The following is a 56,630-nucleotide window of genomic DNA, read 5'->3' on the forward strand; positions in this document are numbered from 1 at the left end:
ACTGAAGTCAAAACATTTGAGATGCTAGCTTCCCTGGACTGCAGTTGATGCGCCACATGATCAGCAAGGCGATCTTCATTTTCAATTACCCTGTCACATACAAAGTTACAACCATTACTCAAGTATCTTGAAAACAAAATAGCTTTAAAAATTATACTCAAGTATCTTGAAAGCAAAATAGCTTTAAAATTATACGAACTTACCAAGCTTTCAGTGCACTAACTTCAGGACCTGCTGGATCGGGATCAATTATTGTGGACATAGAAGATACCAAGGAGAATCCTATGCAATGAAATAAAAAATAAGCATAATATAGTTAAGGTTACATGATTCTAGTATTTTGAGTAGGAATTAACCTCCGTGGGTGGCTGCCTTCAAGTGTCGGAAACTGACCACCAGGAAAGATTCACACCAAGAAGCTAATTTGGCACACTCTTTAGTAGCTAGCTCTCCATACACAGAAATAACAAGAGCATCGGCCATCCTGCATATATATCAAATCATTATTAAAAGAAAACATATAAATAAGTTTCATTTGCTTGAATGTATCTGTTAATGTGTAATAACCTTTGCACACTGGCATCCACAACAACAATGTCTCGTACATCAAATTCATAACCAGTGCTTGTTTTTTTCTTGCGTGTGTCTTCCAAATGCACAATGACTCCAAGAATATCTACACATAAGTGTAGGGAATAATTTCAAGCGTTAATCCCCTAGCTTGAACCCCAATGTGATCATACACTAAAGTACGGTGGCGTCCAAAGGGAAAGAAGATAGAGCAAAAGAGTCGCCAACAAGTTTTAGGAATTTGTAAACCGTTCACAGGGTGAAGGTTACACCCCTTAACGATCCCAGGGATCGTCAACTCCATAAGGTCTTGAACCAAATAAGGGTTCGGGGATGAAGGTATAAATCCAACCTAAAAGAGATTGAACCTGCCCTAATAATAGGCCTCTACTTTATTCTGATCGTATTCATGTGCGCTTTCTGACTAACATGCAATCAATAGGATTAACCCTAAACCTGTTTATCTATGTTGGTTGAAATTAATGCACAAATAAAACTATTATTGGCTATCACTTGAATTATAATCATATTAACCCTAACAAGATTATATTATTAATTATCTTATTAAGCGTGATTACAAATATCAATTCCCTTTAAACATGCATAAAAAGCGTGATCAAGCAATAAAAATAAATATAATCAAGCAACATAATAATCTTCATGATAATAATAATTATAATAATAATCACAATTAAAATAATCATGTTAACAATAAAGCATAATATTAATAGCAAGATCTTAGGCATGATACAAACAAGATTAATAACAAACCCTAGCATGTCACTAAACAATAAAGATCAAATATATAGCCCTAACATGATACTAACAATCATAAATATTAGGAAGAGAATAAAAGGCATCGTAACAATCATATTTAATATTAAAATTACCCTAGACATGATACTAGGAATATCATATTACAATCTAAACATGATTTCTACATCATAACATCAATAAAAACCATTAAAGTACTTACTTGGATGCCTCGTGCCTCTTTCTAATAACAAAATACACACGTTAGTAACTTCAAGGAAAATAATAAACAAACAATTAAATTAATTAATTGAAAGAGAGATTTGGGACCAAACCCTCAGAAATTAAACCTTTCACGTCTAGGGCGAAGGCAACTTCGAACATGGCTAGGTGTTTCTAGATCTAATGAATTCGGAATTTTGTATGTAAAAGCTAGTTTAGAAAAAGAGAGAGAGAGTGAGTAATCAAGAAAAACTTGATGAGAGTTGGTGATTGATTATTGAAAACTAGTTAAAACTGGTTCTCGAAAACGGAGTTTTTAATACGTTATTTATAGAGAAAATCAGCCAAAAAGATAAAATATCAAAACAGAGTTTTGGCACACGTAAAATTGAACCAGCGCCAACACTGGCTATTGGCGCCAGGAGCCAAAATCAGCGCCAGGCACCAAAGCTGGCGCCAAGCGTAGTGTCAGGCGCTACAGCTGGCGTTTGGCGCTGATTCAGAAAATCACGCGTTTTCTTAAAATCAGATAAAAATTGCCGTAAGGAGGATAAAATCGTATTTCCTTCAAAAATGCTCTTTGATTTTAATTAAAATTCTTAAAAGTCAACAAAAGGCAATTTATCAGTGCTAATTGAATTAGGAATGAAAAGAACCTTCTAGAAGAATCTAGAAGACTTAAACCATTCCTAATTGCATTAGGAATGATAAATATATATTAGGCCCTCCTCTAGATCATTGGGCCGCATATAAGGCTCAAACCGGGCCCAGTTAAGTAAATTGGTCGTAACTTCCTCAATATTCATCGGAATTGGGCTTATAATATATCGTTGGAAAGCTCTTGTCAAGCCCCATCCAATTACACTACTATTGGACCCATATCATGGACCAAACAAACTGGATTGGCTATTTTCTTAAAATAAGTTTTCAAAAACAGATAGAAGAGAAAAGAAATTAAAACTATCCGCAACACTAAACTTTCCACACTTTCACTTCATTCGATTATGATTTGACGTGAAAGGTACTCATCACCGGGTTTGGTTTTGGGGAGACACAAATAGGTGTCTACAATAAGCCACATAATAAGGGTTAAGAAGTAAGCTGCAATAGAAAAAAAAAATACCAAAGTACATAATATATATTACCATAGCGATCATCTTCATTGCTTGTAGGTGGGACTTCAGCAATGGGAGTGTATTTTGGCACAATAGGACTAGAATTGGGATTCAGTGATTGAATTGCTATTGTGCCTCCAAAAGACAGGTAGTAGTCACCTTCTTTGTGACGAAACATGGGATTGGTATTCCTGATTGGTGCATCTGATATGATGTATTCTTTCTGGTGCTCCAAAACAGTCTTAAAGTTCTCAATGTCATCTTCAAACAAAGTCCCTCTCATTTCATTCTCCTAACAGCACACCATTAAAATGTATCAGAACATGTCTAATTTCTTTAGCTAACTACACAACCAATATTCAGAGCATTATATATACCTCATCATCTTCAAATACAAGTTTCTAGTAAGCTTTCTTGCCTTCTGGATATGTTGCAGGAGACTTCTCTTTCACCTTAACCTTAATCTTGTACCTCTTGTTTTTGGGAGTTAGCTTATCGAGAGGCACATATTGAGGTTTCATCTAGTTCATTTACATACAAGAAAAGGTTATTTCACACAATTTAATAATCTTATAGGTTATATAGAATCACTTGACTTGAGATTATTAGTGAACCTTGTTCCAAAATATTGATAAATTTTGTTCATAAATCAAGGTATATAATTTATGATGTGCAATTTAACAAAGTAACATGTTCTTTAACATTAGCTAAATAATTATACAAAATTTGGTTAATCAACTCTGTATGAATATATTTTTGTGGAATTTGTAACACATATATGATCAAAATTGAAAAAGGCAAAGGGTTTTAGATGTATTAGTAATTTTTCTTAGACAAATAAAATACATCCTAAGGAGCACTAAATTTCTGAATTAGAAATAATAATTAAGTTTAGTTTCACTAATAAGCCTAGTAATGTAATAAGAAAATATCACATAAACTAATAGTGAAGTTGATGTTTTTTACATAGATGAAATACACCCTAAGCAGCACTAAATTTGTTGAATTTAGCAGTAATATTTAAGTTTCATTTTTTTAAATAAGTGCAGCAAATTTATTAGACAATATAAGATAAATTGACGGTAAAGTTGTTGGGAACACTATTAGAAAGATAGAAATGTGGTTTGTAATAAGAACTATATGAACTATGTATTAGCAAACAAGTTAGGAATCTTAAATATAGGCTTGTAATACTATATTAAATGAAAGAAGACATGCTCAAAGCTGAAGACAGTACAAGGCTAGCAATTTAACCAATATATGGTCAGAGAAACATTTATCAACACTAAGTATAGAAGTGCTATAGTAACAAGAAATGCAGCAAAGATACTAATAAAGTAATAACAATCAACACCATAAATGAAGTCATGCTATTTATTGAAGACATGTAAGAAGAAGCAAATTCTGTGAAGAAATGAAAACAAGAACATTAATGCACATACCCTAACAATCGAAAAGTATGAGCTACCAGCTGCAGAGATACTATTTTTTAAGAGAGAAATTAGATAAGCATTTTCAAAGCAAGAAGGTTCTTTTAAATAGAACAAGTACAACACTTGAACTTACATTTCTTAAAAAAGAGAAGTCTTCTGATTGGCTGAGAAGTCATAATGTGCATTATCCAGTGGAAATAAACTTACCATGATGATTCTTGGTTAACCAATTGATATTTCACTGCTGAAATTTTATTGGGACTTATGAATATTGCAAAACTTTTTTGTAAACATCTCTGTTAATTCTTGGAAGTTTAAAAATAGTTTTTTTTTTTAAACTGAAGCTTTTTAGTTTATTATTTGTTTAATATAATTTGAACAAGTCATTTTTTTAAGATACTTTTTGGGAGATCATCAAATATAGTTTATTTTTAAATTGGTCTCCTAGCATAACATATATATAGAGTCTTATATTGCACATTATATACTAAGCAAATAATATATGTAATATGCAAATGAAAATTGATTTATAAATATCAAAATAGTCATTCCATATATAGAAAAATTGCAGACAATGTATTGTTGTTGCATAGCAAGTCCAAGGTGCCTATGAAAAAGGCCTCAAAAACTAACATGTTCATAGTACTTCCTGTATAAAAGAGCAGGAAGAAAATGTGCTGTTATAAAATGATCACTAAAGGAAGAAATAAAAAAAAAACTTGTATGACCAATGCGTGTTCATGCCAAAAAGAACTACTGCTATAACACACAATCTGCTAGTGTTCAATGCTGTGCCAAATGAGCATCATGCATCACCAATGCCTGGAACAACTGCATAACAAAGACACAAACATAAGTCTTCATATAATATGGTAATTGATAGTCAAATTGTTCTAGATGTATATATAAAAGAGTGCATGTCATAAATTCAACCTTATGTAGAATCACTTTAGTTAGATGATATTGGCTAGTCTCAAAACCTCATAAGACACGATGTTTTGAACAACCGTTGATGAGACAGAATCAGATTGCTGAGTTACATACACTGTCACTTCTTTAGACTTTTTTGCACGTGAGAGAGCAACATATAGTTGACCATATGAGAAGCATGGCTGTGGAAGGTATACTAAAACACGACTGAGAGTCTACCCCTGAGACTTGTTTATAGTCATAGAAAAGCTGAGTTTAAGAGGAAATTGTTTCCGTTCAAACAGAAAAGGATACTTAGAAGAAGCTGAAGGCCTTAAGTTTACGCGTGGAACAAAATAAAATGCTCCTTTATAATCTCCACTGGCTATTTCACAAATAATTGAATTAGGAAGAAAGTGCCTACAAATAAGGCGAGTACCATTACACATCCCCTTTTATGGTGCCAGATTGCGTAGTAAAATAATAGGATTGTTAACCTTAAGCACAAGTTGATGTGGACTCATCCCTCCCGGGCAAAGTGTGTTCAGAAATTCTGTTGGATAGAGGCTGCAATTATCATCAAGGATTGAATCATAGCTTAGATAGACAGTAGGTATGCCAGGAAACCGTTCAATTAAGTAGTCATTTATGGCATCAACTTCCTCATTCATTGGTGTGAGGATTGCTCTTTCATTGAATATGCCACTATCAAATGTTGGAATTGAAATTTCTGGGAAAACCATTGCAGTTAACATAGAAATTGAATCCTCATTTGCATCTATATTCTGAAATATGTGTTCAGGTAGCTGTACATAAGCACTTTCATCTGATTGTAGTTGGCCATTCCCCAAGGCTAGGAGGAAAGCTGAATAGGGTAAGTCTTCTTTAGTTCTGATGTTCTCTGTTAACCGAAATTTGACTAAAAGGGGCCAAATGTAAGAGCTGACAACACTAACACCAACAACCTCTCTTTGTGAACGACGGGGTAAAATAGGCAAAACTTGTCTAAAATCTCCCCCAAAAACAATTATTTTGCCACCAAATGGCTAATCAAGATGGCAGAGATCGCGCAACAACAAATCCAAAGATTCTATGTTCTCTTTACGAGCCATGGACGCTTCATCCTAAATTATCAGAGCAGTAGCTTTGATTAAAGCAGCTAAGCTTCCCTATTTTGGGACATCACAAGCAAGTGACATTTCTGAATCAAGTGTAATTTTAAACCTTGAGTGAGTTATTCTGCTAGAGGGAATATTAGAAGCAGCTATCCCTGATGTCGCTGTTGGCAGCACAATCTTGCCTGCTAAACGTACTTCAGCATATAAAGCATTGTAGAGAAATGTCTTGTCTGTCCCACATGGCCCATCAACAAAGAAACAACCAGGCTTCTCTTCATTGACATGAGCCATAATGTTATTGAATGCATTTTCTTGAGCTTCGTTGAGCTTCTCTCGACAATCCATGCATTCTAGAGGAATTGGGGCTTCAAGTGCATCTTCGATATCCTTTGTAATGCGTATTTCATTACTATCTTCTTTAATCAAATGGCCTAGGCCAAAATCTTCCAATGACTTTCCCATGACTTCTAAGTTTTTCTCAAGATCTCTTACAGTTAGCCTCATCACTTTCTCTTGATGGTTGGGATTTTGATATGCAAAATCTTCAGAGAGTGAAGTATAAAACTGCACCCAAAGAGAATTTGGGTTACTTGGTTGGCAGAAGATCAATAGAGTTGCAAAAAGCTGCCTCAGTGCAGAAGGCATCTGTGCTTCTGATGCTTCCTGCAAACATAATGTGACCATTGTCTTGTTGAAATAACCCGAGCTTGATTGCAGCTTCCTGGAAGGTAGGGTAAAGAACACCATCTACAGTTCTAAGATAATCAAACGAGATAGGGCTAATGACTTTGCCAAGCAATAAACGTAAGAAGAAGCGTTCCTCTTCTGCTGGGCTCAAAAAAGCCATTCGTCCAACATTTTTTTTTGTAACTTCTTCTAATCCATATTTTCTTGCTAGCATTCCATCTATAATGTGCAATCATTTTAGTGTATCGATACCCTGTGCCTCCAGGGATGGTTGCATTTAGTCTAAAGAATTCTAGTAAAGCAGTAGTACTTCTCTTTCCATCTTGCACAGCAGAATCAAGCTGCTCATGAGATCTCATATAAATAGTCTGCATATTTGGTAAGTGCACTGGAAGGAGCTGCACAGAAGGAGTCATCTCAAAGAGATCAAATCCAAATATTCTCCAAGCCGCCTCACATGGTGAAACCCATCTACCAGACTGGAAAGCATCAATCTCATCAACACCTTGACTTTGTTCACCAACAACATTAAAAGATACACAATCATGACCTTTGTACACATATTTGTACAGGTATTTGACTGCTTCAATAGTTGAACAAACTTCAACATTTAAATGGCAGTCAAATAGCATAGATAAATATGGATTATAAGGTATAACCCAGCGGTTATCAAGATTAGCACCGCGAATTCTTACATGCTCACCAGTGTTCCTTCTTCTGTACATGGGAAAACCATCTTCATTTGTGGTAGTCTCTTCTAAATATGGTTTAGGGTAGCTGTACTTACAAAGAAATTTACTGCCATGATCTTTTTTCATGCATGCACTTCTAGGATTTAAACTACCACATGGACCATGCATCATGTGGTCAAGCATAATTTTGCGTAACTGAGGACATTCAGTTGAAGGGATATCTACAGCAATGAATTTATCATAATCAGAAGGCCCCTTTAGCTTGAATGCATCTTCCAAAATAATTAAAAAGTGAGCATGGGGCAGACCCCTCTTTTGAAATTCCACAACATAGACCATAGCTGCAACTTTTCTAAAGACCATGTCTTCCATTAGTTTTTTCTTCAGAGCTATTAACTTTGCTCTGAAAATCCGAGTAATAATGTCTGGCCAATCACATGCAACTTCTCCAGGAGCTAGCTCAGCTGTTATTTCAAGCCATTTGGCATTACACGTCATCGTTACAAACAAATCAGGCTTGCTAAAGCACTGCACAAGAGCCATTGCATTTAAGTACCTTCGCTTCATATCTCGTGGACCACCAATGAAGGTTGGAGGCAATATCACTCGACGGCCAATGTTGTTGGAACTTGTCTCTCTGTCCTCAACTGTATCCAAAATACCTTGGTATAAATCAGCTCTTATTGTCTGCTGATTTCGTCTAAAAAAATCAAGCCTTGTATTCTCAATTTTAACATATATATCCACAATGTACTGTTGAAAACATCGTCCTCCCCGAATAAGCATGTTCCCTGGCCTTATCTGTATTTCGTAGGAATAGTATTCCCGAGGGGATATATGCCTTTTAGAGGTTCCTGAATTGTTTGTTGCACCTGTGTGAGACAACAAAATGGCAATCAATTTGACTATTAAGGCATGCAAAAATATAAGACAGCATAATTTGAATTAGCTATTATTAAGAACGTACGTTTTGCTTCTTCTGCTAACAAGTCCTCTTCAGTATGAACAACACATGAAGAAGCAGGGTTAATATCCATCATAACCTTTTTCTGGGCACTGAAATAATCCTTCCCGAGACCTTGTGTCCAACCACAATCACCACTTGGAAATAAAAGAGGATATTGTAATGGATCGTAACTCCATAATGTGATATATTCGATGAGGCTCAGTATGTATGGTGATTTTACCCCCGTCCCTTGGTCATAATTAGTAATGTTTTTGGCTCTTTCGAGCCACTTTTATTACTAATTGGTGTTTTCTAGTGTTTTTGTAGTCTTTGTTGAGTTTTGTAGGGGAATTGCACCTTTGGAGTATTTTCTCAGGTTTTTCATGGAGCGACTACGGGAATTAGAAGAGCACGACCATCTTTGAAGCCCAAGGCCGGTTAGAGTCATCGAGCCGGTGATTAAGGGCTCAGTAATCGGGATACCGAGGTACTTGGACCGAGTATTCAAGACCCGATGAGGAAATCCGGATTGGGCCGAGAAATCAAGCCCAATCGAAGACCAAGCCTCGGAGAGAAGCAAGGGCCCGATCGGGCAAGCTAGCAAGATCGGGCGCGGCATGTATGGTGCTGGTGCGTGGCCTATAGCGCGCCCGATCGTGCAAGCATATAGCTCGATCGGGCGACGCTACTGAGAAGGAATGCAAGGAAAAAGGCGCGCCCAATCGGGCGGCCTCTAGCCCGATCGGGCGCGTGTTTTTACCAGACCTGATTAGTTTAGTTTAATTTTTGTTTTGAGAAAGGTTTAAGTACGAATTTTGTACGTAATTTTAGATGACCTTCTTTCTTAGATTTTCTCTCTCCACTTAGGATATTTCTCTCTCTAAATTTCTCTCTCAACTTTGTTCTTAATTATTTTCATTAATACAGATTTCCTTTGGTAACTATTTCTCTTCCCTTAATCTTAGTTGTTTATTTTATTTCTTTAATCATGTCTTGCTTTATTGCTTTGATTAGTTTAGTTTTAATTATGTGTGAGTAGTTCTATTTCTAGGGTTCGTGGGGATCCATAAATAATATGAAAGGGTAATTTATTGTTGTTGATTGTCAATGCTAGATTAATTTCCTATTGATTGATTTAATGCTCTGTGACTAGATTTGCGCAGATCTTTTATGCATGAGTTTAACAATATTGATTCGAGATTCGACAGATGAGAATTAATGTTTAGGTCTAGTTTCAATAGGCAGGTTAATTTATAAATGGTTAAGTCGAGATTCGAGAGATGAGATTTAAAACCGGTATATTAATTCTGTGATTGTAATACGTAGCGAAAGCCCTTTACGATCTGGTTAATTGATGTATTGATGATTGACTATTATTGGTTTTGATATCGCATGATAATTTCTTATTGAATTGTTTTAACGCTTTACAATTATGGCTTGTAAAAGTATAGCAATATTGAATTAATGAATCGAGCATATGTTAATTTGATATTAAAGATTATTTTCAATAGGAACTTAGATCTAGTAAATTGCGAGAGCCTGTTAGATCTATGTTGATTAATAAATTGCGAGAGCCTGTTAATCATGTTATTTATGCAATGTCAATGATTGATTATTATGTTTTACCCTGGAATATTATTTATTGGTGAACCCTATGCCCTAGATCCTTTTATATATTGTTTTCTCCCTATTCTCACTCTTCGTAGTTTAGTTTATTATTCAAATATAAATATTGGTTAGTTACTTCATAATCTAGATTATATTAGTTAATTAGGAATAGAAAGACTTGTTTCCCTGTGGAGTTCGACCCTACTTCCCTATCTACTTTAGTTAGAGACTTAGGTAATTATTTTTGATTAGGGGATACGACTTTACCCTGTCATATGGACTGTTAGATTCACTGGAAGACGCGTTCTCTGGCCATATAGCAGCTACTTCATCAGTTGAAGGCGCATTATACACGCGCTGATCTAGAATTGTGCTTTGGTTAATGATTATTTGTGTAGTCTCAGTTACTGTGAGCTCTCGTAAGGATCTGAAAAGGCGAGCATATGGATTTACACTCATGACACGCATTAGAATGTTTACTATGTCTTCCCTCACTTCAGGGAAAATTTCTGTTCTGCGCGTAGCTTCATACTGTGCATCATAAAAATAAAGCTGCAAGTACTTAGGAACTTCATTCTCTGGCAGTAAATCTGGCAAGTGGTGATAAATTTGGCCATGTAATAAGAAGACAAAGATTCCTTTATGAGAGCTAGCATTAGTTTTGCCTCCAAGTGAGCAAAATGCAAACAAATTATTATACATACGAGCGTATTTTCTGAAATGCAACGAGTCTTCATCTTGAGATGTGAAAAGCCGATGTAGCTCAGGAGGAATGTTATTTGTAGCAATTCTAATACTCCCATTGCCACAACAAAAGTGAAGCCATTCATACTGAAATTTCTTAGCTCCACATTTAAGACAATAATGAGGTGCTTCCAACTGTATAGAGGTTAGTGGTAGTGGCTGACCGATAGCAGCAGCTGGTTCATCTAGAAAATAGGATACTAAAATCATATTTCTACTAACATTGGGAAATTTAAGGCAAAAGGAATTGAAGATAGACTCACTGATTTTTTTTCTTCTTAGGCTGGTTTTGTTTGTCTTTAACCCCCCTTTTTTTTGTTAATGTTTCTCAGTGCACTGTGCACTGGTTTCGCCAAATTCACTATATACACACAGATCAACAAAGAAGTTAGTGTAAGCACGACTATAAAATAAAAATAAATGCACTCGAATATTTAAGGTGTCACAACCTTATTGAATCATCTATTGAAAGATTTGTTGTTGTCTGTAAAGTACCACAAGCAGCAGTTTATGCTTTTAATTAAAAAACCAAAGAGAAGATTGTTAGCCACTATTTGCAAACCTTAAAACATAAGAAAGTGCTACTTGGTTACCTTTTTTACCCTTAGATTGTTTTGCATTTTTTTGGAAGATTTTGCTTTGGGGGCTCTATTTTGTAAAGCTCCTTGTGCACTGATTTCGCTAACCTCGCTAAATGCACAAATGCAAGGAAAAATCCTCAAAGCAAAATACATCCACAATACATAATACGAATGATAGATTCAGAACATAAATTCTAACCTAGCTGAACCTGGTTCAGAAAGAGCATCAATTGCTCGTGAACGCTTGCTAGAACGTTTCCTAACATAATCTGCATATCCAGGTTCCTTATCTGGAAGCCCGACCAAGTGGTTAAATATCAATGACAATTGCAATGGCCATAATAGTGTTAAGTGCAAATCAATACTAATATAAAATCTACTCAAATGTAAACAGTTTTTTTTTTAAAAAAAAAATGTTGAATTAGTTTTGCAACCCTTAGCTAAAATGTACATACTCATTTAAAAAGTCACGATTGTCTAAAATCTCTCTTGTACCAATAGCATATATTAGCAAGGCCTGCAAATAAAGTGTTGATTCATGCTTAGTAAATTTAGTTAAGCATGAATATGAAACAACTAACAATTGACAGTTGAAAAGTAGCAACAAGCGAACCAAAATATATACCAAGCATAACATCGATAATTTCATTTAATTAAAACGAACATAATGTAGTACATAGAACATTGCTGCTGAAAACGAAACTATTACACCTCATAGTTTCATAAACTAAAATATAGAGAAGTCAAATAAAAGCTACATAGTCATTAGAAAGTCTGGAAACGCAAAATATTTAACCAGCAGTATAACCCTAGTAGTCTAGATAAATCAGGGATATAAGGACTCTAATTTAAGTCTTCCTACGCTTAAAAATTGTTTCTAAGTCAGCTGGGATTGGAACAGATATAGCACTTGGAATTGAAGCAGAATGTGCTCTAGGCCGGTTACTAAAAGAAGATGAAGCCTTTGGCTTGCGAGGGGTAGCCGGAGGCAATGCAGGAGTTGGGATCTTGTTTCCACTAGACTAGGGTGTCACACAGTCAGCTTCACCAAGGAAAGGAGCTAGATGCAAGTCTCCTTGCTTGCCTAGAACGCGTTCCCTTATAGCCATGTAGCTTTCTCTAGCCAATGAGCATTTGATGCCAGAATAAACAACATTGCCATAGTTAAGGTCCACTGTGTCCACATTGTAAAAAGCACGCAGAAACTTCACGCCTCTTCTTGCAGCATCTTGCTTCGCACCCTTACAAGTCCCATTCAAAGAGCTACAAATGCACTTCATTCCAACACTAGAAGGAGTATATATTGTCAGCCAGGACACCCACTTATTTGCAGCAAGCTCAGCCACTTCTATGCCAGAAACCCTAGCCTTAGTTGTTACTGCAACAACACGGAGAACATCAGTGTAGTCAATGGTGATGCAATTGGCACTTTGTTTCTTGACTGGGATCGTAGGTCATTTAGTTCGACCACTCATTGTGGGCTTATTCAGTGATTCCAAGGAAATGCGCTTCATTTAATACAAGAAGGCACACTGATCCAACTTGTAGATATTCTCTGAAGTGATGTCAAGAATATGCAACCCATACTGAGCTCTCAGGAAGCGAATAGTTTGCTCAACAGCATTTTCACGAGAAGCATCCATTGTAGCAGCAACACCACCTTCAAAGATGTAAGGTGACAGGATACAATCAGTGACCAGCTTTAGGTTGACAGCATTCCCATCATCACCTGCAAGGGAGTAGGTCGGAGCAGGCAACCTCAAGAACCCAACAACTTGGTTGAGTAAGCTTTGGAAAGAAATGGCTACTTTGAATGGTTCTGACCCCATAACCTGTGCGAACGACTAATGTATCATATCAGAAGGTAGTCTACAACAGGAGCCAGGTAGAGCCAATGATTACCTTACATTGTAGCTCCAACATCTCAGCTAATCTTAAAATGAACTACACCCCTAATCAACAAGACCTCATAATAACCATAAGACATAAGGATACACACTTAAGGGTATGACCAGCAATTTAGTGACACATGCCTTAACAACTAACATATTCAACTAACAACAGCAGATACATGTATATTAAGCCAACAACAAATAATTGCTTAAGCACAAACCATCACAACAAATAACTAAGTATGTGCATAGACATCTAACAACTAAAGAAAACAACATATAGCCTTGCAGGGACCAACATCAATAGTCAAACACAACAACATCAAGCTATTTACATGTATATACATAAATATATATAAATAAATAACAATAATCAAACACAACAACACCAACTTCTTTAAGTATAGACAACAAATAACAGTAAGCAAGCAGAAGATGCAGACTTACAGCTACCTATGCAGCACAAGGAATGTAGGACAACTGGTTCAGATCACCTGCCAACACAACAGAAACCAAGCGTCACCCATCTATGATCAAAAAAAAGGTTTCAACCTCAATAACATGTGTTCAAATTGAGTGTGCATATAAACAAAAATGACAACTCTATAAGTTTTAAGAGTTAATGATTTTAAACCAAAGTGTTAGAAATCGCAAACCTCAAACACACCATTGCATGACTTGATTTTTAAAACATCACCACAAAAGCGCACATTAAAACAACCAAAATCCACAAAAACTTTAAAATCCTAAATTATTTGAGTTGTAAAAACTGTCTAATTATCAAGCCCCCCCTTTTTGCAAAGAAATGTATAGAACAACCACAAATATGAACAATTGTTGCCATTACCATTACAACAAAACCAATTCTTTTGCTAGAAACCCAAACAAAATACCCATCTAACCCACCAAAAACTATTTACATGATCATTAGTTATGGCTGGAGGTGGCTAATGCATGTTTTTTGTACAAACTAAGATAAGCTATAGTCCATATTATACATTCAAGTTGGTACAAATAGGTGTGTACAATGTCCAAAGCATCAATCCAAGTTTAATACAATAGTCATACTCTTTAGTTTAATACAATGTACATGAGGTTAAATTAATCCAATATTCAGAGCAATAGAAACATAAAGCAATTAAACACTACCTCTACTGGAGGTTTTGTTTGTTATTTTTCTCTCTTTCTGTATTGTTGGTACCCTTTCCTCTGCTGAGCAAGGGCAAGAGAAGCAACTCCCTTTATATAGGAAGTAACAAGTAACTATTGAAACCCAAAAGCCACTTGCTAAGCATGATTACACAGCTGTAATACAATAACACATATACCCTCAAATGCATTTTAACATTGGTAATCTAAAGCATGCGCATAAGGGTGCAGAAGCACACAAATGAAACTAGCAGGCACCCCTATTACACAGCAGGTAACAAGGTATATCTATATCAACAAGCAATTCAAATTAAATTTATATCCAACAATGATGGAAGATACATTTTCAGATTAAGCAAATAATAATTTGCCTAATTCATAAAATCCAAACACCCATATAAAAATTATGAAACAAATACAATCATTAAGTGCACTGTTAAAACCACTTACATCAACAACAAAGAATTAAACATAGTTAATAAGCAAACAAGCCAAATTTACATTGTACTACAGCAAAACAAACATATTCACCCAAAACCATGAAAAAATGTGAACATCAAAAGCAGTTTTTTAGAGATAAGCAAATCTTTTAACCAACAGGTAAAAAGATGTATATCCATCATAAAGCTAATCAAAAAAATGCAAATGCAAAAGGCAGATGGAACATATATCTTGACACAAATTAGATCATCTTTTCCTTAAGACTGAAATCCAAATGTACATAGAACACTAATCTGAACAAATCTAATATTCATGAAATTTTTAAAGGCAGTAATACATCATTAAGCAAACATACCACATTAACATGAAAATTAAGCTAAACAAACAAAAGAATTTTAAACCCAAAATTTTTTACCTTTCAACCAACAGGTAATAAGGTGATACTCCATCATTAGGGATACTCAATCTTTGTACTTAAGAAAAGCAACAAAACTATCAATTGTGACATAAAGCAAGCAATTGCTTATTTCCAAGATTTGTAAACATTTCCATACTTCAAATTAGTAAAATTACCAAGACCAACAAACTGATAAATCCTAAGGAAACCCAAATTAGCGCACAATTTTTACAATTCAACTATTAAAGCATTGAAAATAAAGTAATCAAAAGCTAAATTCAAGCAAAACAAAATTAGCATTAGGAGAATAATTTAAAATGTGCTCTGTTTCTGTACAAACTAATCAAAAAATTGAATCACCACTCAACGCATGAACCTAAATATAGAGGAAATAATTGTACAATGAAATTTGTAACTTAAAATTCAAACAGCCAAAAAATACAAATTCAGAAAATTTGAGATGAACAACTACAAATGTACAATCGCTATTAGTACTTCAAAGCCAACAAAAAATAAGAACTTTGCCTAAAAAAAATACAACTTCAGTAATTGTAGGATGAACAACTATGAGCAGTTCTAACAGCTATCCACCATGAAAAAAGAGTGAACACAACGTGGCTTGCAATGGAACAATCAGCACGCACGTGGCAAACCAAAGAGGAGAAGCATCAGCATGCAAGTGGCAACTGTACAAGGGACACCTACAACAAGGAGAAAATGGTAATTCAACTTTTTTAAGAGACTTTTGTAAGGGCAAAAGGGGAAGCACACTGTTCATAAGAATAGGAATGAAGGAACCATTTTGTCACCAATTTGGCTTTTAAGGAGTATAGACTAGATGGAATGTTACAATTAAATTCTAACTATTATTTGTAACACAAACTTTACAAAAAGTCCGGTTTACAGTAAATTATTGAATGGCCAGAGACTTACTACTTGTAGTTCTTTTTCCTTCCTCTTTCAAGATCCATCTTCCTCTTCAAGTATATAGCAGCCAACAGAAAAACTGATATTTGACGACATCGACCATCTTCCTCTACTAAAAAAAATCAGTCCTTTGCACTACTCTCTGAAATCTTCTCTTTCTCAAATTTTAAAGAAAATTTCATAATTATTTCCACGTACTTTCTCTCTCAACCCAATCAATTCCCAATATACATCAATCTATATAACTCAAAATTAATTTAATTGTTTTCCCTTTAATTCTATATCAATTGTGAGAAATGATAGATACTACAATAACTAGGTTTTGTTTCTTCACTACTTTTCTGGGTTGATTTGGGGTTACGACCTACAAGATGAATTGATAAAGTTCACTATATCAATGACAATGTCAAAACTCTTGATTAATTTTTTTTATTATTTTATTTTTTTGTTGTTATGTGATGTCGATTTTTATTAGTTTGATTTGTTTGAGTGATTGTACTTTTTTCATGACTATTGTTAATTTTGTGTTTATTTTGGTTGATTTTGATACTTTGTTTTGCATATGTAGCTTAATTACTTTTGTGAAAAAGGGTCACTTTTGTGAAAAAAAAAGTTACTTTTGTGAAAAAAGGGGCACTTTTGTGGAAAAAAAAGGGCACTCTTGTGAAAATAAAGGATCACTTTTGTGAAAAAAAAGGTCACTTTTGTACAAAAAAAGGGTCACTTTTGTAAAAAAAAAAGCGCAACTTTTGTAAGAAAAAAAGGGTCACTTTTCGTAAAAATGTTCGATGTACAATAAAATTATTGTAAACCGGGGGCATGCAAAAGTTTTTGTATTTGTTAATCATTAAGTTCAGCAACTAAGTTTATCAAATTATTTTAAGACCTACATCTATATGATAATATCTATATCTATATATATACTACGGAGTACTATAATAGAGTATACCCGTGAAAATAATACACAAGATGTTGTATTGTAATATGTTGAACCATATAAAACTTGTATAAATTTTATTTTTCTTGTGTGTTGTAATGGTGGATAGTTAACGTTGCTATAAGAGTTTTTATTTATTTATTTATTTATTTTGGAAATCATTAGATTATAGTAATTAGGTTTTAAATTTTTAATGGAATTAAAGTAGTTTAACTTTTTAAATGGTTATTGGAGGGATCGCATAAAAGTACTGGATTGAAGTTTTACGCAACATAGTTAAAATTGACTTGACAAGTTACATGATATTTTGCTTGACATGCCGCGCACACGTCAGTCAATACTAACAAATTTAGATATTTACTTTCTTTTTGTTTCCTCAAATTATTCTCTTAACCACCCTTTACCTAAAGCACTCTTTCTCCCACTCAACTCCACTCAAATTTAACATGCACAACCAATAAAATCACTCAAATTCCTACCCAAATACAAGATTTTACTCAGAACTTTAACCAAATCATCAGTATAAGAAATCATCGATACTAAGAACTTCCCATATGTAAATTGAAATGAAAAATCAGACTTTAAAAAACAATAACTTGGAATGATATAAACTTGGACGCATCCTTTAGGAGAACATTATTAGTATAGTATTACTAATTTTGACTCATAGTTACTTATTTCAAGGTAGTTATAGAGATGACAAAGGGACAGTGCTATGACATATACTCCTTCTCCCATACCCATCTAATATTTCTATATCCACTATTTATAAATATTACCTATGGCGAGCATATACTTTAATATCCTCACCTACACAAAGTGGATATAAATTTAAATCTAAATCGGCTTCATCACCCAAGTGGATATCCACACATGCCTATGCCAACTTACCCATTTACACTCAGTTACCTATTTAATTTTAAAAATATTTAGACAATTATGGATACAAAGTGAAGATTAGACCCACAAGTCAATATGAAGAGTTGGCAGGTCGGTATCGAGTAGGTAAAGGCATAATCAAAACCATCATTCCCCCTACTCATGGCGAGTATGACTTTTGATATCCATACACTTCCACTCATCTAAATCATACCCATATGGGTCATATCCACTCCAACTGAGACATATATAGTATGAAATCCGCAAAATTATACCCACCTGTCATCCTTATCACCGTATGTATTCCATTATACTCATCATATAATAACTAATATATAAAGCTAAACTTTTAGCCAGGTCACGAAATAGTGACACTTGGCATTCTAACTTTTCGCCAAGTGTCACGCCACCTTGAATAGATTTAAATAGATTCATTAGATAAAAAAGTTAGTTAATTTTTTTATTTCAATCAAATTAGATAGAATTTTAGAAGAGGGTTAGTTTAGAGTTTTATTTTCGATAAAATACCAAATAATAAACTTATAATTAGGCCACAAGACAACATCGTATAGCATTTTAACTTTTCGCCAAGTGTCGTACCACGTTGAATAAATATAGATAGACTTTGTAGAAAAAAAAAAAGTTAATTTAGAATTTTAATTTCAATCAATTAAATTGAATTATAATATAATTTATATATCTTAAAATTCCATTAACAACCCGGGCATCGCACGGGCACAAAACTAGTATATAGTACTTAATTGTTTAAGCATGGAACTTCTATTACACAATAAAAAAAAATATATAATCTTGTTATAATACATAGTACATAATAAAGTATGTATTTTCTATTACAAAATATATATAGTCCATGTCACAAATTATGTTAAGAATATTATTTTTTATTTTTCTGTGTAAGTTTATAATTGTTAATAAGATTTTTTTAAAAGATACATCAAATCTTTTTAATGTACATAATTATTACTTTATATAAATAAGAGATTTGTTTCTTAAATAGATTTTTTTTTTTAAAAAAAAAAAAAAAAAAAAAAACCGAGGACACACCAAGATATGACACGTGTCATTGCTGATGTGTCTTTTAATATATAATTATTGATTGATCGATAAAAATAGGTAGAAAAATACGTATTTCCATTATGCCACCGTGGCAAAAGGAGTAAAAAAACGTGGCATTTACAATTAGACAATATAATTTTCTTTCCAAATTTTTTTTTTTTAATTTTCTCTCTCCTCCACCTTTGAACTTTCCCTCAATTCTCCTCCATTTTTATTAATCAATCAACTCCCAAAAAATCATCCTTCTTCATCATCTTCCTCAACCTCTGCAACACCAGATCTACCAATTTCCTCTACTCAATTCCTCCATTAACGCGCAGAACAAGCTTCAATGTCGACCGACAGCGAAGATCTCGACGAAGATGAGCTCCTTCAGATGGCATTGAAGGAACAAGCTGAACGAGACACCAATTACCAGAAACCCCCATCAAAATCGTCCAAACCTGTTGCGAATTACGTCCAACCGCCGTCGAATAAAGGGTCTTCGTCGGCGAGTAAAAACCCTAACCCTAGACAAAGGAATTATACCAAGTCTATGGATGAAGATGATGATTCTGAGGTTGAGATGTTGAGTATTTCTTCGGGTGATGAGGAGTCGTCGAAGGCGTCTACTTATGGCGGCGGAGGTGGTGGTGGTGGTGGGAAGGGGAGGAGTAGAGCTAAAGCTTCGAAGGATGACGCCGATTCGCAGTGGGCTGGTGGTGAGCCTGATAGCTGGAAGCGTGTGGATGAGTCTGAGGTAGGTTTTTCGGCTTTGATTTGATGCTGCATTTGCTAATTTTGGGTTTAATTGTGTTTTTTAGCTGTTTTATGATTTGGGAATTTTCGGGTTCTTTTCGTTTTGTTGATTTGAGTTGAGTGTTAATGTGATTGCCACAATGTGTGATCTTGCTGTTATGCCAAGTTATGAAATTTGCTGAAACTCTGATAGTGTAACTGAGTAGTGATTGGAATTCGGAATACCTGGAGAATATATGAAAAAGAAGAAGCAAATGGGACATAATATCGAATGTGATCAACAACTCGGGTTATGCTTAATGAAGTGTGAATAATGGAACTTTTGTTGATTGCAGCAATATTGAGTTCCTTATAACACTCTTTGATTGGCAATTTTTCAAGGAAAACAAATTGTTCTTTTGAAATAGTAATGTTGATAAGAAATTTTGTTTAGAACATGACAAGGAAGTTAGCGAAACGTTTTTTTGTCTTATTTAGGGATGTCAAAAACGAAGAACTGGATGACATTAGTAGAAATTCAGGGTTGCTAACTTAGGTTGCAAGTCAGAACACTCTAGCACCCTCCCTCCCAAACTGAAATTTTTAATGATTGGCAGCAAGCGGATTCTGTATGTCCACTTATCTCCTTTGAAAATCACGAACTTATGTTACTTTATGAAGATTCTTATTACCATACTATGTATTTGTCAGAGTTTATCCACTTATCTCCATAATTTTATCAGAGTTTATCACAATCCAATAAGGTCATGTTTCTTCCCTGGTGACAATATGCCCAAAAATTTAGATAAATAGCGGAAGGCACATTGAAATATGGCGTGAATTTACGAAGCTAAATTGCTCCCTCTAAAATTAAGGGGGTTATCTACAGAATTGCCAGAATTAGGAAAATTTGCTACTTCCTCTCTATGTTTCCAGTGAGATATCATTGACATACTAAGGTACCTTGCTGTATGCTCACTAAACCTCAAGGTATACAATTGAAACCTTCAAAGACGGAATGTGGTCTTATATGTTTGCCTTTATGAACATTTTTCTATTTTACTAGGGAATTTGTCTATTTCTCCACAACACTTGTATAGTTATATATGAAATGCAGTTGAGTGGCGTGCAGCGTTGTTGGCTCTTAGCCTCAAATTGTGACATATTGTAATCATGGTGTTTGGCTATTAGATTGTGGTGAGTTTGCTTAAAATCTGATTAATTGCATCATATATTAAACCGCTGAAGAATATGTATAACGGGGATTGATAATTTGATTTATATTACTGTTGTTTTTGGTCTCTTGTGCTTATTATGTGACCAATTTCCTCTATCAATGTTACTTGGACTCAGAAGATAGCTTTTCGTACTCGTGCTGACATGTCGCGACCCTGACTTTAGTACAAATCCAGGTTAGTTCTGTCAAAATGCAGTCAGACGTAAGTCAATAAGTCATTAATTGAGGAGAGAGAAATGCAGTAGGACACAACTACTTGTGTAAGCCGTACAGTGAGGCAAAGGAAAAGCACTTGGACACCATTGCTTGTGTAAGCCAGAAACCGAGGATTTGGCATGATGCACTTGAATGCAAGCCAAGAATTGAGAGAGAAAAACTGTTGGATATGGCTGCTTGTGTAAGCCATATATAAGCCATAAATCGAGGAGAGAGAAATGCACTTGTTCACTATTGCATGTATAGGCCGTGAGAGAGAGAGAGAGAGCTCCCCCCACCCCTTCTCAGCATATGAGTATATGACTAATTGACTACTATAATAATATTGTTTTCTCATCACTACTTTTCTCTATCCTCTGTCCTGGGGTGACATTGTTTTCTTTCTTTCTTTGGTGTGTCTTTTCTAATCGGCTAGGGTTCATGTTAGTGCTGGGCTTTAGAACCTGACTTATTATATGGACTCAGATATGGCTATCGAGTATCATTGTCAACACTTGAACACAAGTGTAGTTAATATAAGCCTAGATTTCTCTCAACTGTCTCCACCAATTTTCTTTTCACGGGAATGCGTTCGCACACCCATATTATTCTTCTTTTGGCTTGAATTTGGCATGTGTCTAAGATTTGGACAGTTCCAAAATATTACTTGTCTAGTGTATACTTTGGGAGACCTGGTGGATCAATATATCATAAAAATTAACTTTTGAGGTGTTTCTTATTTAACCCAAGGTAGATTAAGATTCTTGTTTCCTATATCCCGTCTGTGGATTCATAATTAACTGTTCTGCATTATTCCAATCTTCATTGTTGCACACAATTGTGGTTCTACTTGACATTATATTGGCCTCTATTATTAAGAGTTATTGTGCTCATCCTTAATTTTTGTGATTTCACATGTGCTCATAATCTTGGCAAGCATCTTCATTTGACACTTTCATTTTATCTTCTTAGCTCGTCATCTCTCTCACTTTTTTCTATTGCCTCTTATGTGTATCCTTGTGTGAGTTGTGTATCACTTTCTTCAAACATTATTGTTGTCATTGGATTCCAAACAAGATGTGGCTACGTGGACTGGGGAGTATGTGAATCTCTTCTTTAAACTGCATCCAAACTCTGATCAAATTCAATTCATGTTCTCTCTCTCTTTCTTTCTTTTTTTTTTCTTCTTCTGAAGAGGACTACAATATTAATTCTAAAAAAAAAAAAAGAAAAAGAAAGAAAGCGTAATGTTTATATTTCCTATCATATTAAAAAATACGAAGTATACATTATTGACAAAGAAAATTATGTTTTGGTGGTGATGTTCTATTTTTAAAATCTCTAGGCAAATGGTAAAAAGAGGTAATAGAATTAAGACAAGGCATGAAGTATATGTCCATTGGGAGTGGGGTGGGGTAGAGAAGCTATGTACCTTTGAAACCTAGGTCAAACCTTTTCTTATTCTAACAATGATACTTTGCCTCTGCAATGTGTTAATTTTCTGTTCTGTTATTCTGTCTTGGTGCATTTGGGTTGTGTGCTTGTGACTCAGATCTATTTTTTAGGTTGATGAAGCATGCTGTTTTTGTATATGATTGTTGTCTTGTTATGTTTCCTGACTACTATTCTTGCAGTTGGTAGTGTATTATGTTCTTTACTATTCTAGCAGTTGGTAGTGTATTATGTTCTGTTAAAGATTTTGGACAGTCATCATGAAAATAATGATATTTGTTTGTCAGCTTGCTCGTAGAGTTCGAGAGATGCGTGAGGCTAGAGCAGTACCAGTACCAGTGGTTCCGAAAGTTGAGCATAAGCCTTCAGCATTGGGAAAAAAGGGCCTGGCAAATTTACAGTCGTTTCCACGAGGCATGGAGTGTATTGATCCTCTAGGATTAGGGTAATCTTTCTTGACTGTCATGTTCAGAATCTTTTCACGTTTTCTTACACTTAGTAATTGCTTACGCTCTTTTGATGATGCTGATTGTTGTTGCTTATCTAAGACTCTCACCCCGGCTGCTTTGACTAGCATGCTTTCCAGTGAACAATTTTGACCACTAATATCTTTAAATTTCTATAAATAAAAAAAAAAATAGAAAAAGTTGTTATTATAGAAGTGTTCAATTGAACTAATTCGATGACATACCTTTTTATGGATTTGCTTTCAATAAATTAGTATAAATAAATTGGTCAAAGTTAATAACTAAATAGTGCAAAAGTAAAAGTGTTGGAATTACATATCACCTAGATAAGTGCATACCCACTCCCCCCAACCCCCAAATGGGAAGTTAGATAAAAAGATCGAGGTAAAAAAAGAAAGAGTGTAAGCCACTTGTGGGTTTTTGCAAGTTCATTGTCATTTTGTTTGTCTTTTATAACCATTTATCACCAGGAACAATTCTTATGGAATTTGTTATCGGTTGTTTGAAATGTCAAGGTTCTGCTAACACATAACAGAAACTGTCTAGAACTGCATTATATGAGACCCATGTTACATTCTCTTAGGCTATAATTTTCTATTCCTTCCCCCTTCCTCTTCTACAGCAGCCCTCCACTCCACAATTCTTCCTCTGGTAACCTCCCTCACCACCCTCTATACTAACCCGAGTTTTTTCATTTTTGCAGGATAATAGACAACAGAACATTGAAGCTTATAACAGATACTTCGGACAGCTCTCCCTCGAGAGAAAGAGATAATATTAATAATGATCTTCGTGGTATCTATCTTATTTCGACTTTTTGTTTGAGGAGGCATTTATAGTTCATTGAATTAATTCAGCATACTTCCAAGTGACATTTGGATTCATGCGATATCCTTGATTGTTAATAATTTCCAAAATTCTTTAATAAGGTCTAGTTAACCAATGATTTCCTGCACTGAGTTATCTTCCTTTTGGTACTCCTAGGGGCTTTCTATATATGTGTGTGTGTGTTTTTTTTTTTAAATGTTCTTTTATAGGCTGTTTACATGGGAATAACATTTAAGGTGTCCTCACGATTATTTGATTTTTTGCAGAAAAGCTGGCGTATTTTTCAGAGAAATTTGATGCGAAGTTATTCCTTTCTCGAATTCACCAAGATACAAGTGCAGCTGATCTAGAGGCTGGTGCCCATGCTATTAAAACAGACCTTAAAGGTCGCACTCAGCAGAGAAAAAATTTGGTGAAGGAAAATTTTGATTGTTTTGTCTCATGCAAGACAACCATTGATGGTATGTTAGTGCAGGATTCTGATTGTTTTATCTATTATTGCTGCCCAATTTGATTCATAAGTAGTATTAGCTTTGCAATTGCCTAATTATCAGCGGAAATTTTTGAGTAGATATTGAATCAAAGCTGAAACGAATTGAAGAAGACCCAGAGGGTGCTGGGACTATGCACCTATATAACATCATTCAAGGAGTGAGTTCACAAGCTACCCGTGCTTTTGAGCCCCTGTTTGAGAGACAGGTTAGTATGAGGAATGTTGTTAGTTTGAAATGTTATCATTCACATCGTGAGCCATATTGATCTTTATGTGCATTTATGCATGTCAGGCTCAAGCTGAGAAGATCAGGTCTGTTCAAGGAATGCTCCAGAGGTTTCGCACACTTTTCAACTTGCCCAGTACAATTCGTGCTAGTATCAGCAATGGTGAACATGATTTGGCAGTTAGGGAGTATAAGAAGGCAAAGTCAATCGCGCTGCCATCTCATGTATGTTAACAGTTGCGTCTTTTCTTCTTTGTGATTGAAATTGGATCCTATTGACCCTGCTGTCTAAAAAAATCTTGTGACATGGTTTTTGTTGATTACTATTTTTTTTTTTTAATTTTTATTTATTTATTTAATTTTGGTGCATATTGTCTAATTGTTGAAAAATGTACTGGAAATATTCTCTATGTATGGTTTCTCTTTAGTGGGAGTCTTGTATCTAGTTATGATGTGTGCCCCTTTCTGCTAGTTTCTTTTGATCTCAGAACAAAGTTAAAAAAAAAAAAAAGATAGATAGTGTGTGAAATGTGAAAAGTGGTTTTATTATATGTTTTATCTATATGCATGTGTGTGTAAATACTGCCAAATATATGGAATTTGACAATTTATTATTTGTTCAGGAATATACTGATGTTTATTTTTACAATCAAGCCACAAAAATTCATACGAAAACGGACCTTTTTATTTATGCTTACTTATTGCCAAATATATGGAATATTGTATATTAATTAAAGTTATGGACTCAGGGTCACTCAGCTATCTAGAAAATACAAATTAGGACGTCAAATAAAATCCCACTTAATAATAATAATATTATGTAAATTAGCGTACGAAAACTTTTCAGTCAAAACCTGGAGATAGATCAAACCAAACCAAACTAGACAAAGATATAGTAGACAAGAATAAACCTAATATAATTTAGGGAAATTATCATTGGTACACCCCAAGTTTTGACTTTTATCAATGATACACCTGCTTAAGTTTTAATTATCAGCGGTACACCTATACTTCAACTAAATAACTACAGTAAGCATTCCGTTAATTAAATGTTAGTAATAGGTTAATGACTTGCAATTTTGACCAATCCCCTTCTTAATTTCCCTCCTATAGTAACCCACCCATGAACCATGTCATTATGTATATATACGAAGCCACCCTCCTTTATGTCGTAGTTTGATGAGGAAGAGATATATTGATCGCTTGTATTGATATGTTGTGGGTAAAGCATAATAAAGTTAATTTTTTAAAAAAAAGCCAAATGAAGAAGTTGCATAAATAATTTATATTATGATGACAAAGGTGGGTGGATTACTTTGAATAGAAGGGAAATTAAGGAGGGAAAAAAAAGGAGAGAGTTAAAATTGGTCAAAATTGAAAGTAATTAACCTATTACTAACGTTTAATTAACAGAATGCTTACTGTAATTAATTAGTTGAAAGTATAGGTGTACTGCTATTAATTAAAACTTAAGCAGGTTTATCATTGATAAAAGCCCAAACCTGGGTGTACCAATGATAATTTCCCTATAATTTGTAACTAAACACCTTATATTAGGTTAAAAAACATTACCTTATACTCTTCCTTTCAATTGTTATTATGGCAATAGACACCTTTGCTCGTTAAAATTTTGTTTCATTTGGAACAAATACTCTTCCTTTCAATTGTTATTATGGCTATAGACACCTTTGCTCGTTAAAATTTTGTTTCATTTGGAACAATTTGTCTCTTTGTAGATGTATTTTATATATATATATATATATATATATATATATATATATATATATATATATATATTAAATTATCAAGTATTTTTTAAAAATAAATTCCTTTCATTGGAGCTGGGAGAGGGGGTGGAAATCCTCTATGATAGACTTTGACATTCTTACATTTTTGGAAGCATCATCTTGTAGGTTTTATGATGCACTTTGCCAGCCAGCATGGCGTGAATTTTATTTATTTTCTAAAAAAAAATTTCAAGGTTTTTTCCCTATTAATCTTTTTGTTCTTTTATACTTGCACCATTTGGACTTTTAATCTTTTATACAATGCACAAACTTTCCTTTGACCACATATTGTGATTTAATTAAGGAATAATGTAGTCATGTGGGATCATGATAGATTCGTCTCATTATAATTTTTACGAAAAGATAATTAAAATTTTTATGGTGAATGATATGTGTTGGTAAGAGTCTTACCCCAAATGGTAAAAGAGAGTGTAGGAAGTATAACTTTAGAAACTTATTTTTGTTATTTTATATAAAAGGTAAGAGGTTCTAAATAACTGATAATGATGAAATTATGAGATTCTAAACTTATATGTGGACCAGTGTAAAAAAAGACTTAGCAAAGTGGCTGATATAGTAAAATTATAGCATCTCACAGATGTCGTGGATATATTTAAAAATTTACATTATTGTCGGCATTTTTTGGAATGTCAAGTTCAATATTCATCACAGAACTCCCTATACGTATTGGACTGCTTTGTTTTGATCTATAAGTTTGCCTACATTATATTTACTGTTCCTTTGAGTATGTACAATAGTTTGTGTTGCGGAGAACTTCCAGCAGATGACTGAGTTTAAAGCATGTCTTCTGCATGCTTTGTTTTTTTTTTTTTTTTTTTTTTTTTTTTTTTTTTTTTTTTTGTTCAACTTAATAAGCCATATGATTATGATTTATTTTCAGATTGGAATATTGAAACGTGTACTTGAGGAGGTCGAAAAAGTGATGCATGAGTTCAAGGGAACACTGTACAAAACTATGGAAGATCCACAGATAGATTTAACAGATGTAAGTTTACACTTTTATTCAAAGTCATGACCCTCACTTATTTCTGCTAGTTTTTTTTTTTATTTTTTTTTTATTTTATTTTTTTTTTGGGGAAAATTCCATAGTTCATTAGCTTTTCTGTTGACAAGTGTTGATCCTTTGGACTGGAAAGGTCATGATTTACACTTTCCAGTCCCATGCATTTTCTGCGAGACCTGTCATTCTGGTGAGTGAGGTATATTTTAGATCTGTTAATGTAAGTTTCAAGCTAGGTTAATATTTGACAGGTCTAGGCACCAATCTTAACCAACAGTTTGGAAGTAACCTTGTAAATTACAGTAATTTTCATTTATCTTTCGTAAATTTTTTAAAATTTGTTATTGATTATTATTGCAGTAGTTTGACTTTCATTTTGTCAACACTTAACTTTGACATTTAGGATTATTTGATGTAACGGGGTCTCACAAGGTGGTGTAGGAGATGATAAAATGATGAATGAAAAGGTTCCCATAAGGGGAAAAAAGTAAAAGTGATTGAGAACACAAAAGAGGGAAAGTAAATAGAACTCAATACCAGAGGAGGCTATGTTACTCGGACTCTTCATTTCACTTCACGTACCCATGTTGGACCCTCAAACTCGGACATGGGAATGACACTTGGACACTTCAATTCTAGTTCAAAATCATGGAATTTTTTCACAAAATAGCCAAGTCGGACGCTTTGACACGTATCCGTGTTGGACATGTATACCTAAGTCCAAGTAACATAGATAGGGGGTTTATGAACTGTGAATAGTGCCTAAAAAAAGCTTCTTGGTTATCATTTGATGTGTTTTGATGATGTCTGGAATAAGTAACTTTTTTTTCTTGAATTTAAGTTTTAAGGAAGAATTTAGTTGATTATTCTGAAATGAACTCATGTTGTCTGAGGGTCTTCCAACTCTTGAGTATCAAGGGTTAGATATTTTGTTCTTTGGATGGATTATGCTCACTAGCAAGTGTGGTTGATTAATTCATGAGCAGGACTTGGAAGGAGTTGAAACACATTTCATATATGGTGTCTCTAGTGAGTATGGGAAGTTTGTAAATAAACCTGAAGGAATAAATCATGTGAGGTTCTGTTCATAATTCTTTTGCCTTTTTGTGTACATTGTGGTAGACTGGAAGGTAGGTAATCCTTGCATATAAGACCCCATACACCGCTTCCATCTGAACCCGTATAGCATCTTCAGGACTGAATATGGCATTTACCCATATTGGTGAAGCTGTATCTGTAGTTCTCTGGTCCTGATTAACTGAGCTGCTACGTTCTTTGTATTTTTTACCAATACCTATTTATTGTGGTGTCAAGGCGACAACTTGACAAGGTAGTAATTTGTATATTGGAATGTGATTTTGTGGGTTTTTTTCAATTAATTATTTCTCTATATGTTTCTTTAATTTTTCCAAATATCTGTACTCTGATACCCTTCACCTTAATGTTAGTCTGATAATGCTAAATGGTCAACTTTTATTGCTTCTTATAGCTTGAAAACACTGTGAGGCTGCTTTTGGAGCTAGAACCTGAATCAGATCCTGTGTGGCATTATCTGAACTTGCAGGTTAGATACACTACAATCTCATGATGTCTAATGTACCAATGCTATGCTATTTGCTTCCATAATTCATCCTATGCTTTATTGTTTATTCTAAAGTTTAAACGATGCTATAATCTACTGAATAACAATTTATTCATTTGTTGTGTTCAAAATTTGTTGCCGTTTGCTTTCTTATCCAACTTTAGGCCTTTTAGAGTGTGTTTGGATTGAAGGAAATGGAGGGAAAGGAAGGGAAGGGAAGGGAAGGAAAATGGAGTTATTAAATTGTAAGAAATTGATCTCTCCAACAATGGAGAGATTTGGAAAAAAAATCATTAATTTCCCCTCCCCTTCTATTCCTTCCCCCTTTTTGTTTTTTTTTTTTATCCAAATAAACTGTTAGTGTGCAGTTTACTAAATTATCTGGAAATTGTGTGATTAATGTTCTTTAAATCTTTCCTTCCTCTTTTCATTGCTCTTTTTCCGTGAATGCTTTCACTGTGAGTCTTTTGGTAATAGCCTCTAAACTAGTCATAATTGGTAAGATGTAAGTCTTTGAGCATGTTGATCTTTCCCCAAGGTTGGGATTGTTTAGTTTGCTTATTTAACTTTTAGGTTGAAATCTAGTTTAACTTATAATGTTAAGGCCAAAATTGCAGAACCAAAGAATCAGAGGTTTGCTTGAAAAGTGCACCTATGACTATGAAGCAAGGCTTGATGCATTGCAAAATGATATACGTGAACGTGCTGCCTCTGATGCCAAGTGGAAACAGATACTGCAGGGGCCTAGTCAATCTGTGAGTTGAATCTTGATTCTGTCAACTGCATCTTTGCAAAGAACAAAAAATGCACTTGATGTGCTATAATGTTTAACCATTTAACCTTTTTCACATCAGCCAGACACAAATGGTAACACTGACCTTGCTGGAGACGCTCCTTCAGTGGAATTGACTGGGGAAGAGGTTGATGCTTTGAAAAAAAAGTACATCCAGAAGCTAACATCTGTTCTTATTCATTACTTACCAGCCTTCTGGAAAATAGCACTTTCAGTTTTCAGTGGAAAATTTGCAAAGGTACACCAAGTTTCCTTCTCTCTAATGGGAATTACTTTTGGTGTGTGTGTGTGCTGGGAAGGGAGGGTTATATATACATGTTAATAACTTAGCCATTCTCTTCCATGCTAATTATGTTTGGGTCTATTGTAGATTCGTGTAATTTTCATTTTGGCTACCTTTTCAAGTCAATGAGGTACTTCTGAATGGAGCTATATAGCTAGTTGTTTCCTTATATGCCTTTCATATAGTGTAGGAGTCCAAGATCAAGATAGTATATTTATTTTTAATGAGCATGTGTTTGTTCCTTGTTTCTTTTATTTTTGTAGGTGGGATCACAATCGAGCATTATGTCTTTCTGCTTGTTTGTGTATATGTTATATTGTATATAAATTGGATCAAACCATATATAGGCCTTTTTGGGAAAAGAAAATTTGTTCTTGTAAGGATACCTATAAGACTTCTGGCTGTCCTGCATGCCAAAGGACTAGTTATAAAATCATGTTTGCACATGCAAGAAATTGAAGGCTGTTTCACAGCAGGACATCGATTTTTTTTTTTTTTTAATGTACTGGTTAAAATCAGTTTTAAGTGTGGCCAATTACCACCTTGGATTGAATTAATGTTTATGATTTTATTCCAGTCTTCTCATGTTGCTACCGAATCCAATGCCCCTACCTCAAATAAGATTGACGAAAAAATTGGTGATGCGAAATACTCAAGTCATTCTCTTGATGAAGTTTCCGGAATGATGCGTAGTACAATATCTCTTTACGAGGATAAGGTATGCCTTCTCTAACCCATCTGACCTCAACATTTTCAGCTAATCAGTAGTTCCCAACCTTGGGGCGAATGAAATCCGATACATAAATCGGTTACTAAAAGAATGGAAAAAGCTTTTATTGTGTCGCTTAAGTTATATAGGAACTCCTGAACCCAAGAATTAAGAAGAATAAGTTCTTTATTTCCCAGAATGGAATAACCACCTAGAATAAGGAAACAGATAAAATTTGTGGAGAAGTGCAAAATCATCTTATTAGACACTACCGCTAATTGCCATTACCGCTGCGCCTTTGTCGGTTAATGGTTCAAGGCTCTGGCTGCTGCTGACTTGTCAAAGTTGTCAAGATTTTTTATTTTTTTTAAAAAAAAAAAAAAAAATATGCATGCCTTTTAGAAAACCCCAGCGGTCATATTAATTATACAAGAAGAGAGAGAAAACACTTAATCTCTTATTCAATTGTAAATTATAAACCCTAGCATTGAAGAGGAGTGGGAAGACTGGGAACTGTTAACAGTTGTCACCACGAAATCACCTGTCTTCTTTCTTCTCTTTTTTCCCTTTTTTTTTGTTTGTTCTTCCTCATTCTTCTCTGCGACTCGCCGGCTCCTTTACCATTTCTTTTCTTTTTCCCTTTTTCTGCTTTATTTTTTGCTTCTCTATTTTCTCGGATCTTTATGTTTTATTTTATTCAATCTTTTCTTTTCTTTTCTTTTTTTTTTTTTTTTTTTTTTTTTTTTTTATAATCTGCTTTCTATATTCTGTCTTTTTTTTTTTTCTTTATAATATAAATGCTATGTAGCTTCAGGTACAATTTTTGGTCTTGAAATGAATTTGGAGGTTTTAGGCACTTTAAGTGCGCCAAAGCTCTGAGGACTCTTTGAATCTCGCGCCTTTTGAAACTAAGGCTGGAATGATGGTTGAATTAGACTGTTTTCCCTGGATTTTCTAGTAAGAATTAAACATTTAAGTTGAGAAGAAAGAACAGGAAATTTCATGGCAAAATAGAGGGATGTTTTTTTTAAAATTAAAAAAATAAAATAATACGCTTGACATCAGACATTATAAAAATTTGGAAAAGCATCATGAGTTCATGACTGCATAAAAGCTTAGATCGCATGGTCTTGTAAATTGTAATATCTCATTAACCTTAACACAAAAGATAAATCATGATGGACTTACCAAAAGCACCCAAACCAATGAACCATAGACATAAATTCACGCCTAAGCTCCTTAAGATTGTTTTTCCTCCGCAAACCAAACCAGCTCGCCAGCGTATTACCCAATAATGAAACAAGAGTCCAGAGCTTTCCTCTAAGACAAAAAGTCAGTACCATATAAGTATATAACAGCTACCACAGTGAAGGAATAGGAAAGCTCTGTATCCAGTTAATTGGGCACTTCCGCTGAAAGATTGCATTTATCTTATCTGTGGTGGTGTATGAGCTTTCTTATGGTTAGACGTTCAATTAAAAACTTATTCTGTGCTCTTGTGAATTGTTAACTGATGACTGAAAGCTCTAGCCATCAACAAATTTTTTCTGAAACCTAAACGTGATTAGCTGGGAATCAGTTTTCCGGTTTACGTACCTTGAGTTGCTTCCTTTGTATATAGTTATCCTTAAAGAACCTTCTCATTGGAATTTTACAACCTTGTATCTGAAAAAGCTTACAACTTTAACTTCTTTATACTTCTTGGTTCCTTTTTTTAAAAAAAAAAACTTATATCTGAAAATCCCAATCAGTCTCTCTCTCTTCTTTATACTTCCTGGTTGCTTTTAATTTTCATTCTTGATGGAGGAGAAACCTTCTTGAGTTTTGTGTTCATTATTTCTGCTCGATAATTTCTTCTATTCTCTTATATTTATTGTTCCTTCAAATTCACCTTTACTCTTCTCTCTTCTATTTAATTCTTTCTCCCTTTGGCTGGATATATCAGAGAGAAGGCTGAAGATTGTTAACCTATACTTTAAAATGCTGACTGGTCTAAATGTAGAACATGAGGTTTTATTTATGGGCTCTACTTGTTATGGTGGGTAATTGGCCTAAAGAAAAGGTTAATTTTAAAGGCATTAGAAAGAATGGGTGTGGACGTTGTTACTTATTGCCATACAATCACTTCATTTCATTTTGTGATTTTTTCTTTTGATTTTTTTAATCACCCCATTCACCCATTTTTTTTTTGGTAGCCCTATAGATATACTTATACTTCCTCCACTCCATTTTAGTTGCAACATTAGGATTTTGGCACTATTATACTCTCTCTCCTATTACGTCATATTGTGATTTAAATGGAAGAAAAACATAGTTATGTGGGATGTTGTTGGATTCGTCTCAATTTTCACCAAAACAGTCCACCAAAGGTAATACTGGTTTAGGTTGTGCATTGGCAGCTGTGAAACTCTTAGTCAAGTAAAATGGAGTGGAGTACGTATAATTATGTATCGGATGGTTTCACTCTATGATTGTGGAAGATGTTGAAGCTATCTCATATGAAAATAATAATAGGAAGTGCAGAAGTTTACACATTTCTTAAAGTATATTTTATTAGAATCTTATGAAACCTTAGTTGTCCTTTATGCATGACTCCACCTTCCCGTTCTAACCACATATTAGCTTCTTTGATGGTAGGAACAGGGCTGATCTAAATAATTTTACCCTTGCAATTGATTTTCTGGACTTTGAAATGAATAACATAGTCATAGATTGATCTGTCATTGCTCTTTAAAGCCAACGGTTAGTGTAATGGTGATCTTTTGTGTAAGTCCTTATCGTTTTTACCATAATGCAGGTGCTCGACACATTTCGTGAATTTGAAGAATCGAATATCCTTCAGCCATATATGTGTGACTCCATAAAAGAAGTATCTAAAGCTTGCCAGGTTTTAGAAGTTAAAGAATCAGCCCCTGCTATCATTGGTATCTTACGCACTTTCTTTTTGTAATTCACCTGCTGCATCTGTTAATCAAGCAATTCTCAGCGTTTGCTCTTTATTTTCACAGTTATGGCGCTCAGAGCTGTTCATGCAGAAGTTTCAAAGACTTATATTATGAGGCTTTGTTCATGGATGAGGACTACTATTGAAGACTTGTCAAGAGATGAAACATGGGTCGCAGTCTCAATAATTGAAAGAAATAAATCTCCATACAGGATCTCTTACTTGCCTCTAGCATTCCGGTCGATTATGATATCAGCATTAAATCAAGTCAGCCAGTAAGTACAAGTGTATACCTTTTCATTCTTATGAACTCTGAACCTGAAATGCAAGCAATTGCAACTACAACCAGGAAATGAAATAATTATTTATAAATGATAAGTTTTAAGTACATGTTCTGTAATCTGTTTGGATGTACTTGGGATTTGGGACCTATCAATTCTTTAAAGTGTAGCATTTTTCCCCACTTCCATGACATTGTATATTTGTTAATGGAATCAGACTCTGGGGAGTTTGCATGTAGTTTTATCTCTATAGCCTCTTTTGTCTTAAAGTGACCAAAGTTAAGCTTGTGTACAGTTGGACCTCCTGGACCTTTGGAAACCCACCTAATGATAAATACATTAATACACAATGAGATCATTGCATCTTGTAGATAACATTCAATCAATACACCATTAATACACCTTATGTTACTCTCGCTGTTTTTGTTATACTTTGTACAACATAAGCTGATAAGGGCAGGCAGATGAGCACTATTTGTCCATTCCAAAGTATAGAAAATATGTGAGGCACTTTGTAATAGAAAATGCTGTGGATATCATTTTAAGGTGTATAATTGGTGAACTTATTTGAGTCTATCTCCTTTTGGAATATTTACATGTGTATTCCATGAATATTGCAAAAGCATTAAGGAATGACATAGGATGCCACTTTTGAAGCAAGTGCATAGAGAGCATTTTGTTTACCTACTGGCACTTGTTTTTTGCATTGGCTAACCCTTTATATCCACCATTAACTAAGAAAGGAAATTTTGTTTTTTGGATGCCCAATTTTTTTTTTTTTCTAGGATTTGTTTCTGGAGCATTCACCCTTTTATCAGAATATTGTTTATTTCATTTCTTTTTTCTTTTTGATTAACTTGCATTTTGAGTTATATCTATTTTTTTAGGAACAGTAATCTAGGGACTCTTTTTTGTTCATAACACTGAACTTGTGCTATAATTTCAGGATGCTTCAGACATTAAAGAGCGAGGCAGCAAAGACAGAGGATGTCTTTATTCCTTTTCATGAAATTCAAGAATCTGTTAGGTTATCTGCTTTGAATTGCTTCCTGGATTTTGCTGGTAATGTGAAACAAAGGAGATCTCACTGCTCCCCCACCCCCCCCCCCCCCCACCCCCCACCCCCCCTCTCAAAAAAAAAAAAGGATCCTATTGTAGGAAGAAAAATAGTAGGATGACTAGTTATATTATTGGCCCCTTGATTTATGCCCGTCAATAATGTTTTCAAAAAATATGCTTAAGTTTAGATGATGAAATTTGCATGTTATTGGATCTTGTAGGGCATCTTGAACGTATTGGAACTGAGTTAACGCAAAGTAGATCTAACAGAGAAAGTTTGTATTTACCCAACGGACATTCGTTTGAAAACTCAGAAAAGTCATTAGATCTTATGCCTGGAAGTGTTGTTGATCCGCACCAGCAGTTGCTGATGGTCTTGAGCAATGTCGGATATTGCAAAGATGAACTTTGTTATGAACTTTATAATAAGTACAAACATATATGGTCACATTCTCGGTTAGTGATTTTTACTTGTATCTTGTTGTGCTTGCTTTCAAAGTAGTTCTCTCACTCTATTCCATAATATTTACTTAACAAATGTATTATGTTCCTTATTATATAATTTTACTTATTGCAATATTGCTTTAAATGCAACAAACAACCCTTCCATGCCTTTTCATAACTTTTTAACGGTCCAATAAAATCCCACTCTTCCGATTAGCGTGAGTATGTAAAGTGCCCTGCAGTTTTTCTAGGTCATATCGTGGCTTCTTTTTTTTCTTTTTTTTGGCTCTTTCAATTTTTCATTGGATGTCAATGTTTGCAAACAGCTAGATCATTTATCCTCGACTTCACTATTGCAGGGAGAAAGATGAAGAGGACTCTGATAAAGTTGATTTGGTAATGGCCTTTTCTGCTCTTGAAGATAAAGTCCTGGAACAGTATACTTTTGCCAAGGTAACCTCTCTTCATGGTAAAATCTTCTGATCAATCCCCTAATTCATCTGCTGGCATTTTTTTAACATATATGTTAATTTTATCAGGCAAACATGATAAGGACTGCTGCAATGAGCTACTTATTAGATGCTGGAGTTCAATGGGGTTCAGCTCCTTCAGTCAAAGTTAGATGCTAAACAACTCATTAGCTATCTAATATTCTCCTCAAATGGGTTTTAACATATCTAATGACATACATGTATGCAGGGTGTACGTGATGCTGCTGTAGAGCTGTTGCACACCCTGGTAGCTGTGCATGCAGAGGTAAATTAATAGCTTCAGCTATTCCATCAGATACCATTTTGTGGAGCTCTGAGTCTTTGTGCTTAGTTGTCTATATAAGGGACTATGGTATTTTATATTTTTTTAACCATCTAATGTAATTTCTCTGAATATGCTTAATAGACAACATATTAACATGTTGTCAACCTGTTCACCTCTAATAATTGTCAAATTATTTCCTTGATCCAACTTGTCATCTTTTACATGTATACTTCGTTTAATTTTGAATTGGTTCCTTTGGTGCAGGTCTTTGCTGGAGCTAAGCCCCTTCTAGATAAGACACTTGGTGTTCTTGTTGAAGGTTTGATTGATACTCTTTTGAGTATCTTCCATGAATATGAAAGCAAAGAATTTAAGTCAGTGGATTCAAATGGTTTCTGTCAGCTTATGCTTGAGGTATGTGGCTCTGTAGCTCCTAAGTCTGCGTTTTTAGCAGTGCTGCAGTGTACAATTTATGTACTCCTGTAACTGAACAGTATAATCTTGTATGAGAAAGAAGTTTCAAAATGTGTCAAAGAGATTTGCAAGATTAAACAACTAAGCCTAAAATATATTAGGAAGCTTGATAATCGCCAAGAAAACTACATTTATCCCAAGTAAGCCTGAAAATAAAATGTATATTCAGAAGCTTGATAATCGCCAAGAAAACTACATTTATCCCAAGTAAGCTCAGAACATATTCCTTTGCCAGGCTTGGGAATGCTTCTCTATCTGTTACTTTGTTCATAATTTCTCTTAACAAGGAGCACTATATTAATCAATAAAAAAATATGGGCATTCTTCCATACTACTTTTTACAAAACTGAAATTTCTTGATGAAAATAAAATGTATCTTGGTGGCTTGGCAAATCTTTAATCTATCTTGGTGGCTTGGCAAATGTTAATCAAGGATTAAGCATTTCTTCTGTACTTTCTGTGTGATGCTGGTCTTCTGAAACAATCAGGGGCTCAAGAACATGTAATTTGTCTCTGTGAAAATATCTTAAAGTGGATAATATATATCTCAGTGTCTCACTGACTTGGTAAACGTTACACCCCCACCCACCCCCCCCCCCCCCCCACACATCCCAGATTAGATTTTACACTTATAATGACACATAGTTTTGGTTGATAAGTTGTTTGGTCATTAATCACTATTCTATTGTAAAGTAAAATGTGAATGGAGATAGTGGAATATAAATTTATTGAATAGGTAGATGTGATAGAAGGTAGAGGAATAAATTTTTTTGAATGTTTGAGAATAGAGCCTATTGTTATGGTAGTGGAAAGAGATAATATAAAACGACAGTCTAAAAAGAAAGTGTAAAAATTAATTAGGGACAAATGAAAAAGAAGTGGAATAAACTAATATGGGACATAGGGAGTATTAAGGATTACAAGCATTCCTACTTTACTTTCTGTGTGATGATGGTCTTGCTTGTCTTTTTTCTTCTTCCTAATATCACATCATGTATGGGTATTGGTATTTTCCCTAATTTTTAAATTAAATTGTAACACAACACACAAGTGATTCACACCATCCTATATCAATACATAATTTACCCTAATGACTAAGTAGGCCCCTGCCTGTTGTGTTGGAGTTGGGTGCCATTGTCTACAAAGAGGCTCTTTGTGCTGTATTGCTGAAATTATTTCATTGGAGATGACATTATATCATGTAGTAGATCAGTATAACTAGATGCAGTATAACATTACTACATGTAAGTAGAGTTTTCTCACCAGATAGAGGTAGTGGAGCTTAAGTGAGTTGACTTTCCTTATATCACAGGAGATGACGCTCTCATTATCATCGGAAATTACTCATTGATAATTCTGTAAAACTGAGGTTGTTATTTATGTGACTAAGTCATATGGTAGCTGAAGGTGATGATAAAAATAAATGAAAGCTGCATAATGTCTGTTATCACTTTTAATTGGTTCTGTGTTAGTTCATACTTGCATTTCTTAATTCCTTATTTTCTTTATAGCTTGAAGATTACATGGTCATAAGTTGACGTAGGCAATGTACTTTTGGTTCTATGCAGCTTGAATATTTCGAGACAGTACTAAATCCCTACTTTACAAATGATGCGAGAGAATCTCTAAAATCACTTCAAGGGATGCTGCTGGAAAAAGCTACTGAAAGTGTGACAGAGGTGGTTGAGAATCCTGGGCATCATCGCAGATCAACAAGAGGGGGAGAAGATGCTCTTGCAGATGAGAGACAGCAGGGAGTTAGTGTGTCACCAGATGATCTGATTGTGAGTTTTATTTTCTCATTTTTAATACTGTATTTTATTTTTATTTTTATTTTTATTTTGATGTGGTGACAAGCAACTTTGATTGCTGAGTTTTGATGGGATAATCAACACACACACACACACATCCACGGAAAGTGATGTAAATTTAAGTTTAGTTTATAATTATAACAGAGAAGAGCCACTCTAAAATTTACTGACATTTGACAAAATACATTAGATGGGGAAGTTGGTCTAACTGAAGTAGATTTTTATTTTCCGTTCTCTGTATTTGAAGTATGCCACTAATGCAGCCTATTGTATATATTTATTTCGTCTCTTTAGGGTGGTGGATTAGGATCTTATCAACAAAATGTACTAGTTGTAATTCTTATTGTGTTTTTATCCTGAAATTACAAGTCATCTAAGCATATATTTTTCCCTACCGTAGGCACTTGCACAACAATGCAGCTCAGAGCTTCTTGAAGCGGAACTTGAGAGAACACGTATAAACACGGCATGCTTTGCTGAATCTCTTCCACTGGACTCTGTACCAGAGTCTGCAAAATCTGCTTATGCTTCCTTCAGGGGGTCACTAGATTCTCCAAGCAAAAATTACAAAGGGGCACAAGTAGTTAGCTCCCCTAGTATCTCTAAACATCGACGTAGATGAGATAGCTTTTTATTTTAGCTTGTGTCTATTCTGTTTCTCAATCCATCTCCATTTTTTGCTCAGTTTTGCTCTCATTTCTTTGTGTAATTGCTGTATTTAAGTTAGTGTAGCTGAAAGGATGCGATTTAATTGTTACAATATAGTGTGCTAATAAAATTCCCTATTATCATTCTTCTCAACTCTTCTCTTTTTGATGTATAAGAATTTATTATAATCCTATGCATATGTTACGATTTGATAATGATGTCTTTGTATTCTTGGGTGTTTCCAATAATTACTATGAATCAGCTCCAAACTATCCTTTCACCTTCTCAGGGCAAGAGAATTTTATGTCTGGCGGTTTCGCTCTTATTCTCCCACAATAATTTTTTCTTTCCTCGTTTTTTTGGCTGTAGTCCTTTCAGCTATATGGCTAAGCCCTTTGTCTACTCTACCTTGAAAGGTTTCCCAGCCTCCCAGATATATAGGGGTTTACACAATTACATAGTACACTAGTTGCTGCCTTACTGGTTCGCCTCGCCTAACTATTACTTCTTATTGGAGGGATCAACATATTACTTCTCTATGGATTGTTTTTCCCTAAACTCATTGATGAAAATCATGTCCTTGTTGCACTGTTAATGGTGCAATGTGTAAAACAAGTTGCCATCCTTTGGTACAATTCACAAGTCTGATATGCTTTTCAAGACGCTCCCCTTCTCAGCTTCCCACGCCTTTTTTTTTTCCTTAAAATTGAGTCTACAATTGACTCTAGTGATGGATCTGAGTCATGTGAACTAAAGCTTACAACGTTGTCTAATTTAGTTGCTTGTGTTAAGCTTTTACCCTAACCAATTTGATAAGAACGATGTCTGAAGTTGGCTTTTAATAGCTGTTTTGCAGTTAGTTTTAGTCAAATTGGGTGGATAAATTGAGTAACCTGATATTGGGTATGAAATACCAGCTTTTTACTCTGTGATACAAATATAATATGATGTAATTGATCATATGATCGGTTGTTGGCTAAATATTTTTAACACATCTAACAAACTAATTAATACGTATACTATTTCTTTTCATTTAGAACTTATCATTTAAAAACAATAATGTGGACAAAACTGAAGTTTTCTGACCTACAGAAGACCCCCGAAGCAGGCTTCTGGGTGTCTTTCCACCTAACACTGCTCGACCTTCGCATGGTGTTAAGTTGTTTGGTGGTCCTGCTAGTTCTGATTCTGGTTTTAGTAGTGAGCTTGTGATGCATAGGGTGACCAAGACCATTGCGCTTATGAATAAGGTTGCTACGTTGGATGATCCTCGGTGTGAGCTATTGTTACTTAGGGCTTGTACCGGAGTTTCTAAACTCTACTTTGCATTGCGCACATGTCCCCCTAGTACTTTTGAGGCGGCTCAGCGCACTTTTGACGAGGCTCTTCGATCTTCTTTGGAGCGTATTGTTACTGCCTCAGGACCTGGGTTTGGCGATTGGCAGTGGCGGCTTGCAACTTTACCATTTGCGTTTGGAGGGCTTGGTGTTTATTATGCAGGTGATGTTCGGCATTATGCTTTTCTTGCTTCTCGGTTACAGTCTACTGGGTTGCAGACAAAGCTTCTACGACATGCTGACATTGTTGGTCATGGTCGAGCTTTTGAAGACGCTTTGGGTCTGTTTAATGGCGTAGTGGAGTCTGATTTTTTAAGTAATCCTAGTGAGGTCGCTGCCCCGAAACTCATGAAGAAATTGGCAGATATATATTTCACGAAGGTTACCGCTTCTGCAGAATCCACCTTTTCATTATCCCCTCGTCTATCAGCATTGTGGAAATCTCAGCAAGGAGATCACACATCTGCTTGGCTTCGGGTTGTTCCTATTTCAGGATTGGATCAGACTATGAACGTAAAGACTTACCGATGTGTGTTATGCTACCGATTGGGTGTTCTGTTGTTCTCTGCCTCGACACCGTGCTCTGCTTGTTCGAGGGTTTTTCCAGGGGATATTTTTGGCGATCACGCGGTGTCGTGTGCTGGTATCGTGGGTATTAAACATAGACATAATGTTGTTCGGGATACCCTAGTAGATGTTTGCTATCGTTCTGGGATTTCAGCAAGGAAAGAGGTTGACATTGGGTTGTCTGGAGCGAACGACGAGGCCCTCAGCTGATGTGTTACTTTATTCTTGGGATCGTGGTCGCGATGTCTGTGTAGATTTGACAGGATCTTCTCCTTTGACACAGTCAGGGCTATCTAACTTTATTCCTGGACGGGTTGTGCCTGATGCAGCTCATCGGAAGCGGGTTAAGTACGAGGCTCGTTGTCAGGCGATTGGATATGGGTTCATTCCCTTCTCCTTTTCTTTGTTTGGTGAATTAGAGAAGAAGGTTGTTGCGTTGCTTAAGCGAATTCAGAGGTTCTCGACGACACAAGGCATTGGAGCACATGCTGCAGCTCATATTTTTACTAGGGTAGGCTTTGCTATAGCTAGAGGAGTGGGGGCCCAGATTGTATCTCGACTTCCCACTAATTTATTATAGGTTGTATGACTTTTTGTTTTTGAGATAATAATAATAATAATAATAATAATAATAATAATAATAACAATAACAATAACAATAACAATAACAATAATAATAATCTAATATATATAAATAAAATAGGCATTTTTCAAGAGTCTTTGGCGCGCCACATAAGAAAATGTAATATTTTGACCAATGAAAAATTAGAATAATAATTTATTTTAGAATTAAAAAATTCACTCACCACCTAAGCAAAAGTGACAAATAAGATTCAAGAATTTTACCACATACATAAAACAACGAATTGTGAATAATTAAAATTTAAATTATACAAAAAACTAAAAATTATCTTTTTGAAAAAAACTAACAATAATCTTTAAATATTAGGATATAAATTATTAAAAAAAATTAATTAGTATTTTTAATTTTTTGATATTTATCAACAATGTTAAGATACGTGCATTATAAGTTATCATAAGGTTGTGCGCATTATAAGATAATTTTTGACAATACAAGCTCAAGAAACATAAATAAATAATACTTAAAATTATATCACAAATAATATTAGATTTAAATTATAAACGTTTTTAATAAAATTTGTGATACCTACGGTTATAAGATAATTTTTTACAGCGTTATAAATTAACGCATCATACGAAATACAAAACCCAATCAAGGGAATTTGTGTTAGTAATTTTCTCTCATTTTTAAGTCATCAATGGTTGGGTAAATCTTAGCTTAATTTTTAAAATTTTATATTTGTAATTATTACTTACATTATTTTTTTGGGATATTTAACGAGTATATGTGTATGTTTTGTTTAATTTATTGAATTTTGTTTTTACATGCCTATCTAATTTAATTGGGGAATTAAATTCGAGCAACAATTGATTGGAAAATCAAAGTACGAGCTCTCGCCTATTTGACATACTAAACATCCCCAAATTAAACAAGATAGCTTAATAAGTTTGTATATGGTCCAATTGGACAAGGAGGTATTATATTTTCATAAATTGTTTACCTTTATTAAATTTCATTAATATACACCTTTTTGGTTTTTTTATTAATTAATATAATGAAAAAATATAACTTAATTTCTTATTTTTAATTGTAGGGTGATTACGTTCATGCCTCAATTAAAGACAACATTGTCCAACACTTTCGTCCAAAATATATTGAAGCAAATAATTTCCTTATATGGAGCATGTTTATTTTAGCTTTGGAATTACAATATTTTCTTCAAAATACATAAATATTTTAACAAAACAAAAAGAATACATAATAATTAGAATTAGCATATTCAATTTCCAATAAATACTTAGAAGCTAATCTAAATAAATACTACTCATGTACAAAGGGATTTATAAAAAAGATTTATAAGTTTTTTAAAAAGGGAAAAACAAAATTCAAAAATATTACAATAAAATCCGTGCATCGCACGGGCTTACATCTAGTAATAATAATAATAATAATAATAATAATCAACTAGGTAATATTTGATATTTATTATGATTATATCCTAATAAATATGATATATTTTATCTATTTGATACTTGTTACGATTATACCCTAATAAATATGATATATTTTTATTAAAGACGGATGAAATACAATAAATTTCTATTAATATAAACCTACCATATATATATTTTCTTTATTCTAACCTTGAAAAAAAACATAAATTTCTCTTAATAAAGTCAATTATTTTGTGGTTGCAAATATATTAACAAAAATTCTCTCTAATTCCCTTCAATAGGAAGAACAAAGAACGTCGGCTTCCTTAGAGCCTTAATTAACGAAACCATCTATGGCAACCTCACCAACAACAATAGTTAAACACCATCAAACCAACACCTACACATCCTACGACGTCACGTGTTTCAACCATCGGGTTCGAACCATCGTGACATCTTGCCCCGACGTAGTAACATCTTGGATCACTCACATCCGATCCAACCATCATTCAACCATAATCGGCCTAGACACCGAGTGGCTAAACCCTATAGCAACCCTACATCTATGTGTAGGCCCTAACTGCCTAATCTACCAACTCCTCCACTCCCCCTATATTCCCTCGGCCCTCGAGGACTTCCTAGGGGACCCACAATGCAAGTTCTCCGGTGTCGAAATCAAAAGTGACTCTCAAAGGCTTAAAAAGGATTATGATCTACAGTTGTCAAGTACAGTTGTCAAGTATGGTGGATGTCAGCAAGGTTGCAACCGAGGTGGGGAAGGTGAGAGTAAATGCAGGCTTGAAAGAAGTTGCGATCGCGGTGTTGAGGTGGGAGATAGTGAAGGCTAAGGAGATCACAATGAGTAAGTGGAATAAAGAAGTGCTTGATGAATGTCAAGTTATGTACGCTTGTATAGATGCTTTTGTGAGTTATCATATTGGTAAAGAGCTTATTGATAAAAGTATCTAGAATATTATAAGAGAATTATGTATCAATGAATTTCAAGTCGAATTAGTGCTGCGACTTAATTAGTTATAAGGTGATGCAAGAACCTAAGGGATGTTTTTGTAATAAAACTTTGAAGGGATTAGTTTTGTTAATTTTTTATGTATCAATGACAATGTCAGAGATTTTTTAGACTAATTAGGGTTAATTTTTCAAAAAAAAAAGGCATGAAATTGGATTAGATTATTTAATTTTTCTGCTGCCCATGCATTCTATAAGCCAATGGCAGGGTGGCTGCTACAGAGTTTATATGGCTGAACATATCGATCACTGTACCACACTATTCTATATAAATGCATATCTGATTTTCAAGTGTTCAAAATCCAACCCATTTAGGTATGTCAGCAAATGAATAGGAGGAGCATTCTTTACCTCGAAAGCAGTCGGCAAATAAAAGGGCTTCAATTTCCATGTTTAGCCCACATTAATATGTCAAATTGCCAATAAGAGTACAAATTCACTCAGATCAAATCGAAGATGAAAAAAACGTGACAGAAATCAGTTAATATTCAAACGTGACAAAAAAAAGGCTTACATTCATCCACGGAGTTATGACATCCTGTTTTGTCCAAACTAGACTACATTTGTAAAACAGTTTCTTGAGCTTTGCATAAGATCACAACAGATGCAACTATAAAATGCTTGATCCCTTGGTCAAAATCCAATATTGTGATGTCCTAAGTCAAGCTGTCCTAAGAGGCGGTGACACCAATATGACACCATCTCCTCTAACAAAGAGAAATGGAACAGTGCGCCTTGTAGTCTGGGGACAAAAATCAAAATTTGCAAGATGTAAGAGTGTGCAATGAGTTAGTACATCTTGTAGAATCCAAATTCAGTTCATAGCAGTGGCCCAAAAACAGATGCATCCCATGCATGTAATTTGATTAAAATGTCTTTATAACAAGACTGCTTTACCAACATAAATATTCCTGAAGAACCCAGAAAAAACACCCATGGCAAGCTATTTCAGATAAGCAACTCTAGATTCAAGACATGATATAAGCTCTATAGTCTCTACAATAAACCACAAACACTGCAGGTTCCTCAGGGAACAACGGAGCTCAGCAGTTTTTACATCAAAACACAGTAGGGACCCTATATAAGAAGAATAATTTAAAGACTTACACTTTGTTTGGATAGGAAGAAATGGAAGGAAAAGAAGGGAAGAGAAATGGAGGGGGACAAAATCTCTTGTTTGGGTAAAAGATTGGGAGAAGGAAGGGGAAGGAGAGGGAGGGATCCATTTTCCCTCTCTCTTTAATAACCATAATCTCTCCAAAATTGGAGAGATTTGGAGGGAAAATGGAGCTCACCTCTCCCTCCCTTTCTTTTCCCCCCTTCCCTTCCTCCATTTTCCCTCCCCTTCTTTTCCTTCTTTCTTTGCTATCCAAACAAAGTGTTAGATAATCAAAGGCTCCCTTGGAGATAACAGAATGTAACAAAGGAATTGAGAATAAGTAGAAGAGCGGTTTCCTTTCCAAGAATCGTATGGCATTATCACAATCTTAATGAAGTTCTGCAAACATTATATAGCATGCAAGTGTGGAACAGCAGTTTTTTAGCCTTTAATATTCAATGTTTCTAGTCTTTCTATATGAAATGCATTTACATATATATGAAACTAGTGCCTACTGGGATTCAATTGTCACTGATGGAAATAATGTTTTAAAAGTCTATGGAGTTTCATTTACAGACAAACAGAGCAGCCTAAGTTATCCAACCATTATTTGGCTGCTCTTAACTAAATTTTGACTTGTTATGAGCCGGTGAAATAGGAAATTGGGCAGTTGGCCTGTTCTGGGTTACACTGGCCTCTTTACACATCTTTGACAGATACTAATCCCTCTTTTCCATATTAACAGACCGCTTATTGAAATGCACTATTGCTTATATTTTCAGATGTACCAACACAATGTTATTGGTCATCTTTGGATAGCCAATACAATGACAACTCTTTACTTGTACATAAACTCAACAGCCCAAGCCAACGTCTGATGATGAAACTCCATGTACAAATATATGGATTTAATTTGAATTTAAATTACCCCTCAATACCACCGTCAAAGGTGGCAATGGATGGAAATGGGTATTTATGAAGAAGATCACAAGTTTAGCATAGCCAAACATTATCATGTACATTGGTATGAGATTTTATATACAAAAATCAAGTATACCGCTACTAAACAAACCATAGACACTAATACAAGCATGGAGGGTGTATAAATTGACTTACCCGAACAATTTCCTCATAAGTCTCATCATCAATTTCCACAGATGTCACAACTTCCTCAACCTCTCCAAGAATCATATTCAAATGCTGATCATAAGCCTGCAAATCAACACAGGTAAAGCTGAACAAATATGTACTGCTTCTAAGCAAGATAAACAATATTGGGAAAAATAAAAAAAGTACACTTTCTATTTCTGAATATATTTAAAATTTTGGCACGCACACAATAATTTCACAAATAATTTAAGACAAAACAAGCTGCAGTTATTTAATATATCCATGAAAATAGAAGATTGGGAGCCTTAAGAAGGTCAAAAGCAAGAAAATTCCTCTGCCTATAACCTATAAATTACTCCCTTTGTTTTTATATAAATGCATCAATTTGACAGGCACATTTTCCGAGACACAACTTTGAACATTAATAGCATTAATTGTCTATTAGTAAAAATTGTAACAAAATTATATTATGAAAATAGACATTATGACTAATCTAATGATATACGGAGTATTATATAATAACATTTATTTATTTTATAGAGGTGAAAAAATTAAGTAAAAATCAAATCAACCATGGTATGTGAATAGTGCAATTGTCAAAGTGATACATTTAAAAAAAACGGAGGGAGTATTAGTCAAAGAAACAGGGCAAATAAAGCTGTAATGACCCTAACGTCCCTAACGCACTCGGGTAGGCTCATCTGAAAAAGGGTGAAACCTTAATTTGAAAAACCAACATAGTTGGGAAGAAAATAATTATCTTCCATGACAATCAAAAAACTCATTTTAATCAAATGAAATGAAAAGGGAAGAAAGCACACCAAATGATCTTTCTAATATCTCATAGCTTCAAAATACAAAGGTATCAATGTACAGTGTACTATGACAAGATGGAAGATAGAGATACATTTTTAAAAAAAAAAAAAAAAAAAAGGACAGAAGACCAGAAACAGCAATTCACACAACTCCAAAGAAACTGCCACAATATTTGTACCTAACAACATCCTCCCTTCCCTTCAGAAAATCAGACTGTGCATGCATGCACCGTTAAGGCCCCCAACACAGTATTCTCAGAGATTATCCACCATATATTCATAGTGAAATGGCAAGGAAGCAGAAGAGAGTCTCGCAGCTCCACTCAAACCATTGGTTGCATCATGTAATAGGCATTGCAAAAATCTAGACTAAGCTTAGTCCCAAAGTGAAGGAAAATAAATACGAAATGACTTTAAAGCTTCGACCCAAAACGTCATAAACCTGGTTTTTGGACATTTCTAAAGAGATTTTTTTTTTTTTTTTTTTACTCTTGTCACATCAACTTTGAAATTTCAGGTAGCAAAAATATTCACTACCAGGAAAAATTTCCCCCTATTCTTCATAACAATTCGAGAAGCTATTGAACGTGCCTAAGACTATAATATAGTCAATTTAAGCTGATACAACATATTTATTAGAACAAGATGGATGTGTCAGTTCAAATCCTACCTATTTGAAAGCCCAATTCAAATTTTTACAACATAAAAAGCAAATGCACCACTAAAACAACATAACCAGTTTCAAATTCAAAGCAAGTGAATGCATTTAATCAACAAATGATGAAACAAAATTGACAAATACACCCAATTTAAGCAAAAAAAGATCTTTTTTTTTTTTTGAATTATGCAAATTCCTAGTATTAGCAAGCTTGGCACAGAAGAATTAAATTCAAACTAGCTATGCAATATTGACAATTAGAACAAGCATTCAAAAACAAAAACCCAGAAAATTGAAATAAAAAAACTAACAATATACACAAAGAAATGAGTAATTACGAAAACAGGAACCCTAATTCCAGAATTAGACAACATCAACAACAACAAAAAGAGGAAAAATTCGAAAAACCCTAATTGAAATATAGTAGTAGATTAATAAACCAGAATTGATAGGAATTTAAAGAAAGAAATTGCAAGAAAAGGAGAAAGGCGAAGAGAAGTAGACATACATGGAGTTTGCCACGGAGTTCGCGGTCAGAACGAAGCTTGACGTAAATACGTTCATCGAGACTGAGACGAATGAGATCGAGAGGCTCCTTAACTGCGCTTTCTTCTTCTGTCGACGCCATTTTTGTTGCTTCAGAGAAGGAATGGAGGAGAGAGAAAGAGAGGGAAGAGGAAGGAGACTAGAGAGGGAAGAAGGAGAGTAGGATGGACTGAGAATAAGGAAAGGGTTTAAATTTTACAAATTTTTGCAAGTGGCTGGCCACATGGTGGTTAATTGTAGGCCAAATTAGAAAATAACACCTGTAAAAAGACCCGATTTTGATTATAACACCTTAACATTTCGAAATTTTATTATAACACCTACAAAAATCCCAAAATTTTAGTTTCACCACCCACTAACGGACTTTTGGATGGAAACCGTTAGTGGGGCCCGTCATGTACACGTGTCAGCTGTGTATTGGTTTAAAAAAAAGAAAAAAAAAAAAAAAAAACCCTAACCCCCTAACCCATCCAGCCCCACCATCGGCACCACCTACCCAGCCGCCGGCATCACCTGCCCTCGCATAATCCGGCGATACCAGGCCCAGCCCAGCCCTGAAGTTGAGCAGCGAAAAACCTTCCGGATTAACGCTTGCAATTGACGGTTTCCTGAGCAGTGAAATCGCCGGAACTTCACCGACGAAACTCACCGGATTCTGCAGGATTTCAGCCCGTTTCTTGAGCCACGAAATCTTCCGAACAACCACCTGCGAATCTGCTGAATTTCGCAGCGATTTCAGCCGGTTTTTGCGAAGCAACACCACCGGAATTTGGCTAAGACAACTTCCGGTTTGACGCCTGAAATTGACGGAGAACCACCTGCGAAATTTCGATTGGTGCTTGTAGCGGTTGTTGACGGTGGTTTGGTTGTGGGTCTGAAAGAGGCGAAGGGGCTAGGTGGTTTTCGTGGAGGGTTGTGGTGGGTTGGGGTGATTTTTCGGGGAGAAGGAAGGGGGAAGGGGATTTACGGGGGGGCTGATGTTGGTGGGGGTGACGGCCGGTGGTTTCGCCGGAGAAGGAATGGAATCCAACGACAGTGGGGGGTCTCCGGCGGTGTAGTGACGGTCGGCGGTGGTGGGGCTGGTGGCTGGGTTAGAGTTTAGGGGTTTTTTTTTTTAATTTTAATTTTTATTAATTTTTATTTTTAAGCCAATAAACAACTGACACGTGTCCCTAGTGGGTCCCACTAACGGTTTCCATCCAAAAATCCGTTAGTGGGTGGTGAAGCCAAAATTTTGGGATTTTTGTAGGTGTTATAATAAAATTTCGAAATGTTAAGGTGTTATAATCAAAATCGGGTCTTTTTGCAGGTGTTATTTTCTAATTTGGCCTTAATTGTATGTTGTTTCTGGTTTTAGTCAGGGTGTTACTTATATTATGGGGTTACTCGTAATGTATTATTGGTTTTAATCAGGGGTTACTTGTTTGGTATGGGGGTTTGGTTTGGGGTTGTAGGGGTTACTCAGAATACAAGTAACACCTACAAATAACCCCAAAATACAAGTAATTCATACAAGTAACCTAAAATACAAATAAGCCCCGACAAAACCAATAATACCCTACAAGTAACCTATGTCGCACCATGTGGCCTGCCACACTGAAAAACCTCTGTTTAAATTTTGGGTTTTTTTCTTTCTTTTGCGTACCTCTTTCTTTTGACACCAAGATTTTGTGGAAAATTGTACACCTATGTGCATTGGTGGTGTACGAAATTATGAGATAAATAAATTATACTGACATTATTCATAATAAATAATAGTAGCGTCTGAAGAGGACAATGTAATTTCAAAAGAAGATTATGAAGCCAATGAGCCTCGGCACCAACATTTTGCAACGCCCCTGTATTATGCCGCTGTACTTGATCTAAAAGAGTAGCCCGACACTTAGAAGACCGGGTAAGAAGATTATCCCCTAGAAAAAAAAAACAATAACCCGAGGTCGAACGGCGAGTGCTAGGGCACCCACCCTAATCTGCATCAGTATGGGTGATCAAGTTTGTAGGTGATGAAGGATATAAATGTAATTCGTGATCAATGTTGGTTCTCAGAGTTCATGCATGAATGAATTAACCTGCTGAACTACAAAAGCTATATTAAGGCGAGTAAAAGTGAGGTATTGTAATGCACATGTAAGACTGCGATGAAGTGTGGGATCATGAAAATTTGGTACTCACTCTGCACTAAGCTTGGATTGAGTATACACTAGAGTCGCCGCAGGTTTGCAGCTACCTATGCCCATGCACTCCAAAATTTCCTGCGCATATTTCTGTTGAGATAAAAACAAATACGATAGAGTACAATAATAGCAATGCCCAGATAATAACTCAAAGGACCTAAATCAGTCATCGGAAATCTTGTACGTAAGTGAGAAATAATATCCTCGTGTAACTGATCTAAAGAAGTAACCAACACAATTCCATAAACATATAAAAGCAAGTTTGTCATATCGTTCCCATGTTGGAAAATGAATAATAAAGAATTGTCACTCTTAACAATGGCAAATCCTGTATGTAAAAGATAAGTAGCAAACCGCTAATACCAAGCCCTTGGGCTTATTTTAGGCAGTAAAGACCCTTGTGAATTCTGCAAACATACCCTAGAAACCTCTTGTCAACAAACCCGAGGGGTTGATGCATTTATGCATGTAAATACTCTCATTCAAGTCACCATGCAAAAAAAAAAAACATTCTTGACATCAAGTTAGTGGATAGACCACTCGCGAGCCATAGTCAAACTTAGCAATGTACGAACGGTAGCCGGCTTAACAACCGAAGTAAAAGTTTCGTCACAATCAACTCCTTTAACCTGAGACTTGTCATTACACACTAGACGTGCTTTATGTCATTCTAGATCACCATTAGCATTCAATTTTTGACGAAACAACCACATGCAACAAACAATATTCACCCCCGTTGGTCTAGGGACCAATTCCCATGTCCCCGTTTTAATTAAAGCACTATATTCATCACGCATAATGACACTCCAATTTGGGTCGAAAAGGGCTTGTCCATGATGGTTGGCGGCAACTATGGGAAGGGGAGTGATGATAGTCGACAAGTGGTAGAGATAAGGTTAAAAAAATTTGTAGAGAAAAAAATAAAAAAAAAAATGCGGAAGCTAGGATCTAAACCTAAGTTTGTGATACCATGTTAGATCTTATGAAATTGGAGTATTTACCACTAATACATATATAAAGGGTTATAAGTAGGGATGGCAATGATCCGTTTTTTCACGGATCTGGGTCCTCAAATTTTGGACCCGACGGATTCGGGTCGGATCCGAGTCCAGGTGGAAAAACGGATCTAGATCCGGGTCCAATTACCAGACCCGGACCCGGATCCGTAGATCCGTTTTATAAATTTATTTTTTTAAAAAAATAAAATTCCTAATACAAGACTCACAAATTTCGGCCCATATCAGAAACTGAAATCAACCCACAAAAAAAAAAACCTAATTTTCTCTCTCTAGTTTCATTCTCCAATCTCCACCACCCAGCCTACTCTCCACGAGACCACGACTCCATCAGATCGGCGGCGATCTCCATTCAGTTCTGTTAGATCGGCGGCGATCTCCGTTCAGTCCTGTAATTCCCGTATTCCCTCCTCTTTTTAGTTTCTTTGTTGTTTACTTGTTTACTTTATATGAGCAAATAAACTAAAGTAGTAGTTCAGATTTGTTTGTGATGAATTTGTACAAGCTTGCATTTCAGTTGATGAAATTCTATGAAGATTATATGCTGAAATTTCGTGGGTTTATTTGTGTTGTTGTGCATGTTTTTGCTGCCAATTTGTGTGTTTTATTTATGCTGCAATTTTGTGTAATTTATGCAACTTTGTGTGTTTATTTGTTTGATTAATTTGTAATCTACTACTGTGAGGTCAATTAGGAACTACATAGTTACTTATTAGCAATTAGTTTCATGAATTAAACCTTAATTACTTCATAAAATCAATTATACTACTGATTTTTTTTTAATAAAATTATATTACTGATTTTATCCTTTATAATAATTTCAGTTTATGGATACACAATCAAATTGGATGAAGATTAGTCCTTTGGGGAGATGGATTTTGGATGCTCATATTGGATATATCATCGCTATTTTTTTTTATTGGTCATTTGTAACATCGTACTTTTTTTAAAATGTTTGGATTTTTTTTTTTCAAAGACAATATGTGTGTTAATTTGTATTTTTAGTTGTATAACTCTAATTTATGTATTGAACTTGGTTGAAATGCGTTTTTTATTACATTTGTTTCAAAAAAGTAGGCAAAATATGCAAGACCCGTTTTGGACCACGACCCGGACCCGGATCATTGGATCTGGATCTGGGTCTTCATTTTCTAGACCCGATGGATCCGGGGCAAATCTGGATCCAAGGTTGGAAAACGGAACTAGATCCGGGTCCATCCGGACCCGGTCCAGATCCGACCCGTTGCCATCCCTAGTTATAAGGATGAGCCCTAATCACATTAGGAAATCTCAAAAGATATTTACACAATATTCACAAAAATATATCCTTGTATAACAAAATATCTATCGCATATTTTACCATTATAAAATGCATAAAAATATGGGGTATTTCAAAAAGAGTTTTTCTTTCTATTTACCAACTATTTTAGTTTGGGGCCTCTTTTGAGCTTGTAGTGGATTGAACTCTACTCCTTACTTGATTGCCCACACCCAAATCTTATTCTCTAAAATTACTGATATAGATATAACATCTTCAATAGTGCTTATTATGGAATTGCTTACAATTTTTAAAAGTCTCAAGCTTTTAACTTGAGTATTGGAGTAAAACTAGAAAAAAAAAATGGGAAAAAAAAGTTATTAGACTAGCTAATTTGCTTGGAAAAGGGATGAGGGATGGTAGCCAATAATTCATTGACAATTGCAACTCGCTTAAAAAGCAAGATAGTAACTAACCTTGGGTTACAAACTAGCTATAAAGGAAATTAGCTTGAGATCTTATGTGGTAGTTAAAAACTAATTTAAGAAATAGCTTGCCATTGGAGATGGTCACACTATTTTACAATTGAAATTGAAAATTGAGAAAAGTGATAATTTATCTGACTAGGTTAGTTAAAAGTTTTAACGATGAGTGATGTTAGGAAAAAAAAAGTGAGATGTAGATTAGACGGATTAGTTTTAGACACTAAAGTGTTTCTCTGATCCAAGCTATATATTGGGCCCAATAATTGCTTGAATATCATTTAGAAACCTAGCTAATTGTTATTCCCTACACCCCTCTCTAGCCAAAACTACAGCCAAAACTACCTACTCCCCCTCACTAAATTACAAACATAGCCTTTCTAGATAACTCTCCATACCCATTTACACCACAATAAACAAGTAACCGACTAACCGCTTAAATATACGGAAAAAAAAAATAATCATTTATGTACTGCATATGGTTCATATTACATGTAACTTGGGTGTATAATTTGTGAGAGTTAAAAATTCTAAAGTTGCATAAAATATGAACCATGGTTAGAATTAAATTTTGATATTTATTCATTCTCATACAAAAAGATGTCATTTGACTTTTAATAATATTGTTCGTTTTCAAATTGAAAAATGTTCATTTATATTTTAATACTTGTTCATTATCGTATATATTGAGCTATACATGTTTATTTTATAATAATGTGTTTATATATGTATGTATAATGTTTATTAAGTTTTATTTTAATAAATTTGATCTCTTATTACACAGGATAATTATATAAGAATGTTGAAGAGTATGAAGAATGTGATTCTTATATTGAGAAATGATACATACCAAAGAAAGTACACAGGTTATATATTGTAAGGCTTGAAAAGGGTACAACCTGACAACAAGAAAGATGCTTTCATATCGGTACCATTTATTTATACCAAATGTATTAAATGGCGATCGATGTCATTTTGGAAGATGCATATGTACAATTTAGAATAATAATACAGTAATAATTTTACTTTTAAGAGTACGAACTACTATGTGTATTAGTAGAAGAACTTGTTACAGTTGTAATTGAAGTTTATTTTTATATTTGATACTATGTTTATATACACATTAATACATGTTCATTTTCATAATAATGCATGTTCATTTTCATATTAATATATGTTCATTAGCGTATACATGCTCAATTTTATTTTGATAGATGTTTATTTAAATTATATTAAATGTCCAATTGCACATTTAAAGATATTCATTCAAGTTTTAATAATTGTTCATTTTATATAATTTAAAATGCTTTTTGAATATTAACACTACAATTTAAAAGAGGCAATAATGTTAATTTTAAATTTTTAATAGACAAATTTACATTTTGGAATCAAAGCTAAAGAAAAGCTTATTTCTAATTTATGAATTCACTCTTATATTGGTAGATGATTCAAAACATCTTGAGCATATGATATTTCTAATATTGAATTGATTAATGTGCAAATACATATTATATAATGTTCATTTATATAACAACTATTGTTCAATTTCATAATACGCCGTTTTCATTAACAAATTGACAACATTAGAAAATTATGGATACAATACATTGTCCAACTAATACTATTTGAAGAAAACACTCAGTGTAAGGATAATATAAGAGCAACAAGAAGATTCGCAAAAGCATAATATTCAATGTTCACTTATGCATAGAAATATATTCATATTATATTTGTTTACAAAATTATAACTCTATGTTTTATTTTTAAGTATTTACCTTTAAATTTTGATAGATTTTATATTTTTAAAGAATGAAACTTTTTATAATATATATAAATTGTGTATTTTTAGATTAAGTGTTGTCTTTAATAACTTTGTTAATTATGTACAATGAAATGATCAAATTTAGAAACATAAATGTTCAATAATACATGAATTCCTACTTGACCATTACCTGTACTTTTTAAAATGTTCAATATCACCGAGAAATATAATCATTATCAAAATCAAATATGTTCATTTACCTCACTTGTCTGAAAAAAAGTATTAAAATCAACCAAAACTCCTAAAGTATATATATTATATTATTTTATTTTTTAAAAAAACTAGTTCTTCCTTGCTATTGTTTGCAAACCTCTTAGTTACATTAGTATAAAAAGAGCTAAAAACCTATCGTACTTATAAGAAACATATTGACCACCACGTCAAATTCCTTAAACATCTCTTTGAACATTTGAATGAAGTTTATCTTTTCTCGAAACACTTGAAGTAACTTCAACATTTCTAGAAGATGTGGGAGCAAGTTGATCATTTCTTGGAACATTTGGACAAACTTCAACATTTTTAGAAACAATTGATGGAACTTGAACATATATTGTAACACTTGAAGGACCTTGAACATTTCTTGAAACACTTGAAGTAGCTTGAACATTTCTTGAAATACTTGAAGAAGCTTGAACATTTCTTGAAACAAGTTTAGAACCTTAAACATTTTTAGGAACACGAGGAAGAACTCCAACATTACCTAATGCTTCTATTATTCTGATCATTTCTAACAATATTGAATTATTGACACAAACATGAACGTTTCTTGGACACTAGCGGAAATTCCAACAGTATTAGAACAACTTGAACGAATTAATTAACTTGAACAGTAAGAATACATTGTTCATTTATACAAACATTCAATTTCTTCTCTTATATAAAAAATATTGATCATTATCAAAAGCATATATATATGCATGTACATATATAAAAGAATAAATGAACATGATAAATATAAATGATCATTTAATATTATCAAATTGATAAAAATAATGAAAAATTATTTTTTTAAAAAAAACACACCAACACAAAAACGAACATAATCATTAACATATATGTACAATAACAAAACACTAAACAATAAAAATCTAAATGATCACTTAGCATTATTATCAACTTGATTAAAATAATAAACAACTAATTATAATATTAATAACAATGTCAATTAATGAGCACCCAAAAATAACAAGTATACAATTATATTACAACATATATATATATATATATATATATATATATATATATATATATATATATATATATATGATCATTTAGCATTATTAAATTGGTCAAAATAAAAAATCGAATTGAAAAATATCAAAAAATACAGAAATTCTAATACTGGCGCTAGTAGAATAAACGTGATGGGAAGGCCCAATAGGCAAGCGGTTTTAAAAATCCGTTTGCCATTCACCCTATT

The 56,630-nt window shown here is 34.3% G+C and overlaps 2 protein-coding genes and 1 long non-coding RNA gene across 3 annotated transcripts; 2 read left to right on the top strand and 1 right to left on the bottom strand.

Annotated features, from left to right (window-relative positions):
* Positions 1-19,200: 19,200 nt before the first annotated feature.
* On the top strand, positions 19,201-39,437 carry LOC110725868 (exocyst complex component SEC5A-like). The gene is made up of 21 exons (XM_021905331.1): positions 19,201-19,816; positions 22,966-23,123; positions 23,849-23,940; positions 24,240-24,434; positions 24,545-24,672; positions 24,759-24,917; positions 27,381-27,485; positions 28,990-29,064; positions 29,700-29,837; positions 29,937-30,113; positions 30,736-30,876; positions 33,665-33,791; positions 33,876-34,086; positions 35,039-35,154; positions 35,373-35,607; positions 35,955-36,048; positions 36,135-36,212; positions 36,295-36,351; positions 36,616-36,765; positions 38,394-38,609; positions 39,037-39,437. Exons 1-21 carry the CDS (start codon positions 19,409-19,411, stop codon positions 39,256-39,258), a joined length of 3,282 nt encoding a protein of 1,093 aa, XP_021761023.1. The 5' UTR covers positions 19,201-19,408; the 3' UTR covers positions 39,259-39,437.
* A 5,209-nt stretch (positions 39,438-44,646) lies between these two features.
* On the bottom strand, positions 44,647-48,642 carry LOC110725869 (sm-like protein LSM3A). Its single transcript, XM_021905332.1, has 3 exons — positions 48,421-48,642; positions 46,446-46,541; positions 44,647-44,972 (listed from the first exon to the last, which is right to left on the bottom strand). Exons 1-3 carry the CDS (start codon positions 48,538-48,540, stop codon positions 44,892-44,894), a joined length of 297 nt encoding a protein of 98 aa, XP_021761024.1. The 5' UTR covers positions 48,541-48,642; the 3' UTR covers positions 44,647-44,891.
* Positions 48,643-51,747: 3,105 nt separating this feature from the next.
* Positions 51,748-52,708, top strand: LOC110725870. The gene is made up of 2 exons (XR_002512244.1): positions 51,748-52,039; positions 52,473-52,708. It is a non-coding gene; the product is annotated as an uncharacterized LOC110725870 (long non-coding RNA).
* The last annotated feature ends 3,922 nt before the right edge of the window (positions 52,709-56,630 follow it).

This window comes from Chenopodium quinoa, unplaced genomic scaffold (assembly GCF_001683475.1).
Source record: "Chenopodium quinoa cultivar QQ74 unplaced genomic scaffold, ASM168347v1, whole genome shotgun sequence".
Taxonomy (NCBI): domain Eukaryota; kingdom Viridiplantae; phylum Streptophyta; class Magnoliopsida; order Caryophyllales; family Amaranthaceae; genus Chenopodium; species Chenopodium quinoa.

What these genes read in the sequence shown, in the direction of transcription:
- LOC110725868 (XM_021905331.1), top strand. Translation starts at nt 19,409, where the DNA reads ATGTCGACCGACAGCGAAGATCTCGACGAAGATGAGCTCCTTCAGATG. An exon ending in ATGCAAGACAACCATTGATG is followed by an intron (nt 24,435 to 24,544) that starts GTATGTTAGTGC and finishes ATTTTTGAGTAG; the next exon opens with ATATTGAATCAAAGCTGAAA. An exon ending in TATCTCTTTACGAGGATAAG is followed by an intron (nt 30,877 to 33,664) that starts GTATGCCTTCTC and finishes ACCATAATGCAG; the next exon opens with GTGCTCGACACATTTCGTGA.
- LOC110725869 (XM_021905332.1), bottom strand. Translation starts at nt 48,540, where the DNA reads ATGGCGTCGACAGAAGAAGAAAGCGCAGTTAAGGAGCCTCTCGATCTC. An exon ending in AACTCCGTGGCAAACTCCAT is followed by an intron (nt 46,542 to 48,420) that starts GTATGTCTACTT and finishes GTTGATTTGCAG; the next exon opens with GCTTATGATCAGCATTTGAA. An exon ending in CTTATGAGGAAATTGTTCGG is followed by an intron (nt 44,973 to 46,445) that starts GTAAGTCAATTT and finishes TTTTGTCCCCAG; the next exon opens with ACTACAAGGCGCACTGTTCC.